Source organism: Lissotriton helveticus, chromosome 1_2 (genome assembly GCF_964261635.1).
Source record: "Lissotriton helveticus chromosome 1_2, aLisHel1.1, whole genome shotgun sequence".
Classification (NCBI taxonomy): domain Eukaryota; kingdom Metazoa; phylum Chordata; class Amphibia; order Caudata; family Salamandridae; genus Lissotriton; species Lissotriton helveticus.
Genome location: NC_136058.1, coordinates 430986087 through 431047034, shown reverse-complemented (window position 1 = coordinate 431047034; position 60948 = coordinate 430986087). Strand labels below are relative to the sequence as shown.

At 46.4% G+C, this 60948-nt stretch overlaps 1 protein-coding gene across 1 annotated transcript; it reads left to right on the top strand.

The window, feature by feature from the left end:
• The first annotated feature begins 632 nt into the window (after positions 1–632).
• Positions 633–32673, top strand: LOC144807646 (uncharacterized). The gene is made up of 2 exons (XM_078673270.1): positions 633–784; positions 28577–32673. Exon 2 carries the CDS (start codon positions 29289–29291, stop codon positions 30261–30263), a length of 975 nt encoding a protein of 324 aa, XP_078529396.1. The 5' UTR covers positions 633–784; positions 28577–29288; the 3' UTR covers positions 30264–32673.
• Positions 32674–60948: the final 28275 nt, after the last annotated feature.

Sequence of the window (60948 nt, the reverse complement as noted above, 5' to 3'; positions counted from 1 at the left end):
TTGGCAATTTTGATAAGGAATAACCCAAAAACACAGGGAGATTAGAAAAAATCAGTTCTTTAAATTTTCGCTTTGACATATGACCTAAGGCCACACTGTATTTGGTCTTGTGTATGAAATTGCATGGTATATTTCTCTATTTACTTTGCTATGTACCATGATGTGCATCTAAAAAAACTGATAAATAAAGCGTTAAAAAAATAAAATGAAAAATTAATAAGCTGTCCAGTTTAATTGCACCACTATCACATATTCTCATATATTTAATAGCCTATAAACTGTCACTTATAGTTGAAAACTTTCTATAAATACTCTTTAGACCTCTGCATCAGTGTTTTGAAGATGCTCATGTGAAGTGAAACTGTAAATACTTTCTGAGACATCTAAAAACCCAGGCATTTCCTGCCACAAAATGCTTGTTTGTGTATATTCACTCCTGAAGACTAGATGTGATGGCTCTTTAAATGGCCAGCAGAGGGCGCGCCTCGCCTGCTGATGAAATCCACTGAGCACATTGCATGAAAGGGAGAAGATGTTCCTGTTCCAGGTCAGCGGTGGCAGAGCCAGTACAAGCAGCAGATGATGACATCATTTCCTGCCTCTCCCTCTGTGTCCAGCCTGCTGCAGAGGAGGAAGGACGCTCTGTCTGTCTGTGCAGTTATCTTCATCTTCAGACCCTCACAGCCCCCCCACCACCTCTCCCAGACCCCAAATCTGCACCTGCCCCACCCCAGCCATAGGAGGAGGAGAGAGCCTGGAAATGTCATCACTGGTTTCTGCTCAGGTAGGAGATTGTCAGCACCTTGTGCTGTGTTTGTAGAAATAGACTGAATAATCCTGGAGGAGAACTCCTTCAGGAGCCGGGCTCTTCTATCTGGGGTCCTCGGAAGGGGTGGAGGGGGGGGGGGCTTTCCGTCCGGTCCTGGGGGTGTTTGTGGTCATCATTTGTGTAAAAGAGGGGATCTGTGCACTGCACTGCATCTGAATGCACTGTGAGAAATATGTTCACACTGCACTGCATCTTACTGCACTATGAGGTGTCTGTACACTGCATCTTACTGCACTATGAGGAATCTGTGTACGCTGCACTGCATCTTAATGGACTGTGACAGATCTATGCACACTGCACTTTACAGCACTATAAGGAATCTGTGTCACTATAGTGCATCTTACTGTACTAAGGAATTTGTGCCACTTTACTGCATCTTACTGCACTGTGAAAAAATGTGTTCAAATTGCACTGCATCTTAGCGCTATATGATAAATCTGTGCACACTCTTTGCTCGGCTCTCGCTGTTAGATTGATATGAAGCCTACATGAAGGATTCCAAAGGACTCTTATAGTCATTCTGCTCTAGGTCACTTCAAAAGACACGCAATTGATGGACGGAATGCAGAACAAATCAAAACATTCACCCCCAGTCAAGAGATCTGGGTTAAATCCATCATTCTTTTGCTCACCATGCCACCCCAGTTTAAACCTGGCCATATGCAAATCAGTCTTGACCCTGTGCTTCATGGGAACAGTCCAGCCTGAACTGCCAAGCCAGGTCCTCCCTGGACCGGAAACAAGCATCCTAGGACCGGTTTTGGTACTTCACCAATCTTCAGCCAGTATAGCTTGATTCCAGTGGCACAGTGATCCCAGGACCCACGTCTGGGCATAATGGCGTGATAAAGATCAATTCAAAATGGTCAGGCGATTTAGTTGATGTTTCCTAAGTTAAATTTGCCCGGCGTTAGACGCCTCTAATACCATACGAAGTTATCCAATAAAGAGGCAGGCGCTGGAGACAGGAAGACAGGAAACAAGTTTTATTCCGACGGAGTAGAACACGTCAGATCGGACAACAAGGTATCGTCTCGAGGTGCTCTCTCAGCCTCTCTGAGACCTGGTCTTTTATACACTGGTTTAAGACATGTGAACGCTCTTTATTACAACAAAGACATTGTGAAGTATGAGGATGACATCCCCGGCACCCCCCCCCCAGTTCCGGCCCCTTCCAACACATGACAACAGTAGAGGCCCTTACCCCTCATACAATGGGAGGGGGCTATCACGCAGCTGAGTGTTCTGCCGATTCCTTTGGAATGTGTGCGCCTGATCGAATCTCAGGGGGTGGGGAGGTCATGATCAATAGTGGCTCCTTTCAAGAGAGGCGAGTGCATACAGTAGTGGGTAATAAACTGTATCCTCAGGCTGAGGGATGACCAGCGGTCCGTGCAGACAATCAGGCTCAGAGGAAGGGGTCATCAAAGGAGGGGTATTCATGAAAGGAAAGGAGGTGTTGGTCAGGCGCGGGGTGTAATTCCCAGAGACAGAGTCATGCGGGAGGGGAGGGTTCGTGACTTGTGCATGTGAGAGCGGGGGCAGCCAGGGTGCATGGGGGATGCTTGCAGGGTCAGGGAAGTGCACTGACGGGCGATCGTGAACAGGGAGACCATGGTACCTAAAATGGCCGTCGTGCTAGTTCATACGTGAGTCTGAGGGATGGGCAAGATGGCGCAGATGATGTTCAGCTCACGAACTAAAATTCCACAGTCCTCCCTTTTAACATGTCTCGCCAGCTTGTCAGTTCGGATCGATCCCCATGAGACCACGCACCTCTATCTCGTATAGGGGACTCATGTGCTCAGTTTTAAAGTCCAAAGTCTTAGGGCATATACAGTTGGAAATGAGTGCACACAAAGGTGGTAAACATTGAATACCTAAGCAACACCCACACAGTATCATGATTGGCTTCAATATAAACGTAAACAATCTCCATCCCCAGTCCTTCAAAGTGTCCCAGAACCAGCCTCCAAGCGACCATCCTTCCTGCTCCTGATGAACCTCTGAGGACAGTCTGTGGAGGTGTTCGATGGCTTTGTAGACTGAAGGTGAGTTATCTGGCACATAGGTGCAACAGCTGGAGCCGATGATGCGGCATGCACCTCCACGGTCGGCCAGAACCACATCTAGAACAAGACGGTTTTGAAGAGCCACCAGGCGGACTGCCTGAAGCTCAGCCGTGTTGTTAGCAAGGATGCCAGCGGTGATGTTAATGGTTGTTTCCACTGCCTGAGTCAGGTGTCGGATAGCGCGGCTATTTGCCATTGGGCCCCACAGAGGAACAAGTCCCTTCGCCGCATCCAGGAACTGTGCTCCGGTGGAGTCGGCTTGTCCAATGTCTCCAGCACGCTTTTGCCGGTGATGGTAGGCTGGGGCCACATATGTGGGAGGAAGAATGAAGGCGATGTAGCACGTACCCCTCCAGCCTTTCGGGAGCCAAGTGTAAGCTTTGGTGCCACAAACAAAGTACATATTCAGGGAAGCAACAAAGGAGGGGGGGTCAGCTGAGACCAATGTTTTGGTGATGCGACAGGAACTGTGACCCACCAGCTGCGTTCCCTGGCCTTCGAGGCATACGAGTCCTGTGACATTGATGACAGACAGGGCCACGGTCAGGGTGGCAGCCGTTTGTTTCCACAGGTGGGAGAAGGTGGGTCTGGCTGGATTGTGGAGCACTTGCATTTCGACTCTTTCTTTGGCAGGGATGTTCGTAAGGAAGGCTGAACCTGAAATCACAGGACAAAAGGGGGCAGAAGTCTTTCCTGTTTTGTTCAGCCAGAACCCATAGTAGAAGTGCGACACTGTTTGACCAGAAGCGGCGTTGTCCTTGTGGCTTTCCTGCAAGAGGATCAACCAGGCGAGGCAGGAGCCGTGAACTAAGAAAGGAGAAGGGATGAAGGGGATGGAGTGTCCGGTGGCATGCGGGAGCAACCCGCAGATCCAGCAGTTCGTGGCATTTGCAGCAAGGTTGTGCTGGTGCAACAGTTGCACGAAGGAATTGTTCCAGAACTCCTTACGCCTTTCTCGGAGCTGAGGTGAAAGGGTGATCAGGTAGTGCTCTTTCATGGTGGTTGGCTGTACAGTGGTCGGCAACATCTGGTGAGCGGGTGTGCTTTCTTCCAAGATCCAGAAGGAAGTCATGAGGAGGAGGCAAAAGAGGAAGACAATGAAGAAAGCGATTGTCTTTGATTTGTGCAAATTATCAGTCTTTGGGTTCCTGTAGTGGGTATTTCCTGTTGCTTCCGACGTCTTCTTATCTGGCGCTTCCATCATTTTCTTATCTGGCGCTTTCATCATCTTCATCTTCAAGGTGCTCGGTAGTGGGCAGAACCACAGACCTTGTTTAGCTTCTCTCCGGGTAACCCTTGGTTGCTTTGGGCCACCGTTCTGAGATTTTTAACTTAGTCAGTGGCCTACTTAGCCGAAGCTCCCTCCTTTCGACGCAGGAAATACCCTTCTCGGGATGGCACAGTGGGATCAGAGTGTTTTGCAAGTTCAAGTGCCTCGGTATCAGGATAGCAGTCCAGTGATGGTCGGTCTTCGTTCAGGACCTCTTCTTGGGTGCTGACGTTGTCTGTCGTGGCCAGGGTCGAGGAGACCTTCTTGCAGTGATGGCCGTGCAGCCAGTGCCTCTTTCCCTCCACTCGAAGAGCCGTCCGAGTGGTGATCAGTACTTGCCAGGGGCCCGTCCACCGGGGTTCCAGACTCTTAGCTCGTTGAAAGTTCCGGACTAGAACATAATCTCCCGGTTGGATATCGTGGCCGGGACCCCTGGAAGCATCGGGGATAGCCTGCTGCACCTGTTGATGAATGACAGACAACGTTTTAGTTAACTTGTATAAATAATCTGACAGTAGGACGTCGGGGACGTCGTGAATGTAGGTCGGTTTGGGAGCAGTCCAGAGGTTCATTGGTCGCCCAAACACAACCTCGTAGGGGGTCAAGTGGTGCTTAGTGGGAGTGGAGCGCATCGATAGTAGGGCCAGTGGGAGGGCATCTGGCCACTTAAGTCCTGTGGTGGCTACTATATTTGACAGTTTCAGTTTCAGTGTAGCGTTGTGTCGCTCAACCAGGCCAGCGGATTGGGGGTGGAAGACTGCATGGAACCTCTGTTTTACCCCCAACCCCTTCAGGATTAGTTGGATAACTTCAGCTATGAAGTGGGGGCCATTGTCGCTCCATAAAATTCGACAAAGGCCGTAGCGAGGAAAAAACTCTTTCAGTAGTACTTTAGCAGTAGTCATGGCAGTGTTATCTCGGGTCGGATAGGCTTCCACCCATTTGCTGAAGGCACATACAATGACTAATACGTACTTCAAGCCTTGGCACCTCTCCAGCTGGATGTAATCCATCTGGAGGACCTCAAATGGGTGGTCGGGGATCCCAAACCCTCCCCGGGGTACCACAGTTCCTTTCCCGGGGTTGTGTTGTAGGCAGATAAGGCACTGCTGGACCAGGCGTTTGGCCGCGTCGGGGATCTTGTTGTTGTGCCAGACTTTGGAAATGAGTTCAATCATGGGGGCAGAACCTATGTGTGCAGGGGAGTGTGCCATTGTCAGTATGGGGATCAAGTATGAGTCGGGCAGCAACCATTTGTTCTTGTCTTTTGTCCGCCAGCAGCCTTCATCGTCCCTTAGACCCACCCGTGCCCACTCAGTCAGTTCGTGGGGTGTGCTGGCCGATTGGATGTCCCTAATCGTTTCCCTAGCGTCGGTCCATTTTTCTGCTTGTGACCTGGTCACATACATGCGTGTCGTTGTCCTATTCTCAGCTGTGGTTCGGGCAGTGATGTCGGCTAGTGCGTTTCCCTGTCCGACTAAATCTGTCACCTTCTTGTGTGCCTGGCATTTGATTACTGCTAATCGTTTGGGGAGGAGAACTGCTTCAATTAGGGCGGAGACTAGATCTCCGTGAAGGATGGGCGTGCCGTGGGACGTCAGGAATCCCCTTTCCCTCCACAGGAGCCCAAAATGATGAACCACCCCGCAGGCATACTGGCTGTCCGTGTAAATGTTCGCCGTGGTTCCTGCTGCTATGATACACGCTCGTGTGAGGGCAATTAGTTCTGCTGCCTGTGCGGATCGCTGTGTGATGCGAGCTGTTTCAATTACTGTCCGGGCTGTCGTCACCGCATAGGCAGCTGAAGTGGTGCCATCTGGAAGTTTGATACATGAGCCATCTACCCATAGTTCTCCATCAGGGTCTGTAAAAGCAATGTCTCGGAGGTCAATTCTACTCCTAGTCTGTTCGTCCGTGAGGGTCACACAGACGTGTGTGGGGGGCACATCGGGGTCATTTTCAGGCAAGGGCAACAGTGTAGCAGGATTTAATGTCGTGCATCTCTTCAACGTGATGTGGGGGGCAAGTAGAGTCAATTCGTACCCTGTCAGTCGTGCACTAGTCAGGTGTTGAGTCTTGGTCTGGTTCAAAAGGGTGTCAACTGCATGGGGTACTAATACCGTGAGGGAGTTCGAAAGTACAATTCCCTCACTCTGGCGGATAGAGACAGCAGCAGCGGCTACCGCTCGAAGGCAGGCAGGTAAAGCTCTGGCGACTGGATCAAGAGTGGCAGAGAAGTAGGCACAAGGGCGTTGTTTGGCGCCGATGGGCTGAGTTAGAACAGATAATGCGCATCCCTCCCTTTCGTGAGTGAAGAGGGAGAAGGGCTTGGAGTAGTCTGGCGTTCCTAGGACGGGTGCCGAGCAAAGGGCATCCCGCAGCTCCTTAAAGGACGCTTGGCATTCGGAGGTCCAAGGGAGTGGGAAAGGGACATCTTTGGCCAACAGGGAAAGTAGGGGTTTTATGATGAGACTGAAATTCGGTAACCATTGTCGGCAAAAAGAGGTAAGGCCCACCAATGAACGGACTTGTTTCTGTGTTTTTGGGATGGGGGTGTCTAGGATGGTTTGGATTCGGTCGGGCGTAAGTTTCCTCCCTTCTTTGGACAGGAGATGGCCTAGATAAGTCACTTGAGGCTGGCAGAACTGTAGTTTCTTTTTGGAGACTTTGTGGCCATTCTCCGCAAGAAAGTGCAAGAGCTGGATAGTGGCCGTGATTGCAAGTGGAGTGGTGTCGGCCGCCAAAAGGATATCATCGACATATTGGATCAACACCACTCCGTCCGGTAGCTGGACAGCGTCCAACTGTCTTTTGAGGGCCTGGCTATAAATGCTGGGACTTTCAGTATAGCCCTGGGGAGCTCTACAAAATCGGTACGAACGGTTTTTTAAAGTGAAGCCGAAGAGATAACGGCTGTCTGGATGGATGGGGATAGAGAAAAATGCATTTTTAAGATCAATAACGGTGAAGGTGGTGGCAGTGGACGGGATGAGAGTCAGAATGGAGGCGATGTCTGAGACTACAGGGTACTGTGGTACCACCACTTTGTTGACTTCTCGCAGGTCGATGATGAAGCGGTACGCTTTCTCATCTCCCTCACCTTGCTTCTTAATAATGGGTAGGATAGGGCTATTGCAGACATTACTAACCACTTCCTCTACCACTCCTGCATCTACCAAGGACTGAATAATCGCTACCAACGCCTTCTTGCCTTCGGGCGATATCCGGTACTGTGGGAGTTTCGGGAGTATTGCATCTGGTCGAACAGTTATGTGTACAGGATCGATCATCATTCGTCCTACATCCGAGTCATTTCTGGCCCATAGGTACAGGGGTAGGGTATCGAGCAAGGATAGGTCAGCATCTGTTATGGTGTACATATGTCGTGTGGGGTAGGGTCTGGACATGCTCGGGTTGTCATACAGGATGACTCGGACTCCATCCGGGGAACACCTAATAGTAGCTCGGAAATGTTTCAGTAAATCAATACCCATAATGGCGTCAGGGGAGTTGGAGGAGAGCAAAAACGTTGTGTCAGTGGGATTGTTTCCTAGGTCAAAGGAGATAGGTACAGACAGGGGATTAGTGGAGGGCGTTCCATCGAAACCTATCGATGTAATGTGTGAGCCAGACAAGGGTGCCCTTGGAATCAGTCGCTTTGATAATACACTACGTATCGCTCCAGTGTCTACCAAGAATGGAGACTTTGTACCCAGGACCTTAGCAGTGACGTAAGGACCTTGCTGGTCAACACAGAGCTCGACTGGATCCCTCCCTTGCCCCTGGCCGTCCTATGCAGAGTCGTGAGTATTGTTGCAGTCGGACTGTTGGCACTGATTCTGTCGGGGGCGGTCAAATTTGTTTGGTCTGCCAGGTCGGTCATTGGTGGTGTCGTGGGTCTGCCCTCGCCCCTGCCCTCCAGTTTTGGGGCCATTTGTCATGTCCCTTGTCTCTTTATTTTTAATCATTTCCCGAAGGGCCAGGCATTGAGACTTCCAATGTCCAAATTCTTTACAAAATGCACACTGGTTCTCATCGAGGTCGGTTCGTGGAGCGCCGGATGTGGGGTTGCGGTCTCTAAGGGGCGGATTCCTAGGGGCATTCAACTGGTAGTTTCCCCTATACCGTTCCCTTCCTGTAGTCACTCCCTGCAATTGAGCAATCATCACTCGTTCCTTTAAGTCCTTTTTCTTTCTCTCAGTCGCCCTCTCGTTCTCGTTCTTTTGGTGTTCGTAATACTGAGCCATCTGAAGGATAGCTGTAGGTTTGGAGGCTCCCCAACTACTCTCGCTCGTCTGTAACTTTTGGGAGACCTCTTGCGATAGCCCCTTTACGTAGTTTTGCACGAATAGGTGTTGTCCGGTTGCGGGGGTCATGTCTTGGCCACTGTAGTCGGAGAAAACCGTCTTGAATCGGGAGAAGTATTCTGATACGTCCTCCTGAGGTTTCTGGCGGCAAGCCGTGACTACCGACCAGTCTATCTTCTTCTCTGGGATCAACGTCTTTAGCTTCTGCACTATTTTGTCGGGGAGTTCCAGTATGTCTTTTACAGGTTTCTTTCCGGGCTCTCGCTGCCTATCTAGTTCATTGAGTTGTTTCCAGGTGTGTCCGAACAGATCTGTGTGGTCGGCTTTCCGGATTTGCTTCCACACATCGGCCGGCAGACACAACCCGAAAAACAAATCAATGTCCGATAGAGTCATTATGGTTGAGCCCAAGGCTGTGCCTAGTTCGGTATAAAATGCTGTAGGGTTCTTTCTTAAATCGGGCAGGGTTTGCCTAAAAGTTAAAATATCTTGCCGATCCCATGGTTGGTAAACCCAGTTATACACAACCCTCCCTTTTGCATCTGCGTGGTTGATATCATCGTTTGTTCCCTGACCTCTTGGGGGAACCCAGTAGGGGGCGGCTTCTCTGATAGGCATCATAGTGTTGGCTGCTTCTAATGGGGGCTCAACCCTCTCAGGGACTGTGATCTTGACCTCTGGTTTCTGTTCCGCGAGGTGGCGGAAGACTTCAAGTGTTTGCATGAAGAGGTCCGTCACATCGCTCTCAGTCCCATCTCCAACATCGACCCTTCTATATAGAGCCGTCAGTTTAGCAGGACCCTTATTCTGGTACCTATCCTCATATGTATTCAGGGTGTGGTAGCTGAACCGTAAAATGAAATGCCGTCTGTGACTACCGGCATGTGAGTTGTGCATATTCATCGTATATTCTTCGCTCTCCTTCCGTTCTACCAGCGTTTTTGCTATTTTGTCAATTCCATCCCGCTCGTCTTTGCTCAACCTATTTGGTCTGGCTGTTGGGTGTTTGCCAGTCTCGAGTTCATCTGATGTTGTTACTAATGCGGCCGGTGAGAAGGCCGTAAGAGTCGGGGCACTAGCGCTAGGGTCACCCTCGCCTGCACTTTGAACTGGTGAGTGTTGTGCTAGAGGCTGGCAGGGAGCATAAGGAGGGGGCATGTAGATAATTGGAGGACCGAGCAGTAACTCGTCATTTGCCCGCTGTTTGGAGGGCATCTCCGGGTAGAGCGTAGGGGGGGTCCTGACAGGGCATTGGCCTGCCAGTCCTGATTCTTGTGTTTGTTTAACTTCCTCTTTTCTTCTTATTTCTTCATCTAGTTCTTTTGCGGCCAGATGGGCTGTTTTTCGCAACTCTTTCACTATTTTTGCTTCTTCTCTTTTTCTTCGCTGTTCTGCTTCTTTGCGCCACATGCCAATACTATCGAGCATAGTGGGCGTTGCCTTATTTATTTTTACAGCTGCTTCCAACGTTTTTATTTTATTTTCATCAAAAGAACCTATCAGTGGCCACTGACTTTCGGGATCCTTTTTTGTATATTTATGCCATAACTTACTATAAGCTATAGCGACTAGTCCTTGCTTAGTAAACATGTCCTTATTAGGGGTGCCTCCCAATGGAGCTGGATGGTTCATCTCTAATAAGCGGTCCGGGTTGACCCAACTACTAACCAATGGGGAGAAGATAGGCATGACGGATTACAATGGGTGCAAAAGCCTGCACTACCTATCTTTTCACTACTTGCAAAGACTGGACAGAATATTCTATTCTACGCTGTTTGCAAACAGAGAATACCTCCAAAAAGAACCAATTTCCAAACAGTCACAGTCTCCCTTCACTCTCTACAAAGGGAGAGAGAATATTCCTATTCTTCCCCGTTTGTAAGCAGAGAAGATCCTTAAGAGAACCAACTTCGAACAATTCAATGCTTGATTCAAGCAATCAATCAATGGGGAGAAAAATAGGCACGGCAGATTACAATGGGGGACAAAAGTCCGCGTTACCTACCCTTCACTATCCGCAAAGGAAGATAGAATATTCCTATTCCTCCCCGTTTGCAGGCAGCGAATATCTCAGAGAGCGACAAAGCAAATACTAGTATTTCAATCAATAAAAACAATCAATCAATTTCGCAATTCGTCGTGTGTCACGACCTTACCCGGACCGCATGGACAGTTTCTCGTCTTCCGCTTCCAGCGCCCGATCGTCCTCTACTCTCTGTTGCTATCGCGGCACTCCTGGTGGTTCCCAGTCAGGACCGTAGATCGCTCGGGAGAGGTCTGCTCGGAATCAGTGAAGTTCAGATGATCGGCTGTCAGACGAGGGTCTATCGGACAGGAGCTCTCCCGATCGTTGTAGTCGTTCACTCTGTCGTCGGGACCTCTCCCACTGGATCCACGTGTCGCTGATGGGCCCCGCGTTTGGGACGCCAATTGATAAAGATCAATTCAAAATGGTCAGGCGATTTAGTTGATGTTTCCTAAGTTAAATTTGCCCGGCGTTAGACGCCTCTAATACCATACGAAGTTATCCAATAAAGAGGCAGGCGCTGGAGACAGGAAGACAGGAAACAAGTTTTATTCCGACGGAGTAGAACACGTCAGATCGGACAACAAGGTATCGTCTCGAGGTGCTCTCTCAGCCTCTCTGAGACCTGGTCTTTTATACACTGGTTTAAGACATGTGAACGCTCTTTATTACAACAAAGACATTGTGAAGTATGAGGATGACATCCCCGGCACCCCCCCCCAGTTCCGGCCCCTTCCAACACATGACAACAGTAGAGGCCCTTACCCCTCATACAATGGGAGGGGGCTATCACGCAGCTGAGTGTTCTGCCGATTCCTTTGGAATGTGTGCGCCTGATCGAATCTCAGGGGGTGGGGAGGTCATGATCAATAGTGGCTCCTTTCAAGAGAGGCGAGTGCATACAGTAGTGGGCAATAAACTGTATCCTCAGGCTGAGGGATGACCAGCGGTCCGTGCAGACAATCAGGCTCAGAGGAAGGGGTCATCAGAGGAGGGGTATTCATGAAAGGAAAGGAGGTGTTGGTCAGGCGCGGGGTGTGATTCCCAGAGACAGAGTCATGCGGGAGGGGAGGGTTCGTGACTTGTGCATGTGAGAGCGGGGGCAGCCAGGGTGCATGGGGGATGCTTGCAGGGTCAGGGAAGTGCACTGACGGGCGATCGTGAACAGGGAGACCATGGTACCTAAAATGGCCGTCGTGCTAGTTCATACGTGAGTCTGAGGGATGGGCAAGATGGCGCAGATGATGTTCAGCTCACGAACTAAAATTCCACAGGCGCACTTGGGGCGGGAAAGCAAAAGACACACAATTGACGGACAGAATGCAGAACAAATCAAAACATTCACCCCCAGTCAAGAGATCTGGGTTAAATATCCATTATTCTTTTGCTCACCATACCACCCCAGTTTAGACCTGGCCAAATGCAAATCAGTCTTGACCCTGTGCCTCATGAGAACAGTCAGGCCCGAACTGCCAAGCGTGGTCCTCCCTGGACTGGTGATAAGCATCCTAGGACCGGTTTTGGGGTTTCACCCCTCTTCAGCCAGGATAGCTTGCTTCCAGTTGTCACTTCAGCAGGAAGGGGAGAACAAGGTGAACAAGCTGAAAAAGCAAGAAGAGGCCAGAGGAGAGAAATAAGAGGGATACAGAGCGAAAACACACGAAGGGTGGAGAAAAGAAATTAATACATATTGGCCAAAATGTGAAAGAAAGAAATTTGCACGGGAGCGAACCAGAGTTCTAAAAGATGGCCAGGAAAAAAATCTAATGAACAATGTTCATAAATTCATAAATTCAATAAATTCATAAATTGCCAAAAGTTGAATTATAGTATAGGAGCTAAAAATGTGATTTAAGTTTGACGTGAATGTGAGTCTTCAAGTGTTATAGGTGTAATGTGCTGGTTAGTGGTACCAATACTTGAACCAACTTTATAGCTTTAGATCTGGGATTTAATCCCAAGCACCGAACGGTGTAAATGAACCAAAGGGAGGGATCAATGTATTTTCGGGTTACCAATCTAAGCTCAAGTGACACAGTTAAGAGGTCCCAGGCTCCAACCGTCCTCATTTATAAATGTGTTTATGCACATACTGCACAGATCTGTGTTACCTTTGTATCAAACATACCAATCCTAATAAATTTTGTTGGAGTTGGCCCTTTCTAGGGTGCTTTCCCTCAATTTTATTTTTGATTTTGTCCCTCCTGGTTTTTCACTGATCTATGTAATAGCCTAAGGACTTTGATAGCTTTTTATATTGCCATTTAGTGCCAAAGTGATGTGCTTGTCATATACATGGTGATTAGTGTATACATGATTGGCTAAATTGAGTTTGTTGTTAGTCCATTGTCCAGAGGTAAGACATATACCTAGGGCATGTAACTCTTCTCCGTGGGCCTGCAGAACTGGTCGTGCCACACACGGAGGTAGTTCTTCAAATGTGCCGCAGATTTGCAATGATGGGGCCTGTGTGCGTAGGTTACTGATACTAGGCTTGGCATTTAAAAAGACGCTTGCCAAGGTTCGGCATGTCTCTTGCTATATCTGAGAATTCCTTGGGGACAGTGTGCGATGTTGGTAAAGGGTAGGGCAGGTGCGTGTGTCTGCTACATACACTGGTAGTGAATGGCACCGAGTAGTGTGTTTGGTACAGTAGGGCCTGCTCCTTGTATTGGATTGGCCTGAGGGATCTGTGGAAAGGCCATTGAGCTGGATTTCCTGCATGCAGAAGAGTGTCAGTATAGTCTTTGATATCGATGAGTTTGTAATGGCGAACCTGCTCCGGTGGTGAGAGTGAATTTGACATTATGACGGTGGAAATACCACTTTGGGAAAGTGGGAATGTCTGTACTCATGGCTCTGTATGCCTATCCACCTGTCTCCAATTCACAGCTGGCTGCTGGGGGGATGGCTACATCTGTGCATTTCTGATAAGACAGCCATAAACTAAGGGCTCACAGTATACTGTAGACCTCTCACTCTGAGGGGCCTTCCTGTGTTGGTTAAGAGGGGGTGGAATTGACACCAGCATTCCAAGTGGCAAGGTTGTGGCCCCACTAAAGATACAGTTCAAGCCTCCCAGGGTAGGATGTCAGACATGACAACATTTAGAGAAGTCCCGTGCATTTCAAAGGTGGCCTTTTGAGCTGATCTCATCTTCATAGGTCATTGTGTGTGTAACCACTCGGGCTCTGCCTTTAGGAGTTAGAGACGCTTTGGGGATTGGATACATACTACGCTGGTTTGATGCTAGGATATCAACAAGAAGAACTATTGGGGCGGGGGGCTGCAACTGGATTATCTGCAAACCAGTGGTAGCCTGGGGCTTGTTGTGCTCTAGGACTGGGACTTTGCCTGGATGCTGCTGGCGTGCAGCTAATTGACAACTGTTGTGGCCCAGGTCCCCAACCACTCTCCAAGGGTAGTTGACTGGCCTCCTGTCCTCGAGTTCCCAGGGACAGAAAAGATCTCCCTGTTTCCACAAGATCGTAAGGAGCACGCAGGTTGCGGCGTAAACATGTGGAAGTGATCATCGGTTGGGACAAGGACCCTCCCGACATGTGCAGTCATCAGACGAGTGAGCTGGTAAAGTTCAGTGGCACGCCTGGGGTGGCTATAGCGTGACAAGTTCAACGAGTGCAGGGGACGTTTAATGAGTCCAAGAGGCTCGAGCTTACAGCTCGAAACCTCTGCTAGTTTGTATTCTTAAGCGTATGGTTTCTTAGCAGTGTTGAGAGAAGTTTGCATAGTCTGCGATAGCCAAGCTGGCAGCATAGTGGGTGGCCGACCTCCATATTGGGAGGACAACAGTGCCTCACATCGCCGCCTCAGTCTCAGAGGTCACTGGCTCCCTCTCCCCAGGCCCATGCCACAAGGTACTACTTTGTTAAGGATAGCATGACTGAAAGGTCTTGTCGTGCCTTGTGTGCACCCACGACTTGCTCCCTGGAGCAAATGTAGCTCCCACCTCTGCCAGAGGCGAAATCATTCTCCAAATTGGGAGCATGCCAGCTTCTGGTGTTGCAGTCTTTTTCCTGCGGGGAAGGCGCCACTGGGTGCATGAGGACACAATCTGAATGGACGAAAACATGTAACTGTTTCCTTCCGCTTTAGGTGGTCCCTTAATCTAATCAAAGTGTCGACAGCAGGGGTAATCTGTATCGTTGGCTGGTGTAGTTTGAGTGGCTGAGGGGCTAAGTCGCAAGGTGTAGAAAGAACCTGTGATTTCTTGACCATTACAAGTATACGGAGTACGCGATAATGGGAATGTTGTTGTTTATGCAAATGTGTTAGCAGAAAAGTAGAATACCTCTGAATATCTGAATAGCCTGGATATGTTTCTGTTGCTTTTAATGTGGAACGCATTGCTTGTATTGTGTGTATGTTGCTTACGAGGCTGAAGGGATAATGGTGCAGGCGAACGCCTAGGACAATTATATATATGTTAATGCCGTTATGCTGCTAATGGAAGAGTTTGAACATTTTATATATAACTGTAAAGTCTAAACGCAATATGTATGTCATTTTGATTTCAATGTGTGTGCAATACAAAGACCAGAGTTGTATACATACTGTGTGGAGTCTTTTTATAGCATCCACAGGGTGTTTCGAGGTTGAGGGTTGTTCCAACACTTTACACTTTGACCCTGAGGATAAGCCTGACTGCTCTGTGCCAAGCTATCCAAGAGTGAGCTTAGGTTATCAGACAAGTGTATTGTACTCATCCTATCTAGGACAGTGGATTCTGCCTGGCTGAGATGCATACCATCCTGCATACCATCCTGAAACTGCTGGGTCTAACAAATTTCTAATAATATATACATTGAAAACAAATTTAAGATGCATCGATTTTGCACCCAGACCAAATCAATCTGTCCCAACTCTAGACATGTTTTGAAGAGCCATGTCTTCAGCTTCTTGCTTAGCTCATGAAGTGAGGAGGAGCCTCTGATGTGTTGAGGGAAGTCGTTCCACACTTTAGGAGTGATGTATGAGAAGAGTTGACCTGGATCTGTTCCTGAGTATGATTCTTGGCTGAATGGAGGTGCATAGAGGGTTGATGGAAGGAGATGCAGTTGTGTAGGCAGGGATTTGTTGGGAAGTGTCTTGAATGTGTGGGTGAGGAGTTTGAACTGTGGGCGCTTATGTATCTGGAGCTAGGGAGCTGTTGTATGTGTTCTGAGTGGGAGGTTGAGGATACGTCTGGCTGCCGCGTTTTGGGTGGTTTGCAGCCCTCTGGTGAGCTGTTTGATGATTCCTGCATAGAGAGAGTTCCTGTAGTACAAACTACTGTTGATGAGTGTGTGGATGACGGTCTTATGGTGATTCTCTGGAGTCATTTGAAAATGTTCTTTAGGGTGTGGAAGCAGTGACGACATTGACCTGGGCGAACATGTCCACCTTTTTGTTGATGATGATTCCTAGGTTGCTGGTGCACGAGCTGGAGATGGGAGTAGGTCGTAGGTTGGATGGTGGAGTCTCATGGACAGGTGATGTTTCCAAAGATCAACACTTCTATATTGTCAGTATTGAGTTTGAGACAGTTAAACTTCATCCTAGTGGCTACTTCCATCATGCAGGCAGTGAACTTGTTCCTTTTGTTCTGGATTTTGTCCGAGAGGGACAGTATTAGTTGTGTGTTGTCAGTGTAGGAGAGGATATTGATGTGGTGGGTATGGATGGCGTTGGTCGGTGGTGTTTTTTAAGTGTTAAATAGTGTTCTGCTGAGGAGTGAACCTTGAGGTTGAGGAGATGAGATTTCTAGTTTCAGGTTGACTGTCGGAGTTCTTTTTATCTGGAAGAAGCAGATCAATTTCATGCAGGTTCTTGAATCTCAATCCTGTGAAGGCACCTGATGAGGGTGAGATGTAGTACCATGTGACACACCGCCATGAGGTTCAATAGGATGACAGCCTTACCCTCTCCTCTGTCTAGGATCATGCGAATAGTGTAGGTAGGTTCAATGAATTCTGTTTCCATACTCTGGTTGGGACTTCATTTAGACTGGATGGCATTGAGGAGCTGGTGGTTGACCAGGTAGTTGGTCAGATGCTTCTTGATGATTTTCTTTTAGACTTTGGCCATGTATGATAGGAGGTTGATTAGTCATTAGTTTGAGAGTTTGGTGAGGTTCACAGAGGGTTTCCTCTGCAGGGCTGTGACAGTTGCCTTACCCTGGATTTCTGGGAAGAGGACCGCATTGATGGAGTCATTCAGGATGGGAGTGAGGACTTCACTGATGGTGGTTAGACCTTTGTTGAAAGTGTGGTGGGGGCATGGGTCTAGGGTGCCCCACAGTGGATGTTCTTCATGGTTGCAGCAGTCTCTTTTGTGGAGATGGCGTTCTACATGGTCAAGGTCCATTCTTTAGCTGACATTGGAAGACTGGATGCGAGGTTGCTGGAGTCAGTTTGCCGGTTGAAGTTGGCGTAGGTGGATGTGATGTAACTTCCAAAAGAAGTTACAGAGCTTGTTGCATTGGGTCTTGTAAAGGGAGATGTTGCTGGAGTTGGCTGACTATGAAGAAGATTTATTTGGTGCTGTTGTTGCTGGCTTCGATGCATTGAGTGTGGGCTGTTCACTTGGCATTTCAGACATGCTGGTGGAAGTATGTCAGGGCAGATTAGAAGACGTCATTGTCTGCGGTGTCTTGGATCATTCTCAACTTGTTTTCCAGGTGCTTACAGTGCTACATCACGATCTACAGTTCTTCTGTGTACCAGCTGGCTTGCTTTTGTGATCTTGATTTTTATGTGCTTGAGGTGGGCCAAGTTGTTGGTGCAGGTGGTGATCTATTCATTGAAGTTCTTGATGTCTTCCGTTAGGTTGCTAGTGTGCTTGGGGAGGCGTATGGAGAGGGCCGATGCCCAGACCTTCTCTGAGATGTTCTTCCAGCAGCAGTGGCCGCCTGTCCAGAGGTTGTGGATCTCCTGTGATCTAGGATGGTGAGCTTGAAACTCAAAAGGGTGCTTCAGTGCAGGCGTTGTTTTGTAGACTCTGATGTTGTTTAGTGTGGAGAAGAGAGGGGCCAGGAAGTGTTTAGCAGTGTGGATGGGTCTAGTGATATGCTGAGTAAAGTTGGGGTTCGTAACGCTTTTGAGGAGGGTATTTGAATTTCAGTCATTACGGTCCTAAAGTTAGAAGTCATAACTTTAGGACTCCTAGATGCCTTCTGTGAATACCGAAAGTGTTAAAATTAGGATTTTTCTCAGTTTAGGAGTAGTAAAGTTAGGAGTCCTAACTTTAAGACTCCTAAATGACTTCTGTGAATACCGAAATGAGTAAGTGCCTTCCATGAAAACCAAAATGAGTAAGTGCCTTCTGTGAATACAAAAATGGTAGTAAGTTTAGGATTTTGTCTTATGTTAATTCTGTGAATCTGGCCCATTGTGTTTAGATTCTTTATCATACTCTTATAGAAGGGACAATAAATACCAACTGGATGTCACATTCTGAGGGGGTCCAGGTGTGTTGTGTGTGTTATATAGAATAACGCTTACTGCTATGCATTGTTTATCTGATGAGTGCAACGCACCGGCTGCTCTGGCATCGTCCTTCGCTGGAGTGCATGCTCTCAGCTGTGCATTTATTGTTAGGAATAGTCGATAGTTAGGGGATAGGATGTATGAAACTAACCTTAAAGTATGTTCGGAATTGTGCCTCCCTTCGCTTTTGGTAATTTACAGACGGTCCCCAGACGACGTAAAAAGCTGTCTCCAACATAAGCCGCTGCTTGGCTTACTGTTCTTTGGACGTGACCACGCCCCATTTATTTGCGTCCGAGTTCCTCTTCGAGTCCTGCCTAGCGCCCTGTATTAGGAGTTTCCAGCAGTCTCGTTTTGATTACCGGATCGTTCTCGCCTCTGAAGATTTTCTTTTCCCCGGTGAGTCAGTCGCGCGTTCCTCTCCTGTTGCCCTTCCAGAGCCGGACGGCGCTTCTCACTTCTTCCCCCCGAGTGTGTGGCTGTTCCGTTCCTGCTGACTCCTGGAGCTGGACGGCACACCTCCCCTTCCTCCAGAGTGTGTGGCTGGTCTGCTCTCACTGCCCCCTGGAGCCAGACGGCGCACCTCACCCCTCCTTCCGAGTGTGTAGCTGTTCTGCTCTCGGTGCCCCCTGGAGCCCGACGGCGCACCTCATCCCTCCTTCCGAGTGTGTAGCTGTTCTGCTCTCAGTGACCCTGGAGCTGGACGGTGTACCTCACCCCTGCCTTCCGAGTGTGAGTTTGTTCCACTCTTCCAGGTCCACTGAGCCAGACGACTCACCCTTTTACTATTCTGGATTGTTCTGCTCCATATTCCCTACAGAGCCAGACAAACATAACAGCTATTATTTATCCCTTCACTATTTTGAGGCCTGAGGCTCTTTTTTATATGTAACACTTAAGGAGCACTTTAACGTGATTGATGCTCTATTTCTCTCTTGAGCAGTATCTCACACAGCTACAACTCCTAAGCTTTGGCATTCATTCCACTTCCGTATTTTCAGTATTTTGGAGCTACTCTCTCAATAGTGTTTTTAACCACCATTTGATTCCTCTAGTTCTATTTTGTATGAATGGCTGTATGAGAGTATCTTATTCCACCAAGTCCCAACAACAGAATTTATTAAACATTTGAAGACGCCCTCAACTTTCACTCATTCATTGTGGAGGCTCTTCTCTGCTGTTTTCCAAGACCTTCGGGGGGACACTGGGGTAAGTGGAGCACTGATCTGAACATAGATTAATGTTTAAATGGATTCTTGTCTATAAAAGATATTCTTTTGTTTACAGTGCCAGTCTCTCCAGTCAGCCCATTACAGAATTCTCTATCATCATCTTCTGGGGAAGAGTGGTGGACACTCTATGGTTTATTTCCATACTTTTAGGGAACAGCCTTCAGTGAGTGTGTTTAATGTTTGCATTCCGGGTGCTGTTTTCTGGAAGTTGGGGGAAATTCCTCTTCGCTCCTGTGGAATCTCGCTTATACCAGGCTTAACCCGACATTTATTTGTGTTTGAGTGTGTGCATCTGACTTGTTTCTTTAGGTATTAGATCCTGGGACCTCATGTGATTTTTCTGTTGCAATCTTCCTGGTGTGTTTGAAGCTTGTTCCATGTCTGGTGTTTCCATCACGGTAAATGCAAGGAATACAGATGACAACTGTGTTATGTTGATCTGATAAAGGGTCACTCTGTAACCGTAACAAGTATTTTATGATGATATAGGTAGGGGTGGGTGGAATTTGCGTTACGCAAATCTCCGCGAAACGGTAAAAAATCTCCGCGGAACGTTCAGAAATTCCGCGAACAAGCGGAATTGCTTGTTCGTGATGCTTTTTTACTGTTTGCAATCACTGTTTGCGTGCTCGGGGGGAAATATCTTGCGAACACGCATTTGAGAACGCGAACAAGCAAAATATTTCGCAAAGTCGCGGAACGCAGAATTTCGGGCAATTTCGCATTCTCCGCGGAATGTGAAATTACCCAAATTACCCAAATTCCGCGAGCGGAACGTAATTTACCTCCCAGACCTAGATTTAGGTAGTGCAGGCAACAGTTGTTCTCTGGTGTGCTGGACTCCTAAGAGCGGGCCCTTTCTATAAATTAATCCAAATCTAACATTCCCCCTCCCTAATTGAGTTATCTACTACCCTGGCTGTTTGTGTCCGTGTCTGGAGCATGGATGGTTTCTGTTACTGGCTTGTGGTGTAAGTGTTTCCCTTGGAATTGTGTGTCCTAATCATGTGTATTCCCCCTATTTTCAGGGTAGCTTTCTTCACGCAGGCCTATATTAGTTTCAGGGTGCTGCACAGCAAGAGCAAGAGCAAGAGCAAGATTACAACCACTGGTAACGAGGCCTTCCATAGGCCTGCGATCCACTTTGGTACCCAGATAAACAAACCTGTAAACCATTCTATGTTTGGGGCACCTCCTTCTTTAATCATGATCTGCTGTAGGTTTTACAGTATTTGGAAGGCGATTGACAGTGTGTCATTGTCTAGGTCTTTCATGGGGATGAAGGTACAGCACACTGTACCTATCTTGGCGCATACGCACCCTTCCATTGTGGTATTAAGTCCAACACATATCGGTGCTACATCACAATGAGGCAGATGGTACACATTTCTTCTTTGCTTTTGGCCAGTTTCAGTGGTGTTCATCATTTTCAGCAGTTCCCACCTGATGATCTGCAGCCACCGATCGGCCACTATTCTGATATCCACGGCTGTGTCCTGGATCACAAGCTCAGCGTCTTGTTCCTCACCGAAACATGGCTCACTCAATCTACATATGTTGAACCTGTTTGGGCTCCCCCTCTAAGATATCTCATTCAAAGATGCAAAGGACCCTGTGGCAGAGGGGTTGGTATCACAATCATTTACAGAACCTATATTAAGTGCATTCTGTTCCTTGGCCATATTTAGGCCTGTGAAAGCATGCCATTAAACTGTATTTTAGCAAACCTTTAACATTTTTAGGCTTCCTGGTTTATAGACCACCAGGCACCTCTAAAAAGTACAGACAAGACTTCTTGACATATGCTAGCCAAGGAATACTAATGGCTTGGTCAAGGCTGAAAATATCTTTTATTACAGCTTGATTCAACATAACCGAGTCCCTTTTCCAAATACGAAACCATAAGAGGAGCGGGGCCAGTTTGAGTCAGTAATAAAAGGGAGTTTGAGTTCTTTGTGGGCAATAAGATTCGAGCAAGCCAGAGTAACTGAAAGCAGCTTGTTAACATGCTTATCCTCCAATTTCTGCAGAGCACCCACTTCAGCTGTGCCCCATATTTCTGCTCCGTAAGGGGCTATGGATTTTGCCAAATACATTTCTACCATTCCTCTAATTGATTTTTTACCCAGTTTAGAGGCAAATTTCCACAGAGCAGCTATGCTTCTTTGCAACAAATTAATTCTGTTTTCTACCATAGCAGACCAGTTAAGTTTGTAATCGAAGAAGAGGGCTAGATAGACAAGCATTTGCAATGCAAAAGGTTTTGCATTCACACAAGTTTGAGCTATTGGCACTATAAATGACAATGCCTTTTATTTATATTTTGCTTTTTAAAACTTAAATACAAAGGTATTGTCATTTATTTACAATACTAATAGCTAAAGCTCTAGCAAATGTGAGACCTATTGCATTGCAATAAAGGGCCTTTTCAACCGCTTGTTAGATTGTAAATATCTGAGGATGAGACCGGTCTGCAACGTCTTCAAAGTAGTGATAAATAGTGCAGTGAAGAAGATGTGTAAGTGTTGTAAATTACACAGACACAAAGTGTGAAGTGAGAGTTACATATGATCCGAGCTATAAACACTAACAAGGCGCTCCAACACCTTTTGCTCTGTGATTACACTTCCGTGGCTCAGGAGAAAGAGTAGGGGGGCTATTTCCTGCCCTCTCTGTGATTTGAGTGTGCAGTGTGGTATCTCGTATTGTCATTGCTATCTTTGGCCTACTAAAAAACACTCCATCTGCCGTAGGGCCTTGGCTTCACCTCCTGGTGCAGGGCGGGCTGTGCTTTATGGCAGGCATGGAGGGAGGGAGGGAAGGTTGGTCTCAGCTGCAGCTCCAGCCTTGTACAGTGCCCCTGCTATTACTAGTGAGCGAGAGGCGCTGAAGTGGTGGTATCGGTACTGGTGGTGGTGGAGATGGTGGTGGTGGTGGTATTGGTAATAAAACAGGCTTTTTAAAACAATCGGTCAGGAGGCTTTAATACAGATGACATGTAACACAGATGTGCTTTTGTCAGCTTCCCGCACTCAATATGGAGGGTGGGGCATTTTTTCAAGGTTAAGAAACAGAAAAAGTATATTGTTACATTAATGGATCAGCTCTTCAACTTACTGGGAAAGGAACTCCAGACTCCACATTATTTGTGGTCAATAGCACATTTCTATCCTAAAGTTGAACCAAGTGCAGGAAATTAGTAGTCTATGCTTATATATGGGCTCAATGCATGTCCAGGCCCAGTACTCAGTTTAAATCCATACCAACCAAATTTCCCAACTGAAAGCAAATTTAATCATAATTCTTTTATCAGATTATTTTCTCAAAAAAGTAGTGATTTTTAGTTCCTTTGTCCTGAAAATATACGGTTATTTAAAGCGTTATTAAACCGTTAAACAAAGAAAATGCTTTGCGGAACTGATGAAGTTCACAAAGATTGCAAAGTTGCAAAGTTTTAAAAAACTTTACAGTGTTGCGGACATAAAGCCTTTGCAACGTCACTCACCAATAGCACAAACAGAAAACAAACACTAAAATAATTCAAACAACATTAAGAAGTGTAATCAAAATTGCACACTTCAAACCCATGGGCATTTCACCCAATCAATCTGGACAGCACTGACACAGTGTCTCCTAGGGCACTGGTAAATAGGGGCTGAAAAAACCAGCTGCAGTTGTACGATAAAGTTTTTCAATAAAGTTTTTTAGTGCTTCTTATCTTCAAAAGTATTTTATTCATACTCATGGAAATTGTTCAATGTAAATACATGATCACGTTCATTATTTTCCTTCATGGACGATATATATCATACTTTCTTCTTTTTCATATGTCAAAAAACATTCCTTCCAATGCATTTCGGCCATGTGGCCTTCATCAGGGAAGTCTGTGAAACAGAGAATGTATCTGTCACTCCTTTATACAATATACAAATGTATCTGTTTCTATCTAAGTTAGCAAAACATACCATGAATAAACAAAGTATATAGAGAAACGAAAAGCTACCAGGTTTAAATGTATGCACTGATCAGGGAACTTGTTCGTATCGCTACTCTCCATGATGTGTCACATGGGTGAAATTAAATAAATGGTCCAAAATCTGAGACCCATGGAACACCTACAGAGGACATGTGTGTAGCCCACCCTGTGGTTTTGACTTTGATGCTGTCCCTTCCCCATAGATTCCGATAAGTAATAATGCTACTCCAGTGTATGTTGTATGTCACCACTGTTAGCATAAATTCCCTTATCCTTCGTAATGTATGTAAATGTCAATGACTGTTAATAAAAAGATTTATTGAAAAAAAGCACATTCAAACTCCGAACGTATACAGTCATTCAATGCAGGGTCATTGGATAGCAACCACTTACACATCAACAGGAAATTAAATCAGCATATTCCACAAGGCAAGCCATGGGTGTTTGCTAAGCATTTTGATACAGACTGTTATTCTTAAAATAGTATGGACATTTTGAGGAAACAAAAAACAAAATCCTGCAGAAATACAAGGTGCAGGAAGACTAACAAACTCTCAAAAAATTAAATTAACAAAAAACCCTATTTATGAATTCCTTTATCCTTCCAGAGCGGGTATGGTGCCAGAAAACTGTGGTTGTAATATTGTCAGACGTAAATATTGCGCCCTGTTGATTCAAAACCATTGCTACACTGGAGTAATAACATGAAATCTACCCCAATGGGACGATATTTTTGTGAACTATATTTAGGTCAAAATGTTTGTCAGACATAATTTCTGATTACGATATTCAGACTTGAAGCCCAGAGTGGAGTGTACGAACTTGTAATTATATTATTTGAAGTTTTATATAACACACTACCAAGATTGAAAATGATTTTCACTGTTTGCTTCTTAAATGCTAATATTTCAAGAAGATAGTTTTTTTTTTTAAGTCTGTAGCCCACCTAAAATATCCAGTTTCTAGAACAAGTAGTTGCAGGTTATCAAAAGACTTTTTTGGGGAGTTTAATATAGCTCAAACTAGACATGAAGGTATCAGAGCCCTTTACATGAGCAGCGGTTGCTTACAGACGGACACATTCATTTCTCTTTTGTTATGCTTGGGGAGATTAAGTGGTTTGCCCAGAATCACAGGATGTGGAGCACCCCTGCTGAGACTCGACCCCAGCTTCGAGCCTTCACTCTGAAGGTATTTAAAGAGGCCATCCAGTGTAGAGATGAAAAAAGGTTCACTTTCCCCAATTCAGCATCTTTATCAATAGGCCTTCCAGAATGTTCCTTTGTTCGATGAAATCAGTTGGGGTGTGGATATCCAGTGTAACATAATTCACTGAATTGTCCATTTAATGCTTAACCACATCTTACAGTTTTGTGTGTGTTTACAATCGCTTCGTCAGCAGAGAGCCGACAGAAACTAGAGTGCTGCAAGGCGGCACCGGGATACAGCATAACACTTCCTGCAAAAACCAAGTAACCGATATTACAATTTAGCAAAATAATATGCACCAGGAGAAATCAGAATATAATACTGATTTATTGACCCGCGCACATTAGACTGAGCTTGCTTGGGACAGACTTTTAATCACAGCTGCTAGTACAGAATCACAAAACAATAATCACCTCAGATGAAGGAGCCATTTAATTAGACGTGGGGGAAACTGAAAGACAACTTATGCCACTTCAGCATTATATGTAAAACACAACAAGTTTCTGAAAGAATAAAGCGACCACCCAATTTAAATTGCATGGATAGTCATATGGTGCCTACTTCGTTTACAACTGATGGTGACTAGAGTAATTTAGTTCATAGTATGGATTGATTTGCTCTCACGCCCCCGTCCATCCACAGACACACTGCCCCTCCTTCAGTCTTTTCTGGCTGTTCAGATCAAGGCATTACTTGTCTATTATGACTGCTTCGAAATCCTCAGCAGGTACAGATGTCCTGAAAGTCCTGCTGCTGGTGCTGCTGCTGTTGTTTTTGCAGCTATCTATCATGTTGACTGCTCTTTGGAACAGTACGGGAGAGAGGGATGCCAGATTGCAAAGCGACCAGTTCTCCGGAATCCACGAGCCCCGGGGTCCAGAGATTTTGCAGTTATGTGTTGGAATAATAGGAGGAAGCCATCACCTTCACGTTCCCAGCAAATCCTGCACATGTGGAACGAGCACCATGATTGCTGGTTGATGCACAACAACCTCCTTGCTGATTGGCCAAAATGGCTTCAGAGGTGGGAGAATAACAAGGTTGGTTGCAGGAGAGCTCTTGCCCATTGTTTTCAACAACCTTTATTGAAAACGGTAGCTTTCTAATTAGGCTTTTATGTCCAGCTTGGAAGCATTTTAATAAAGAAAAAATCTTATGTCCTGATCCTCTGTTCCATAGTAACACTTTCAGCAGTAGAATGCATTTCAGAGAACTAACGTGTACACGCAGCGTAGACGGCATTTGCGAGTCTATGCAAGTAAGAAAGCTGATATTTTAAATTTAACAAAATCAGTACTTGCATGCATCAGGTTCCTGGCAGCCACATGGGCTGCTAGTCAGCTGTAGCAGGGGAGTAGGGGAGGTGGGCCGTTCGGAGCCCAGCTCAGCAGCTGATTACTATGGCCAGAAGAGTCTTTTGCCGCTGATGAAGATGTGGATGGGGCTGGAGGGGGATCAGAGGCAGCTTTGAAACTGCAAATAAAATTTATGTGCCGCGCTTGGAAAATCAGTGGCACCATTGTCCGAGGTGGGCACGTCGTTTTGCCTGCAGTAGGAAAAACTCATTACAGAAAATAGAGCACGCACCATGTAACAACCAAGTAAAGGTGCTAGTAGGCATGGGAGGATACAAATGGCGACATGTCCATACTAAGGAGGGACTAATAAGCTTTATAATGAATCAGACGCCACCATTAACGAAGGACAAAGACACAAGCCAATCAAAAATAAGGGTGGGGGAGTGAGCGAAGCTTCTCTCCGAACTGTACAGAACTACCACAGATCTCCGCAGAGCAGCGCCTGCACGCTGGCTCAGGCTTGACCTAATAAATGACTCTACCCATTCCAGGAGGAGAAACATGTAAACAATCTCCTAACTAAAATATTAGAACAATATAAAATATTAGATTGTTCCCAAATTGGATTTAGATCATACAGCACCGAAATTGCTCTTTTAACAGTTACTGAATCCCTTTGGAGTACTACAGATGCTGGCAAATCCCAGGCTCTGATACTCCTAGATTTAAGTGTGGCCTTCGTGACTGTCTCACATGCAATAATATTAACCCGCCTCAATGACCTACGGGTACAGGGCAAAGGTCTTACCTTCTTTTTAAAGGAGTGGTCTTTTAAAGTTATACCCCTCCCTTTCACCTCATCACAAAGAAGACTGGCTCCTGGCATCCCTTGGGATTTGGAGCTCAGTCCTACCCTTTTTAATATCACATCAGACCTCTGGCGGAGGTAGTGAAATATTTTGGAATATCTAAATAGTGTTGTATGCTGATGACACTCAGCTAATTATTTCCCTGTCGGCTTTTATCATTCTAAGAACTGTGTTGGCCAAATGGATGCACGACATCTGTTTAAAACTTAACCAAGGAGTACCCAGCCTAGCTGCCTGGATGCAATTTTACATGCCCTCCAGAACACTGCGCTCTGCCAATCTAAACCTGGCCCACATCCCTCGTCACAGCAGAGCCAAACGGGAGGTTTCTCCTTCCATGTCTTACCTCCGACCCGATTGGATTCTATGACTCCTAACCTTGGAAAGATTCAATATCACTTACTGTTCCGCAAACAGTGGAGGACCCAGCTCTTCTCCATCTGGGCTGACGATTTCGCCTCTCTGCCGCTGTGTTTCTTAGGATCCTTTTATGTCCCTTGATGATATTTTCTGACACCTGGACCCTCACCTTCCCCTCAGGGCAGGCAGCCTTCAGGTGTTGTGCTTTCTAAGGCTCTGCTCCCCTCTTGTAAAGGGTCAAAGTGGTAACACCCTTGCAGCAAGTGCCTTTATCAGCCGCAGTATTAAGATACAGTGCACAACAATTCCCAGCCCAGTAAAGGCCTGAAACAGAACCAAAAAGGAGCATGTACCTATATGATCGCCTCCCCTGTTTGTACCACATAAGCATCTACCTGTTCACTTCCTCCGTTTTTATGTCCTGGGCGAGCTTCTCTAAAGACTCTTGATCCTTCTACTGCCAACCATCGCGTTTGTCTATCAGATCATTACTTGATGTCTGCTGTGTTCATCGAGTCACTCCGCTGCTTTAGCTGTCAATGAACCCTGATGAGCGAGTACACAGACATAAGGGAGTATGGAAGGTGATGAACAGAGAGTAAGGTAAAGCTGATTTTAAGAAATTCCCAACTGTGTAAATGCTGCACTCACCTGAAAGCAATGGACATCTTGTTCCACTCTGCCAATGCTCCATCCCCAACCTAGCACCAAACAGAAAACATTAAGTCAGATACCCTGGTAAGGTAGAAAAAGACAAAAAGCAGACACGTATTGGCAGCAGAGATATCGCATGTATATTACTGGTTGTGATGGAATCTCTATAATAAATGCTGCAATCTTCCAACAAATGCTTGAACCATCCCTAGGAATGGGGCAAAGATAACTTAACAAACAGAAAAGTAAAGACAGGAGTTAGAACTTAAGCTTCTCCAGTGTAAACTGGAAAGTACTGTCAAGAGGAGTGTGAATGGAGCTGCATTTGTTATATACTTCCTGAAGCGTTACCTTTATTATATACTTCCTAGAGCTTTACCTTTACTATATACTTCCTGGAGCGTTACCTTTATTATATACTTCCTAGAGCTTTACCTTTACTATATACTTCCTGGAGCGTTACCTTTATTATATTTTTCCTGGAGAGTTACCTTTATTATAAACTTCCTGGAGCGTTACCTTTATTGTATACTTCCTAGAGCGTTACCTTTATTACTTCCTGGAGCGTTACATTTATTATATACTTCATGAAGAGTTTTCTTTGTCATGTAGTCTTGAAAGGGTTACTGCTGTTATACGATTCCTGAAACTGAAGTGACAGCAACACATCTTGATCCATCTCTTCTTACACAATCCCTTCTTGTTTAAATGAAATCTTAGCCATGTGCGTCTTCGTAAAGCTGTACCTCTAGCAAGTGGGCACCCCATGTGTGCTCTTTCTGTACTAAGTTACTGTGTGGACACCGGAAAATCACCTCCTTTTCTGAATTAAGTAAAACATTTAGTTAAAAATCTGTGTATGGTGAAATATCTCTTAGTAACTTTCATAAATGGTAATATCCAGATGTCTTTTCCCACTAGTTAAATATTGTGTATTCACATTCTCTTACATTTCCATTTAGTGATTTTAAATCTCTTTACATCCAATAGGAAACCAGCCTTGAATGCACAAATGATCGTGAATAATGACAGTAATCGTGCACATATGAAAACAAGTGGTTGGAAAAAAAGAGGTCCAATATATAGGAAAAAATCTGCATAGAGACTGAGGAACTTGAACATAAACTGATACATCCTGGAAGAGGCACTCCAGAGCAATTCGGTGAATATAAGAGTCTGAGCTGTGCACCTCCACGCCACAGGACTAAGAAATGACCTCTAGAAAATTAAGACAACAACACTGACAAACCACTTCCTGTGTAAACAGGCCTCCACCACCAGCTTTGATCATGTGTTCGGTATGAGGGGGATACAGCATTGCTCTTGTTCCTGTAATGATGGCAGACTACCATTCAGCACGCTAGGTGTATTGTAAACTCTTTCTGGCCAAACCACAGGAGCCAGAGAAAAGCACAAGGGAGTGGAGCCAGATAACTGAAGGGTAAAGGAAAGAGAGGGTCTCTGATCTACAACAGATTGTCCCAATTTGCTTCAACCAGAAGGAAGACTGATCTCAACTCATAAACATGAAAAACCAATCTGCAATCTAAAGACACAACCACCTACAAAGAAGCTTTACTTGCCACAATTATAATATATGTACTTGGTGAGTCTTGTATTTCATTGTGAAATCTGAAATCAACAATGCAAAATACCACACACATTCAGGGAATGTGAGAGTAACACAAGTGCTTTATCAACCATGTTAGCTCCTCAGGAAACGCAGCCATGGGATGCAGACAAATATAAACCCGACCCAGAGACACTAACCAAGAAAGAAAAATCATACACAAGCAGCAAGAGCTTTAGTTTGTCATCACTACTAAAGAGCCATCAGCAAACACACACAGGAGAAGCAACATGCAATTGCAATGAATGTGTGAAGAAATTTAGTCAGTTAGCACTCCTAAAAGATAATCAGCGAACACACATGGGGGAAAAACCATACCATTGCAATGAATGTCTGAAGAGCTTCAGTCTATTATCAAATCTCAAAAGACATCAGCGAACACATACTGGGGATAAACCGTACCATTGCACTGAATGTGTGATGGGCTTCAGTCATTTATCACAACTCGAAGTTCATCAGCGAACACACACAGGGGAAAAACCATACCATTGCAATGAATGTCTGAAGAGCTTCAGTCTATTATCAAATCTCAAAAGACATCAGCGAACACATACTGGGGAAAAACCGTACCATTGCACTGAATGTGTGAAGGGCTTCAGTCATTTATCACTACTCCAAGTTCATCAGCGAACACACACTGGGGAAAAACCATACCATTGCACTGAATGTGTGAAGAGCTTCAGTCAGTTATCACAACTCCAAGTTCATCAGCGAACACACACTGGGGAAAAACCATACCATTGCACTGAATGTGTGAAGAGCTTCAGTCTGTTATCAAATCTCCAAAGACATCAGGGAACACATACTGGGGAAAAACCATACCATTGCGGTGAATGTGTGAAGAGCTTCAGTCGGTTATCACAACTCAAAGTTCATCAGCGAACACACACTGGGGAAAAACCATACCATTGCACTGAATGTGTGAAGAGCTTCAGTCGGTTATCACAACTCCAAGATCATCAGCGAACACACACTGGGGAAAAACCATACCATTGCACTGAATGTGTGAAGAGCTTCCGTCAGTTATCACAACTCCTAAGACATTAGGGAACACACACAGGGGAAAAACCGTACCATTGCACTGAATGTGTGAAGAGCTTCAGTCACTTATCACAACTCCAAATACATCAGCGAACACACACTGGGGGAAAAACCATACCATTGCAGTGAATGTGTGAAGAGATTCAGCATGTTATCAAGTCTTCGAAGACATCAACGAACACACACAGGAGAAAAACCATAGCATTGCAGTGAATGTGTGAAGAGCTTCAGTCGGTTATTGGACCTACAAAAACATAAACAAACACACACTGGGGAAAAAACATACTTTTGCAATGATTATGGAAGTAGTTTTAGTGATTTCTCAAATCTCAGGAGTCATCAGTGAACACACACAGGGAAAAAGCCATTCCAGTGCAGTGAATGATTGAAGAGCATTAGTCTGTTATTAATTCTGCAGAGACCTCAGCGAACACACACAAGGGAAAAACCATCTGATTGCAATGAATGAGGAAATAGTTTTAGTCATTCCTCAAAATTAAGGAATAATCAGCAAACACACACAGGGGAAAAACGTTCAAGTGCAGTGAGTGTGTTAAGTGCTTTAGTCAATTATCAGAAATACAAAGACATCAACGAACACACACAGGTGATAAACCCCTACCACTGCAGTGAATGTGAAAGTAGTTTTAGTAGTTACTCAGCATTAAGGAACCATCAGCATACACACACAGGTGAAACCCTACCACTGCAGTGAATGTGGAAGTAGTTTTATTGCCCCTTCAACATTAAGAAATCTCCAGCGAACCCACTTAGGGGAGATGCCATTCAAGTGCACTACACAAACACAAAAAGCAGAGAAACCATACCATTGTAGTGGATTTGGGAGTGTTGTCGGAAGAATTTTCAGCTAACTACAGAGATAAGTCGTAAAATCTATAAACATAACACACATGAATAAGTCTAACAAGCCCTGTCTGGGGAATATTTCTAGCTGATTTTGGTGTTTGGTCATTTTGTGCAATAACTGGTTCAATCACAGCTGCTAGAAAACAACATCCACAGGCACAAGAAGTCAAAGTAGGAAATTGTGACCTGTAACTCTGAGAGTTAATGCCTGCAGCGCACAACATTTACCTGCAAAGCACTGACTTGGGAGACATGATGTCCATTTCACTCATCAAATGCATCTGTTAATGCACCCACCATAGTGGAACTTCCCCAGAGGTGTCCAATATCAAGCTGGACCCTTGTGAAATTTGCTGGCTCACCACTGACAGTAAATGATTCACAGTGAGATTAATTGTATATGAATATATTTTAGACCTCTCTTATTTACAGAGAATCAACCAACCAACTCCTAACTGGTGAAAGGACAGAATCTGTGCATGATGGCGAAAGTATTGATCGGAGAGAGAGCTGACAAAAAGTTTAGTTCTTAATACGTTTCTGAAAGTTTGACAGTTAAGTAAAGAATCTTGAGCAGTAAAGAATTCCAGCTCTTAGAGTCCAGAACTATCGACTCCCTGCTTTACATTTCTTGATCCTTGGCACTGGGAAAACAATCTGGATTCAGAAGCAAAGGAACACAAAAGTTACTGATTTTTGACACAAATGATATTCAGGTTTGTTTTTACAAGTAAAAAGAAACTCTTGTTTTATAAACTGCCGGTGAATGAATGGGAATAAAAAGTATGTGCTGCCTCGTGAGCAAGCAGTGAAACTTTGTGATGCAGTTGGGACGTCCTCCGACCGCAAATAAGATGGATCGTAACATTCTGAATCATCTGTAAGGTGCTCTTGTGTTGCTGTAGCTGTCAAATACACAGTGTTCTCATAGCCCAACCTTGCTTAGAGGAAGGAGTTCACCGATATAATATGCACATCAGAAGAACGGATACATCTTCAGTAGCCAAAGATAGTAGAAATTAATGCTTTCCACCAAGTTCATTTTAACAAATTGTTGAGTCTAGGATGTTCTTCTTGCTGTCGACCCTCATCATCATCACTACATCACCGCACAGCCAGTCAGTAACAGGAAAGAGACTGCTCTTCAGCACACCCATCCTTATACATTACACACTACAGGGGTTTCCTCCAGGGCCAAACTCACTTTACTTTCACGTTAACAGCAACAAGTTCTAAACTGAACAAGGGGTTTGCATGGCCATTAGTGGCATAAGAAATTTGAAACCCAATACTTTAGAAATCTGTATTATTAATACATAACCAAACATCCAAACACCACCCATGTACGGACATCCAAGAGCCTTTAAAAACCACACTACAGATATATGTACCCAGATCAAACTCAATTTACTGTAACATTAACATGAACAAAATTATGATACAGCAAGGACAATCATGAGGATATGAAATTTACACAATGATGACTAGATTTTACATATTAATACGAAATGTATGTTTTTAGATTTGTAATAAAACAACACATTTATTTGAATTCATGGTATTTGACTACTGATTGTGTAGGAGACCTTAAATGTGATTTATTCTCTAAACTATAAAGATAATTTGTGATGTCATCAAGAAGCATAGTCTATTTGGCAATAGAGGGGTCAAATCTCAATAGCATGATTGCTTTCAGAAGGGAGTCTGGCACAGATGCAATCATAGTGGACTATTCTCGCCAGAATGCCTTCTCTCAGAGTGCGAGTTGTGTTTTTGGTCTCGGCCTGATCCAACGCATGCGCTGGTCTGGCTGAGACATTTAGTAGCTGCTTAGAAAAGTGCTACTTTCCTGGCAACCAGCTTACTATCACGCGCACAAGAGCGTGCGCACCTGCGCGTAATAGCAAGCTGGTGGCCGGCAAGGTAGCACTTGCGGTGACGCGCCATGTCACCACTCGCGTTTTGTTTTTAATTTCTTGGCTGCGCGGCTTTACTTTTATGGCCACGAGGCCAAATGTAGGTGCAATGCTGCAGTTCGCCTCCCGAGAGTTCCCTAATCCAGCTCTTAGGTTCTGTCCTTATGGAACCAATTTCTGCTAGAGCACCGCTCCCCTGCCATGCCACATGGAAGCGTTTCTTGTAATTTAGCCATCGCGGTGTTAAACACATATTTCCACATTAGCAGCCTTCCACACTTGGAAAGTGGGGACTGTTTTAAGAGCTTAGTCCTCGTGAAAACTTCAAACCTATATCCCCAATAGCAGTGCAAGCCTTTCCCTCTACAACCACCTCACAGGATGTTTGATAATGACATCACTCCAAACTGTAGTGCCTCGCTCCTACAGGAATGCGTTTCTGCTCTAAGCACATTCCCGAGAGTACTATTTCCGCGAATGTCAGGGGGTGCCTTCTGGAAGTAATTCCCGCTGCACAGACACATGCCTTTGTTAAGACCATGTTGCCACACAGTGGGTTCCGCTCCGAGTAACTGCTGCAGGTTTGCTTGTAAAAACATTTATTTTAAATAAATACGCGCGTCTGTGAATGTAATTGTGTGTGGGGGAGGGGCGGGGTGGTTATTTATAAAACATTGGCAAGAACATTGTAATTATTGACAAATCATTCCGAACAGGTGCCACACATGAATGTCTTCTGATAGACGATGTTGTAAAATATTTGAGGTACACACAGTGTAGTGTTGCGTTACTCGCGCAAAGGAAACGCTTTAGAGCGGGTCGGCACACCAGCATAGGAGATGGACCGCATCTGTGCAAACAACCCGACTGTCGTGTGCAGCTGAACCACAGACAACCAGCGGGTGACATCTGGCACCATCAGAGAGGTGTGTGTGTGGTGTGTGCTCACACACACAAGCACGCATCTAGAAAGCCCCTCTTGTCCGTCCACATGCATCTGCCTTTCCCTGGTTTGCACAGAAGTCTTTGCACACAATCCCTGCATTACTATGTTGTTGGCACGCGCTCGCACACACATACATCACACAGACCCACCAAACACCTGGTGCACCAGGGCTGTTCACGAGCATCCACCCAAGCAGATGGCGTTCTGTCTGGTTCAGATAATAGCATCCTTTAGCATGCATTCAACACTCGCGTTTCACAATTGTGTGCACTTACAGCATGCTGCCTTCGGACTGTTCACAAGTGTGTGCCTGCTCAGGCGGCGTGCATAACCTGCCATAATTGTGCAGAGCATTCATTCAAGTCGCCACCCGAAATACTAGTACAAAATGGGAGGAAGGGAGTAATTACTCAGAAGCGTGTGAATAATAGCCAGTGTGCAGTAAACGGTTCATCCGTTGCTGCCGCAGGGCAGTAGAAGAAGCAAGCCGTTCATTGGCTGACACCAAATAGGCTCTAGCCTTGCATTCAGAGCAGGCACACACTCGCCACCCCTGGTTTCACAAGAGCGTGCACCAGAAACCACACTTCTTGGGTTTTTCGTAAGTGAGTTCTGTAGTGTCGCGCTCTAGTCTTCGCGGTAGTACGCGATGACATAGAGCACGGCTGCCATTTTGGGAGCGCATTCCAGCGCCCACACCCGAGCGATCCAGACCGGTTCCCGGAACTCTTGTGATAATTAATAAATACTTCAAACCTTTCCCAGTAGTGTACGCTTCACAGTGGCGACGAGGTCGGGATTTAAAAAAAAAAAGGAAGGAAACATCAGGACCCACCAAAGTAAAGGAACCAGGGAAGACACGAGGAGGAGTGACCCGGGGGAGGCAGTGCAGGCAACAAGAGAGCGTGGCAGAAGACAACACCACCACAGGCAAGCACCAAGAGCAAGTGCAAGAAAGGAAAAGGGGGCGGGAAACATCAAAGAACACGGAGGTAGGAGGGTAGCCCCATCACAAGCAGAGCAGACCTAGCACCCCACGGGGAGGAACAGGCCCGACCAGGCACCACATGAGCGCGCCAAAGAGGGAGGCAACTCACATAGTGGGACCAACCACCATAGGAAGGAAAGAGAAAAGCAGAGAGGAATCACGCCCCACCAAGAGCATCGGATTCGTCACTCACTAAAGCGCCTACTGAACATTCAGGGCCCAGGCAGAACAAGTGCAGCACGGAGAGGTGGGTGCCTGGGAGCCCCAACAGAACCAGAAACGCAAGCGTGCCAGGCAGTCCCATGGGAGAAGAGGCAGCACTAGAAAGACGCGATGAAATGTGTGCGCAGGCGTCTTCACTAGCGACTCTAATCCCATTCCTACCCAAACCGGGTGCGCCCTTGATGAAGTGGGAGGATTGGAGAGAAAATTTCCTGAACTACTTAGAAGCCCTTGAGGATGAAGATGGGGAAGAATTTCCCAGCAAGAGGAGGAAGAGAATATTACTGCACAACTTAGGTCAAGAAGGAATCGGAGTCTTCCAGAATCTAGTCCCCACTACACGACAGGCCGCGGACGACGGCGTGTGTTTTGGCACGCGATAGAAGACCTTAACAACCATTATAGTCCGGCGGTGTGCACGTCCATAGATAGATACAACTTCCAACAGAGGAAACATGCGACGGGTGAATCGATAGATGACTATGTCGCAGCATTGAGGAAACTAGCAATCACGTGCAAATTTTGCGCCCTGCATGATGAGTTTATCAAAGACCAAATAGTCATGCACACGACTAACACGGGGATCCAAGACAAACTATTGGTGAACGGTGACGCTACCCTGAAGGAAGTCATAGCCATGGTGAAAAAGGTGGAACTTTCCAAAAGATGCGCAGATGCAGCGAAGAGAGAGACCATAACGAGGCACATGGTCAACAAAGTCAACAAAGCAGAACCACCAGAGAGAGGCAAAATGACGACAGCAGAAGGGAAGGCACAAAACAAATGGAACACACGACCCACACAGCCAAAGAAACCGAACAAAGAGGGCACAAACATGTGCTAAAGATGTGGAAGTCAGTCCCACGTGGCGTACGTCAAACGTTGCCCTGCATTCCGAGCAAATTGCATGCATTGTGGAATCATAGGACACTTTGAAAAGGTGTGTTGTCGCAAGTTGAAGATACCAACAGTAAAATACGTGACGCAAGACCTGGGAATGGAAGAAGAAGGAGGAGTGCAAGAAGAAGACAATGTACTGTGCGTGGAAGAACAAGTGCTAGGCATTGACTGCTGACACTCCAGGAAACCACAATGTGACATGGTAATAGGAGGTGTACCGATCAGGATGGTAGCACATTCGGGTACCCCATACAACATCGTACAATGGGCAGTGTGGAGCGAAAGCTTCAAACCTAGCCTGGGATCGCACCTCGAACCTCCAGACATACTTCCTATAACGTTTACAGGAGAACCCATTCCAATGGTAGGGTATCGAGCCCTGAAGTTCGAGTTCAAAGATCGCAGTGCATAGTGCAAACTATATGTAGCAGAGAAGGGTCCGTCTGTCCTCGGGTGGATAAATCAAGTTGACTTGGGCATACAATTGAACCCAGGAGGGGACACGCAAGTCCTGATGACCAGCACGAAGCATCAACCGAACTTCAAAAAGATGAAAAGCGATTTCCCACAGTGTTCGGAGGAAAAGTGGGTAAACTGGCGAAATTCACGCACAGAATAGATCTCAAGGAGAACGCCACTCCGTTTTCCCACAAAGTAAGGAATATACACATAGCGGTCATGGAAGTGGTACAACAGGAGTTGAAAAGACTGGAAGACAACGGGAGCATCGAACCGATAAACTCAGAATGGCTTCTCCGTTGGTGGTGGCGATGAAACCTAATGGCAAGGTCCGGCTATGCGTGGACTTACGCGAACTGAACAAGTGCATCATTGTGGAGAAATTTCCGTTACCACGGATAGAAGAGATGCTGGCAAAAACAAAAGGGATAAGATGGTTTTCCACCCTTGATCTCACTTCAGCCTATCACCAGATAGCCCTGCATCACACGAGCCGGAAACTGACATCCTTCATAACACCCTTCGGATGCTACCAGTTCCGCTGGATGTCCTTTGGCCTGGCGTCAGTAGCGTCAGGGTTCCAAAAATGTTTGCACAAACTGTTCGGAGACATAGAGGGAGAACAGTACTTCCAAGATGATATCTTGTTGATGGGCAAGGATCAAACCGACCATGCCAAAAATGTGGCAAAGGTGTTGCAAGTCCTAGAAGGTAATAGCCTGACGGCCGAATGGGAAAAGTGCAGTTTCGGTAAGACGTCAGTCACCTACCTAGGTCATGAGATCAGTGAACAGAGCATTACACCCAAGCAAGCTAACGTCAAAGCGATATGTGACGCACCAGCACCAAAGAACAAAGAGGAAGTGAGGTCATTCTTAGGGATGGCCGAGTAAAACAGTAAGTTCGTGCAGCATTTTGCCACCAAGACTTAACATCTGCGGCAGCTCATATGAGAAAAAACAAAGTTTACATGGACAGAAGAGGCACAAGGAGACTTTCAGAAAATCAAGGAAGAGATCAGCAAAGCAGTGCCCCTTCAAGGATATGATCCACAGGGACAGTCCAAGTCCCTATCAGCAACAGAACAGAAATTCAGTGTGATAGAAAAAGAAATGCTGGCAGTTGTGTGGGCCATGGGGAAATTCCACCAATTCTTATGGGGTACGAGGTTCCAGATTTGAGCCTTGAGACCCTCCCGGGTGAGTAGCGTGCTATACAAGTGTTATGATTGATTGATTGAGCTCAAGACAGACCATAAGCCCCTGGTCAAAGTACTCACATCCTGCGATCACGCTAGCGCTACACCCCGCATCGCCAAGATGACTCTGAAGCTGTTAGACTACAGATATGACGTGGAGTACATCCCAGGAACTAGGAATAAGGTAGTTGATTATCTCTGCCGAGCCTCAGCGATGGAGGAAGGGCAGACGAGGACGAAGTCCATGTAGCTTTTGCAGAAGACCCGGAGAAAGTGATAAGCGGTCAAGAATGGGAAAAGCCTACGAAAATGATCCAGACATCAAAGACGTTAAGGACTTCCTGCTACAAGGATGGCCCGAACAAAAGCATCTCCGAGCAGAACTCTGGAAATTCTTCGAGGTGCGTGAGGAGTTGTCCATTGGAGATATGGCAACATTCCTGTTTAGAGGGAATAAAGTCATCCCCCCAACGTCATTGGTACCGTACTTGTTAGCTGTATTGCATGAAGGACACCTGGGCATCGTGAAAACGAAAATGAGAACCAAACAGGTGTACTGGTGGCCGGCAATGGATATCCAAATTGAAAGGCATGTAAGGGAATGTGACCAGTGCCAGAGAGCGGACAAGTCTCAAACCCTACTACGGCCAGCACTGGGGAAGTTCGACAACCCTGCTAACCCTTGGGAGGAGTTGTCTATTGATATTCTTGGGACAGTACTCGATGCACAGGTAACCCCGAAGTATGTGTGTGTTCTCATCGATCGGTTTTCAAAGTGGCCAGAAATAGACTTACAGGAGGAGATGGACACGGAGACAGCCCTCAGATTTCTTACGACGACTTTCCTCAGAGAAGGCATACCCCGCTCCATTCTGAGTGACAATGGACAACGGACAATGGACCCCAATTAACCTTGGAAAAGTGGTACAAATACATGGAACGAAACGGAATCAAGATAAAACACACATCCATATACCACCCAGCGGGAAATAGTCTAGCCGAAAGGTTCTTGTCATAATGGGTTCCATACAAGCCGCCAGAGCAATGGGCAAGGAATGGGAAAAGGAAGTGCGGAGAATGCTGTGGGCCTACCACATTACACTCACTGGCACAGTGTACGGTACATTCCAAATCCTAAGAGGACCTGACCCTTTCACCAAGGACAATCTGGCATGGAAGAAAAAGACAGTAACGAGTAAATGGTCACCAGCAGTGGTTCAGCACAACTTGGAGAGAGCACAAAGAATATACACTGAGTACTACAATAAGAGATGCAATGTGAAGGACACCTCGCTAGAAAGGAGAGTGGGTCATAGTCAAACTTGCCCAGTTGAGAAGGAAAGGGGACAGCAAATACTGCCTGCCCATGCAAGTAAAGGAGGTATATGACAGAGCAGCATTGCTTAGCGATGCTAATGTCTGGTCACAGGATTGCATGTCCAAATGCAGCAAGATAATGCAATGGACCTGTGAAGAAAGACCAAGAACACAACAGAGCCAAAGCTCACCTACAGACAGCGCGTTACTGAGCAGAGGAGAAGAAGACTCGGACGTAGATGGAGGAGGAGCTGAGCACGATGAAGGAGATAATCCCATAGCAGAGGGACATCAGGAGGAGGCAGGTGAGACTTCTGAGAGAGAGACTCCTAAGGGAACTGGAAGCAGACTGGTGATCCAGGCAGAGAGCAACTCAGAGAGTTTCGCCTCCACTCTGGTAAGACGCACGCGGGCTGGGAGAACAGTAGTGAGGCCTGCCAAATACAGAGACTATGAACTGGGTGAAGGGAAATAACCAGAACCTAGAGAGACTCTTTATGGTTTGCTTTTTGTTATATAAAGAAGGGAGATATGTAGTGTCGCGCTCTAGTCTTCGCTGTAGTACGCGAAGACGTAGAGCACCGCCCCCTTTTTGGGAGCACATTCCAGCACCCAGACCCAAGCAATCCAGACAGGTTCCTGGCGCTCTATTGTGATATTTAATAAATAATTCAAACCTTTCCCCAGTCGTGTGCGCTTCATTCAAGTGGCTCCCCTCATCATTACAAGTTCCAAGGACTGTTCGGGAGAATGAACTCATCCTGGTGGCGTCCAGAGATATTTAATGAATGCATATACATGCGTCTTGCGTGAGTGTAAGAACACACACAAAGCATCCTTAAGGGGGTTCAATGATGTGCGCTGACACAGGTGGAGTCTAGGGGTTCAGCCCGCACCCCTCATTAGTTCTAGACCGATTGTGCATACTTCTGCGTTCTGGGGTTGTCTATGAGGTTGTCCTCACTCGCTTTACATCCAGGAATGACTCTTTATGAATGTACGCTCACGCGCTCATCATAATTGCTTTGTTCAAAAGAGGGTGAACCCCGCCCAGCATCAGTCACTTGCACCGAATACTTTGCCTCCCCCTCTGCCCCGAGCGTGGGGTTGTATGAGTGCTATCCTTGGTTCTCGTGAGTGAATGCTCATCGAGTGAGTATCCTGGTACAATGTATGAGTCGGTGAGTTCACAACTATCACGGAGAGTGTGTGCTAACCCAATCAGCAGCCCAATGCCCTTCATGTGTGCGTTCTCACACGCCCTGAGCCGGGGAAGTCTCACCTGAACGTCTCTTTGGCTGTCGCATGTGTGTGCTCTTACACAAAACATCCCACACTCCTCTGTGGGCGAGTACTGCATACATACATCCTCAGCGAGTCATTGTTGTGTGCAGAAACACTTATACATTTACTGTTGTTATTTCATTTCGCGGCCGCGTGGCCAATGCTTGTCTTCTCGATTCAATTAATCAATCAATCAATCAATCAATCAGAGTACTTGTACAGTGCGCTACTTACCCGTGAGGTTCTCAAGGTGCTATGGGTAGGGGGGTGCTGCTAATGCTCGAAAAGCCAGGTCTTGAGGAGTCTTCTGAAGGCGAGTAGGTATTGGGTCTGCCGTATGTGGGTAAAGAGGGTAGTTCCAGGTCTTGGCGGCGAGGTCGGAGAAGGATCTGCCGCCTGAGGTCGTTCGATTGATGCGGGGGACAGCTGCGAGGGCGAGGCTGGCGGAGCGGAGCTGGCGGGTGGGGGTGTAGAAGCTGACTCTGCTGTTCAGGTAGGCTGGTTCGGTGTTGTGGTGTGCTTTGTGTGCGTGGGTGAGGAGCTTGAAGGTGATCCTCTTGTCGACGGGGAGCCAGTGTAGGTCTCTCAGGTGGGGGGTGATGTGGCTGCGGCGGGGGACGTTGACGATCAGTCGGGGGAGGCGTTTTGGATGCGTTGTAGTCGTCGTAGGTGTTTGGCTGGGAGTGCGTTGCCGTAGTCCAGTCTTGTGCTGACGAGGGCCTGTGTCACCGTTCTTCTTGTTTCGGTCGGAATCCACTTGCAGATCCTGCGGAGCATGCCGAGGGTGTTGTAGCAGGAGAAGGAGACGATATTGACCTGCTTAGACATGGAGGAGTCGAGGATGAATCCTAGGTTGCGTGCATGGTCAGTGGGTGTTGGTGCTGTTCCCAGTGTGCTCGGCCACCAGGAGTCATCCCAGGCTGAGGGGATGGGTCTGAGGATGAGGACCTCCGTCTTGTCCTAGTTCAGCTTCAGACGGCTGCTCCTCATACAGCCGGCGACGGCCTTCATTACTTCGTGGAGGTTAGTTTTGGTGGTGTGTGGGTCCTTGGTGAGAGAGAAGATGAGCTGGGTGTCGTCGGCGTAGGAGATGATGTTGAGGTTGTGATGGTGGGCCACTTGTGCGAGGGGGGCCATGTAGACGTTGAACAGCCTCGGGCTGAGAGATGAGCCCTGGGGGACGCCGCAGATGATGTCGGTGGCTTCGGATCGGAAGGGTGGGAGGGAGACGCCCTGGGTTCTGCCGGAGAGGAAGGACGTGGTCCATTCAAGGGCCTTCTCTTGGATTCCAGCTTCTAGGAGGCGTGTCTTTAGAGTGCGATGGCAGACCGTGTCGATGGTGGCTGACCGGTCCAGGAGGGTGAGGGCTGATGTTTTGTCGTTGTCTAGTTGGCGCCTGATGTCGTCTGTGGGGGCAATGAGGGCTGTCTCGGTGCTGTGGTTTCATCTGAATCCGGACTGGGACGGGTCCAAGATGTTGTTGTCTTCCAGGTGGTGGGCCAATTGTATGTTGACGATTTTCTCGATGACCTTTGCCGGGAACGGGAGCAGGGAGATGGGCCGGAAGTTCTTGAGGTCCTTGGGGTCTGCCTTGGGCTTCTTGAGGAGGGCGTTGATTACGGCGTGCTTCCAGCTTTCCGGGAATGTCGTTGTTTCGAAGAAGATGTTGATGACCTTCCATGGCTGAGTCTGCTTTGTTGAGTACGTGGTGTGGGCACGGGTCTGACGTAGATCCTGAGTGGATGGAGTTCATGACCTTGCGTGTCTCATCGTCGTTGACGTTGGACCAGGAGGTCAGGCGGTGGGCGCTGGTAGTGTTCACAGGGGAGGTGGAGTCTGGCGTAGTCGGGGTGGTCATGGTGTTGAAGCTGTCGTGGATGTCAGCGATCTTGCGGTGGAAGAAGATGGCTAGTGAGTCGCACAGTTCTTGTGAGGGCGGGATGTCGTTGGCGTTGGCGCTGGGTTAGGAAAGTTTCTTTACGATGCTGAAGAGCCCCTTGCTATCGTGTGCGTTGTTTTCCAAGCAGTCTTTGAAGGAGGATCTCTTGGCTAATCTGATGAGGTGGTGATGTCTGCGGGTGGCGTTCTTGTGGGCTGCGTGGTTGTCCGGTGTGCGTTCATGGAGCCATATCTTCTCCAGTTTCCGGCATGCGCGTTTTTTAACTTTTGTTTGTAAAAGCGCACGCGTCGCTTTCACGTTAATGGCGGCCAGGGACATGGCCGTCATTAAAGTGAAAGCGTTGCACTGGGCACTTTTGCAAACAACCATTGGTCTCGCAATCCCCTCCCCTCTTCAATAGCCGACACTGAGTTCTCGCTAGCACCTCCCACAGCACCGCCTTTATTCATGTGGTAAACACAGCGGCCATTATTCGTTCGTCTCAGAAGTTCAGTCTTTCCTGGCGGGCCTGGATTTCAGATCAATCAAGCCCAGCCAGCTGGGCTGCCTCTGAATAAGTGAACCACCGTCCAAGTTATTTGCCTTAGTGCCGCCTTCACTGATTTACATAAATAAAGCACACAGCCTGACGTATCTGTGCAGTATGTGCATCTGGGCTGCACACTGCCTGTTGTTTTCAGGTACAGGTAACAGCCCAGGTAAAAGATTGCTCCATGCAGGCACTGCTGCAACAGGTAAAAGAGCTGTCACTAGTCAGCACAGTGGAAGGCTCTTTACAAAGGGTGATGGATTTCTATAGTTGTTTGCTATATTTGGGTATTAAAGTGGTACCAATAAGGTACAACTAATGCACAGACCATGTTAAATTTAAAAATTGCTAAATAATTAAGTTAAATTATTGCAAAATGTGCTGCATAATCCCACATAATTAGCATTTTTGGCCATAATTTACTCACCCCTGCTGCATAATTTGACTCCCCTGCCGCATAATTCCTATGGCCCAGACTATAGGAGAGACCGATCATACAAAGGCAATGCTAGAAAAGAGTATCAGATGAGGGACAAACCAGGTGGAGACAGTCCTTGGTCACAGCACCGTAGATAGTCAGGCTCGACATTTACCTGTCTTAAGATCTTTAACGGAGTTTCAGTAATTTATATTGCAAAATAGCTCACCAAGCTAACACTTACTACAGCAAAACATTATTAATTACCTAGGCAAAACCAATTGCATTTACCAATGCACGACTTTTTAGCTACCTATCAAACACATAACAGTAACTAAAAAGAACAAGCATTGGCATAGCCAATAGGTCTCACTTTTGGGACCTTATAAGTATTTTGTTCCGCAGCACAATATCCTTGGTGCAACAACATCAACTGTTGCATGGCTAAAAACCTATAAGGTCCCAAAGGTGAGACCTATTGGCTATGCCAATGTTTGTTTTGCTTGAGATGGTACTACCTCTCCTTCTGTGTTAATGAAGAGAGAAGTGCTGCCTGTAATACTAAGATCTGGGATTCACTCCTGTTTTGGGAACATAATTCAGTAGTTTCTACCCAATTCATACCCGATTTGTTTAGGAAACCTAAAAATATGTCTGTATCCTGGCACTACTCTTGTTAATAATCCAAAAAATACCACAGAATGTTGAGTACGTGAAAGCAGTGTGCCACACAAGGGATTTAAACATGAATCTGTCAAATACAAAATGTACTTTTTATTATTTTTTTAAGGTTCTTATATAGCGCTGCTTTATCTAATAATGTCTGATGGGTTTTCTTCCAGAGCCGTTCCCCTTCAGAAGAAGTTCTCCATCGACAGACCCAGGGAGAATTCCTATGAAAGGTTGACAATCTGTCCAACTATAAACAGGGCTGCTGGGAGGACCAGTGGTTTGGCTGGTGTAATGCTTTGTTGCATTTTTTATTGAGTTATAGCGTGCCCTGTCCACCACACCCTCAATCCAGCCCGCCTTTCTTTAGTGATTTTTCTATTTTGAGTTACATTTGAAGACTGTCCCCCTCATTTATAGTTTGACAGGTGGCCCACGGTCTGTCAGAGAAGCAGTCCTAACAACTTCCAGTACCCCGTTGGACTACCATCTACCATATTTAGCGATTTCCACCAACCTGGCTATCCCTGTGTCTTCAGAGGAGCAACAGGAGCTTTTCTAAAAGCACCTAAAGTTTGCTGAGTGGCTGCCATGTTTCACACGGGTGCCCAACAGACTTTTTTGTTTTACTCCTAAAGTGAGAGTTTGCTTTTGCTTTTGCTTTTTGTAAAACCAATAAATAATGTACTTGATACACTGAGAGCTTTCTGCAAGGGAGTCTAGGTCTGCGCTGTCTTTTCAAGAGATGCTGTATGCAGTATAGCGGGGGAAGCTTTTCGCCTATCTTTTTCATTGGCCGAAATTCTAAATGCTGCAATCTGATTGGTTTTGGCCAACTTAATCCCGCCTCCTGACAGCCATGTCATCATTGTTGTCCTTCCACGGCTATCGGCCCCTTTACTTTTAAAGCTGTTTTGTTCCCCTGCCTCCACTGTTCCCTCCCGCAGTCCGTGAATTCCTTTTACCACCACCACTCCTCCACCTCCTCACATTCGTGCCTTTTTTAACGCTTGTACCTCTGTTTAAAATGCAATAGGTCTCGCGTAAATATGAGTCATATTGCATTTTAAAAGCTTGGTTGTCCCTGATTGGTGGGTAAACTCGCACGTTTTTTGTTTCGCATGCGCGCAATACCTCTGATTCTGCACCTGCGCCGAACATACCGCATGCCTTCATTTGTAAGGAGACCCGGGAGGAGAGCGTTATCAGCGCATTAACGCAACTTAGCATAACAAGAGGATGTGTCGAAAAACTGAGAGCGGCCAACTTGTTTGTTTCATTGTTCCCCCGATCATGCCTTGTCACCGCATGCAGTGTGGGAACCTCTTGCCTACCCCTCCCCAAATCTGAGCCACGAGAGCTGCTCATGAGCCAGCCTCTACCACCCAGGTGAGACAGATGCGGCGAGGGCTAGAGGGAAAGGGAACCGAATACAAACCCGTCTGCCAGCAGGACCCAAAACCAAACGGGACAGAGTGAGTTAGCCTACCGCTCACTTCGCAGCTCTGAAGATCAGCCTCGGCACCGGAGCTGCCGGCCCGCAGCCAGCATCAATGTGGTATGGACCGAGGATGATGCCGGTAAGTGCTGTTAAAGCTTACTAACTCTCAGCAGCACAGCCAAGTCAACAGAGATGTGTGCGACTGTCCAAACTGGCAACAAATCCGATTCCAGCAGGGCCGCCCAATATGTATCGGTAAATAATCACTTGCAGTAGGGCTTTAAGTAGAATGAAAAAACTGAGGGGTATTTCCAATAGGGGCGTGGCCAATGTCATTGAGGGCATGGCTTAAAACACTTATGCTAAAAATCTGTAGTGTGTGCCCGACTGGTGTTTTGCTGTTTCTGTCCATTCATCCTTATATAGAACAGATCAAGTAACATTACATGTACAAATGAACACCACCTGTGATTTCGTTATATATAATATTAAACATGCTTCAGTTCTTGTAGACGAGGATGTGGCAGAAGTCTAGAGCTACCAACCTTCGAGCTGAGCGCGCAGGTTTGAGCCTCACATCCGCTCAACATCCTGGGATTCAACAAATGACCACGACCTTGCGTGATGTCACTGGTGCTCATGTCTGCCATATAGAAAACTGACAAACATATCACTGCAAAGTTTCATCAAAAGCAGTGCCGCGTGCTATATTGACGAGTTAAGTTTCTAACCCCCACCCGTAGGGTAAAAATGGAGAGCCAAATTGGGACCTGTTTCAGCACCTGCTTTTAACCCCTTCAGCGCTGATGACAAAGCCAGCTCGTCATGGGCGTTACCTGCGCTACGCGCATGACGAGCTGGCTTTGTCACGATACGCGCGATTTTCAAATTTCAGCGGGAAAACCCGCTAGCACGGTAGAGGTTAAGAGCTGATAGTTCTGAGCATCTGCAGGATCCGGCCCACCTAAAGCCCTGACTTGCAGTTACTTCCACCCGATAGTAGGTTCACGCTGCTTACTTGATACATTGAAGCATAAGCAGGCTCTCTGTTTGCTCTCTCCTCAATCCTGTCACCAATCTGTTACTTCTGGCGTTCGTGAATTGCTGCATAATCTTGCCTCATGCTTGGGTTGAAATCTGGAGTCTAAAAGATATTTTGACAATATATATGCGCAAAATGCCCTCACCCCCAAGTGCTTCGAGCTGCACCTGGTATTGCTCAGTGTATGTTTATTTTCTTACATTTTCTTTGGAAGGTGGCAACCTTTGTGGTACGCTCTTAATCAAAACCTTTTGCAAAACATTGGCGTTAATAGCAAAAATATTCAGATCAGTTACAGAACGTTCAGCCTCTGTCATGATGCACTTTGAACCTGACCAGGCCTTCCCAGACTGGAGTTGGATCTCAGCCCGTAGGGCGCTGCAAATGAAGCCTTGAAATCACTGTAACTGCTGCCAGTGTTGACAATCATCACTAATTCCCAACAATCACTGTTTTCCATTTTATGAAGATGAGTCACTCTGAGGTATTTCTTGTCACCCACCAACAGCAGGAGATCAGGGCTCTGATAAAATGTTTTGATAGCTGAACTTTTGTCCTCTTGTCAATTTGTATTTTTAATCAATATCCTCATCCTGAAGCTGTTTTGGGCGCCCCTGTGCACAAATAGCATTCTGCTGCATGATTACCAGCTTTTCGTGTATAGATTAAACTGCTCAGAGGGTGTCTTGGTGAACTCTGCTTTTACAACTACCTGATTTTTTATACTTCTTTCTCGCACTTTACTGCATTGGAGTACGGTTGTCTCCCGAACTTTCAGCCTCTCGGTGCTGTGCAGCCAGACACAGTTTTTAAGTAGTAGGCACTGTTTCTTTTTCAGCTGTCTGTTCCTCGGCTTACTTCATAGTACAGGAGAAAACTTTCTTCCATTTCAGCCTAGGGCAACTCAAGGTCGCACAAATTGGTCAAGAATGGCTGTTACCGAACAAAACGCATAGGAACTGCGTTGGGGAAATTTTAAAACACCATTTCAGTAAGATTGGTTCTCATGTATGAATATATTTTGCAAGTACAGTCTTATCTGCTAAATCACTTTTACTAGTCAGGAAAGCTTTTCCGACTTGTCAAAGGTTTAATGCTTCTTATTTTGAATCACAAATAGAAAGGGGTGTTTGAAAGTGTCACCCTCCTACTTCACAAGAGTGCGGTGGTGCAGACACTCGAAGAAAAGACTGCTCTCCAATCCAGGAGCACGCACATTTCTCTCTAGGTAGATGGACCCTCAGCTCCGTGGTCAGCTGCTTCTGGCTCTTCTTAGACGTTCACACATCCTGCAGGGGTGGGGCACTCCTTCCCTCTCAGCAGGCAAGGTAGCTTTGAGGTTAAAGAACAGTAGATGTTTCAGCACCGAGGCTAATATGCTGCATTGGTAAATACATATAAGGTCCCTAGAGTGAGAACGATTGCATTGCAAATGCTTGTTTCCTATTTTTTTTCTGCTTGAGACAGCCAGTCTTTATATAATGTTCCTGAAGAGAAGCAAGTAGGTCAGAATGCCTACCATTAGTAGGACAGATGGTCTGATGTGCGTACACCAACCACCCCAGGCATGTCTGCCATGGTTATGAGGGTTCCTGTGGTTCTGACCTCTGTACGAACAGAGGGGAATAGTGATAGATTCTTCTCATCAACATCCAAAATTCTCCAATTTATTTTTATAATCCATTCTTCCTTAGAGACCTTGGTTGGAAGTTTGCAACATTGTGTCAGGGTTTGTGAAAAATAAGTGTGCCATTGTCCAAGGCTGTACTGTTGCATCAAAGGTTGTATAAAAGCAGTGTGCCACCCTCCGAGGCTGTGCTGTTCAATCAGATTATGTGTAGAAGTAGTGTGCAGGGGGGCGCTAGAGGGCGCACTGCGGAATGGTTGACTTGTAAGTCAGCTCCGCCGGACGGGTGCCAATAACGCGGCCTTTCGACCCCTGAAACCCCAGCAAACGAGCAGATAAAGGCATATGGGGAAATCGGAAGATGCGACCTGAACTCCTCTGGTGAAGAGATGCTGCTCAGTCCAGTTTAACGCGCAAAACACGGCGAGAAACTGGCAGGAGGCGAGTGGCGATACAAGATGGCCGCACCTGTCGCTCGGAGCCACAGCTGATTCGGATTGACTCCTGCCCCGATGTGGCTTAAAATCGGCAAGTACACCGCCCAGGCACTGTAGCGGCCGTTCTCCCTCAAGGCTGTACACTTGATGTTACATGTGGACTGCCGGGGCGCTCTGGATGGGCTTGCGTGTCACGGAGGACAAAATGGCGGCGGCAGTGGAACGCACGGACTGCGCTTCAGTGCAGGGGCGGAAAACGGACATGCGGAGCAAAAGTGAGGTCGGAACGGAGAGAGGTTGCATCGGAGGTAGCGGCTGCCAGGTAGTGTGACGGGACAGTAAAAGCGGATCCTCTGCAGCTTCTTGTGCTAAGATCGAGGCATGCGAAAGTGAGGGGGCTCCCCGGATTGCATGAAGGTGCGAGGCGAGCGTTGACTACGAGTTGGCAGGGGCGCCTAACAGTAATCGTTTGACTTTGGGAGCATGCTATAGCCAAATAAACGGGTCGCTACAGCGTTTCACGTAAACGACAGTGCACTGACGTCAAGGTGGGCACATACTACACGCTGGCGAGCTGAGTGGTCCCCCCTCTACACACTGCGCGGACCAACGCGTGCGGCCCTATTGGCAGAGCGAGTGGTAGCTGCTGATGTGGTAACTTGTCAACGGGTAGCCAAAATTGGCCGGGTGACAGTGGCAGAAGTCCTAACAGGGAGTGCTGAGGTGAGGAGGAAGAAAAAGCGCGATACTAGCGACACCTTTATCCCAGCCACAAAAAAATAAAAAAAATAACGAGAGGACCATGCAACCTTGCGGACATTACAGATGAATACCACTGGCACACGGTGGGCATCCAGGACACCCCAACGTCGGAATACAACGTCAACGCCGGGCCCGGGAACGCTGCGACATAGCCCTCTCACGTGTGCTGTCACTATGGGAAAAAATGATAAACAGCAGACCAAATTGCCCTTTGAAGCCAGGAGACAGACCAAAGGCAATTCGGCACCATCGGATGTGGAAGGCGACCAAGAGGTGGCGGACGGGACCGGCATGGAGGCAGCCCTAAGGGCGATTCAGCAAAGTCTGCAAGACATGAACGGCAAGCTGGACAGCGTAGTGCAGCATGTGGACAATATGGCGGCAAAAATCGAGAAACACGATGAACGGATAGTGGAGGCGGAAAGGCGGATCTCCACCGTGGAAGATGAATCCAGAGTCACATCGAAGGCATGCGGCGGCATTGAAAAGACACTGGAGGTCCTGAGGGCAAAGGTGGAGGACCAAGAAGCGAGATCCAGACGAAATAACGTCCGCATAGCGGGTCTGCCGGAGTCCACCAACACGGGTAAAATGGAAAGCTACATAGAAAAGATGCTGAAGGAACTGTTTGGAGCGGAATGTCTGTCGGAGGTTTTCCTGGTCGAACGAGCGCACCGATCCTTGGCTCCTGTCCCGAAGCCGGGAGCCACCCCACGCATGGTCATTGCTCGCTTGCTCAACTATAGAGACAGAGACACTGTTTTAAGACTCGCTAGAGAAATGGGCACGGTAACATATCAAGGCAGCACACTGGAGTTCTACCCAGATCACACCATGGCTGTACAGTTGGCAAGGAAAGAATTTGCACAAGTTAAAAAGAAGCTACGAGAGCTGGGTATGGAATACGCAATGCTCTACCCTGCAAAACTCAAAATAACTAATGCGGAAAGACCTGTGATTCTGCCGACAGTGCAAGCAGCTCAAGAGTATATCAAGAAATTTGGTAAGCGGAGGAAGACACAAGACCGAGAGGACCGGACAAGCGATAACGACTAAGGAAATGTTTGATTGAGGACCTCGAGTTTCACCACACTATCCTGCGACAGACGTATGCCGAGGTCTTGACTGCTCATGTTAACGGAGGGGCACGGATGAAGTGAATATACTACTCGACGATGTCTTCTTTTATTTGCATATGGACCGGCAGAAGAGGCCTTGAAGGCATCATGTGAGAAACTATAACTGGCAGACTGGACACGAACTGTAGTCCTGCGCAGTGAGTACCAATGCAGCCACGTGCTCAGACCTGCAGATATGTCGAATGTGACAGTGGAATACGAGACAAATGTAAGACTGTGGTGGGGAAAGGGAGAGGGACGAAGGGCTATTGTGATCATTAAAAACGACCGAAGCACCTGTCCACATCCACCATGTGGATGGAGACGTGTGCACCTGGCGACACCCCAAAGCGGGTGTACCCCAGATCAAGTTCTACTTTTCAATGGGTTGTTACAAGGGGATGGCTTTGGCAAAGTTTGGGTGCTAAAGTGGGTGGGGGGTGGGAAGGGGAGCAAGGGAAAGTTCCTATAGTTTCACTGTGGCTGAGAAGCATTGCGACCTCTCTGTTTTATAAATGTGCTATCACGACTGATGTAATTATCACTAGACAATATGTACGTATGTTATGGATGTCACCAACTGTGACCGTACTATGTAGGAGAACAAATCACACAATGCCATGGCAGTACCCGTAATTAATGGTCCAGCAAGACCTGACACTCTAAAATTAATAACATGGAATGTTAGAGGCTTGGGTAATCCAAAGAAAATTAGACAAATGTTTGCTTATTTCGATAGACTACGCATAGATGTGGCCTTCCTGCAAGAAACGCACACAGCGGTAAACAGTACTTCTACATGGGGGAACAGATGGGCAGAGTCAGTCACAAGCTCTAACTACTCGTCATATTCCCGAGGGGTTAGCATTCTAATAAGGAAGGGTATACACTTTCAGATTTCAGACACTCACAAGGATACGGAAGGGAGAAGTGTGATAGTAGTGGGAACGGTGAGACAGCACCGGGTTGCATTGATAAACACGTATGGGCCGAATGTGGACGACCCGGGATTTTTTGAGGCACTCTGGCATAAAATAGCTGATATCCAGGTAGACAATCTCATATGGGGTGGCGACTTCAATATAGCGCTGAAGGAGGGACTTGACAGATCACTTCACACGGTGGAACCACATGTAAGGGCGAGAGCGAGGCTCCAAGATGCTATGGAAGATTTGCGGGTGGTTGACATGTGGAGGGTTCAACACGCTGGGGAATCAGTTGCCACGCACATAAACGCGGCACACAATAGTTGGTCTAGGCTGGACTACTGGCTGGGCACACAGAATATGCTAACGTGGACACACAATATCACGCATCTCCCTAGAACACTTTCGGATCACAATCCAGTACTACTGGAATTGATGATTCCGCACTACGAGCCTCCGCCTTTCACATGGCGATTTAATGCTGCCGCGCTACGTGACCCATTGTACGTAGACACCATCCATAAAGCAATTATCGATTATTTTGATCTAAACAGCCCCACGGTAGACGACCCTAGCCTACTATGGGAAGCCTTCAAGGCCACACTGCGAGGGGTATGCATTAGCACGACCACAGGCATACTGAGGGACATTAGGCAACAGCTAAAAAATCGTGAAACCACCATACAGGCACTAGAGCAAAACTATACAGCTACGGGGGACACGACGCTACTGGGAAACATACAAGCACTACTAGCGGAGCATAAACAGTTTGCAGTGGATGAGCTCAAATATATCTTTAAACGCAAAACTGCCAGAAGGTACGGGGAGGGGGGCAGGCCTGGAAGGGCCCTAGCCGAAAAAATATGCGCAGGGCGAGCACCTCAGCACATTACGGCAATCAAAACCCGATCAGGTACTGTGGCTCATGACATTAAAGGCATAATGAGCGAATTTATGGACACATACGGCAAACTATATGAGGCGCGTCCGTCGATGACACAGCGGGACCTATTAACCTACATGGAGGACGTAGAAATAGCATGGTTGTCTGCGGGTCACAGAGCATACCTGGCTCGTCCTATAACGGTAGAGGAGGTTATAGACACTATTAAGCGGCAACCAAATGGCAAAGCACCAGGGCCAGACGGCTTCGGGATAGAATTTTATAAATCATTTCCGGACCTACTTGCCCCACACCTAGTGCGGTTATACGGCGCAGCACACGAGGCCCAAACATTGCCACCATCCATGAGGGAAGCCTTACTCATTGCGCTGTTGAAACCAGGCAAGGATGAGGAACAATGTGACTGTCGCTCATTAATGTGGACACTAAAATAATCGCAAGCTTACTGGCAGAACGACTAAAACCACTAATGCCTCTCCTGATACGACCTGACCAATCCGGTTTCATACCAGACAGATCGACAACACACAATACACGCACGTTATTTGCGCTAGCGCATTATCTGGCGCCGGACATAAAGGCGGTGGCGGTGTTACTGGATGCGGCTAAGGCGTTCGACACTATAGATTGGCCCTTTCTCCACGCAGTACTAACACGCATGGGGTTTCCGCCGATTTTCATTGGGTGGATCATGATGCTCTACACAAATTTGACTGCACGCATTAGGATAAACAAACATGTTTCGGACCCGATTACAATATGCCGGGGCACCAGACAGGGTTGTCCACTCTCCCCGATGCTTTTTGCCCTCATTTTGGAACCCTTGGCGTGCAAAATTAGACAACATCATCACTGCTCGGCCATACAGATGCCGTCGCGCCCCATACATATATCACTCTATGCGGATGATATGGTCCTTTACGTTAAAAACCCCGACCAACACCTCAACCCACTACTGCGCGAGTATTTGAAATTTGGCCGTCATTCTGGGCTGCAGATCAACTGGGCCAAGTCCCTTGTTCTGGCACTGACGGATAGCACAAGCCCGACGACACTAGACTATCCCCTAGAATGGCAGGATGAACCAACGCGGTACCTGGGAGTATGGTTCCACAGGGATCCAGCATTAGTTATCCGCACTAACTACGGTAGAGTGATATCGACGCTGGAAGAGAAAGTTAAGAGATGGAATAAGCTGCCGTTATCTCTGGCGGATAGGGCTGCCATCATAAAAATGGTGCTCTTACCCAAGTTTCTCTACCTGTTCAATAATATACCGATCAAGCCTCCTGCGGAGGTATTCCGTAATATAAATAAATTAGTGCTGAATCTGTTATGGGCAGGAAAGCAAGCCAGGTTGGAGCTGAAAACACTGCAACTCCCGTATGCTAAAGGTGGTTTCAAGGTCCCAGATCTATATCTATACTACTTATGCGCTCAGGCACAATTTGCACACTACTGGTTCCACGAAGTACCATTTCTGACACATGTGGCGGTGGAAGCGGGAGACACGGACCCGATTCCATTGACAAGCATGCTACCATATAAACGAATAAAATTACATGACCGGGACATTAATCCGGTTAACACCCCCGTAGAAGCGTGGAGATTAATGGGCAAATTAACGAATAGCCTCCCACTGTATGCACCCGCACTCCCACTAGCTCACCATCCAGCACTTTCAATGACGCAGGACCAGGTTGGAATGGGCATCTTGAGAAACACAGGTATAGATAAGATGGGTGACCTATACAAAGAGGGGAGCTTTCAAACATTAGGCGACCTAGACTATATCAGTAATCCCACACTGCTGTTTAGGTTTACCTACTATCGGCTGCAGAGGGCGGTGAAAGACCACTTTCCTGAATTCCCGGAGGAACCCCGTACACTGGCACCCCTACAGTTGATGCTAACGACACATACTGCCTCACACTTGGTATCTAAGTTGTACACAAGCGCGCAAGCTGACATTGGAGGGAGCGCCGCTAGGGCGAGAGATAAATGGGGCGAAGTGCTAGATGATACACTGTCAGAGGAGGAATGGGAATCCACTTGCCTGCTCACCGGCATGCTAACATCTAATGGAAACCTGAGAATCATCCATTACAAATACCTCCATCAAATGTACTATACACCTATGAGGCTGCACAGGTATGGACTGAGAGATGACTCTAAATGTGTCCGCTGCAGGCAAGGGGACGCAGACTTCATGCATCTAGCATGGCACTGTCGCCCATTGGCAAGATTCTGGGAACAAGTAACTCAAGCCTTGAATGACATGCTGGGGGCATCCATTGAATGCAAAGCAAAGGTCTGTCTATTGGGTATTATACCCCACCTAAGAGCGCAAAAACGTAAATTCTGTATGATAGCGCTGTTAATGGCAAAGCGGAGAGTGTCCATACATTGGAATAGTACAATGAGACCGCAGATAAAGAACTGGCTAGAAGATTTAACGTATTGCTGTGACACACTTAACACTTATGAGGAGGAATTGCCGGCTGGCTCGCGCCCAAGGGACTATTGGGGGTATCTCCGGCAGTATCTACTGACACATACAGCGACGCCAACTGGGTCACAGTAACGAGACAGGTCACGGAGTATGCAAATGGTGATGTGTACGGATAAACAAATTATAATGGGGGGGCAGAATGCTGTGCCACAGGGACCTGAGTTATATGAGGGTTTTTTGTATTTGGTTAAGTTATTGGTTGGTATAAAAAAAAAATGTAAGAATCTCAACATGGTTAAACGCAGTAATGACACTGATGTGTAACGCAAATATTTCTCCATGCAACGCCGCCGGTCTTAATGATGTCGGCTGATGGGCTGTGTACAACGCATGACGTGATGTCTACAACGTTTATGTATCCGACCGGCCTCTTCTGGCAGAAGATGTAGAAAATGTATTGCGTATCATGTAAAGTGTGAAAAATGCAATAAACATCTTACACAATAAAAAAAAAAAAAAAAAAAAAAAAAAAAAAAAAAAAAAAATAATAAAAAAGAAGTAGTGTGCAGCCTTCTTCGGCTGCATAAAGATGTATGTAAAACCATTGGGCCCGATTCACAGAACTAACTTAAGACACACTCCTAAACTTACTACCATTTTGGTATTCACAGAGGGCACTTATTCATTTCGGTATTCACAGAAGTTAGGAGTCCTAACTTTAGGACTCCTAAATGCCTTGTGTGAATACCGAAAGTCTTAAAGCTAGGATCTTTTTCAATTTAGTAGTAGTAAAGTTAGGACTCCTAACTTTAGGACTCCTAAATGCCTTCTGTGAATACCGAAAGTCTTAAAATTAGGATTTTTCTCAGTTTATTAGTAGTAAAGTTGAGAAAAATCCTAATTTTAAGACTTTCGGTATTCACAGAAGGCATTTAGGAGTCCTAAAGTTAGGAGTCCTAACTTTACTACTACTAATTTGAGAAAAATACAACCAAAGATCTTTCACAAACATCTCATGTGTCTGCGCCCAGCTGTTGCCAGGAGCCCAGACCCCTGCACTTTTCATGCCTGACTTGGGACACAGGCAGATATACTCTTATGCGGGCCGGGAACTCCTAGATATCAAACGATCAAGCGCATCTAAATGTATTAACCACCCACATGAAACTTTCAGGTATTCCATGACATGGAGGGGTCTTTCGCGTGCAGGATTTGCAAATTCCAAGACAAGGAGCTGAAGCAGAAGCATGCGGCCCGCTGCTATCTGATCCAGAAAAGTCAAAGTATAATTATAAATTAGATGCTCCCTCCCAGACTTTTCCTCAGACTCCCCTAGACTGTCCTTCCGACAAATTTGGTCAGGGCTGGAACTGCTTTTTGGGCAATGTTAGATCTCTGCCCAAGCATGCCACTGAAATCTGGGACCTACTATCGTCTGAGAATCCCGACATCGCATTTTTGACTGAAACCTGACTCAAACCTAGCTCCACCCCCGCTATTGCGGTGACAGTTCTTCATGGCTACCATATTCAAAGGCTCGATAGACAGTGTAACGTGGGTGGAGGAATAGCCATTATCCATAAAGACATCCTTAATGTATCGACACTTGAGCAATGTTGCAATGATAAAATAGATATGGCGGTTTTTAGATTATTTTTTTTTACCTCATTACAGCTGGAAAGGTGCCCTTGTATTTCAGCCCCCAGGTCCCCTTTTAGATTTCTCGCTTCAACTGATGGAATTAATTGCCCCTCATGTTATCTCCACTAAACATTTTCTGTTACTAGGGGACTTCAATGTACATAGTGAGAACACTTCTAATCAGGACGCCTGTATGTTTCTCGCAAACTTAGCCACTTTAGGACTAGGAAAGATCAACAAGGGTCCTACACATCTAGCGGGACACACGTTAGATCTTATCGTGACCAACTCTCCAAACATCTTTTGTGGACAGATCACTCTTTAATTTACTTAGGGGACCCAGGGTCAACTCTGCCCCTTCCATTGCCCCCTACAGTCTCCCTAGACAGTGGCATAACATAACACCTGACCCTTTTCTTGAACACATTCCCGACAACTATTATCCTGGAATCAAGGAATATTCAGGAATGTTAGGCCATCTACAACTCAATAGTAAAAACAACCAAAGACCAGCTGGCATCATTGAAACATTACCATAAATCAGCCAGATGCCAACATGCAGCATGGTTCTCTCTAGATTTACGGAAGGAAAAATGTCTTTGTAAGAACTTGGAAAGATGTTGGCGTCAACACCCATGATGTAATTGATAAAGAAAGGTATAAGACCTCTGTGGCTCAATATAATAAGAACTTAAAGAACGCACACAGAGCCCACATTCCGTTGCACTTTAACCAGGCATGGAATGCCCCTAAAGAATTATACCAAATCCCTAAATCCTTAACCAACCCAAAGGCCTGCAACAATGAAGCTGCTCCATCTCAAGAACTCTGCGATATAATAGCTAATCATTTCGTAGAGAATATAGCTCATTTATGATGAAATCACTAAAGACAAGAACCCTCTGAATGACAATGCATTCCACCATCTTCCATCCTTGACCAATGTGCATTCACTGGAAAGCTTTCCCCCTCTCCCAGTTGATACAGGTGGGACATTGCTGTACACAGTTAAATCAGGTTCCCCTTTGGATATTATTCCAGCCAACATTTCCTCGTTACTCTTTAAACCGTTGTCCCCAACTACCTGCTCAATCCTTAATCTTTCACTAAGAGAGGGCCAATTACCACTTGAATGAAAGGCAGCGCAAATAATTCCCATCCGAAAGAAAGCTAATGTTCCAATGGAGGATCCGTCCTACTATCGTCCGATTTCTCTTCTACCCCGTGTGAGTAAGTTATTGGAAAAGCATATTCATAAACATCTCTCTTTCTGTGTGGAATCTACTGGATGCCTTGACTCCTCCCAGTCTGGTTTAGGCCACTGCACAGTATTGAGTCAAAACTGATTGCCGTCACTGACAATATAAGACACTCCCCTGACAATGGACAAGCAGTACTACTAGTGCTGCTGGATTTGCCAGCGGTTTTCGACACTGTTTCTCATCACATCCTACTCAGACTTGGAGAAATTGGAATCCAAGGACAAGCCCTTCAGTGGATTTTGTGCTTTCTCACTCATCAGACTCGGACCATCAATCTTCGCCACTTCCAATCACAGACCATGGAATCGACCAAAGGAGTTCCTGAGGGATCCTGCCATAGTCTCACTCTGGTCAACATTTATACTGCTCCATTAGCTGGACTCCTTACAAAGCTGGGCTTCACACCAATCTCGTATGCTGATGACACCCAGATTTTACTGAGGGCAAATGTGTGGAGGGAGGAAACCCTCTCACGGAGACGTGCGCACGTTTTCACTTGGAACTATTGAGTTTCTTTACTTCTTTTAATCGAATTATTCAATGATTAATCCATAAGGTTTTTGTTCATGAATCATCTGATATTTATTGCATGACAATTTTCATTTCTTATTGTATTTCATAAGAATGATTTTTCTTCCATATTTACGTCATTTAATTTTTATCCATTGCCCAATGAATTTCGGGTCGAGAAAAATGACCCTTCCTCAGGGGCCTAAAAATAACATAATACAAGACCTTAGCAAACATAGTACTTTCAAAACACTTAATAAATACATGTTCGAGAGTATGTAAACATGCCTAATGGGTGAAGTAAGTTAGCAGAGTGCACGTTCAGAGGTGAAAAGGTGATAATGATGAGAGAAGATGAAAAGGTCAACCAGACTGAAAGGACAATATAGTGTGGAGCAAAAACGATGAGAATAGTGGCAAGTGATCGGAGTGCAAAACGCTACAGATATATGGCGTGCAAAAGACAATCTGATGCAGTGGCAAGAAACAACAAAACAGGTGATAGAAAAAGCGACGAGCGATCGAAGTGCAAAACGATACAAATATACGGCGTGCAAAAGAACAATATGGTGCAGTGGCGAAAAACAACACAGCAGGCAACTAGGAGAAAGAGACGGGATCAAAACTTACTCAGGATAAACAGGACGAGTAGCGTCTGTAGTTCAAATCGAGATCGGTATACAGGAAGTGAAGGTGGTAAATAAAAAGAAGGTAGCCGTAAGGCCGGTCACGTGATGTGAGTGACTAGGCTTCAATGGAAAACGAAGAAACACTATGTATATGAAAAGCGGTTCGGATAGTGAACAGGAGTGTGCATTTAGAATATATGTATTATGTGGCTAAGAAAAACAATTAGAAAACAGTGAGCGCAAACGAAGGTTAATTAATGTGAGAGTGGTTAGAACAAAAGCGTAACAAGATATTGGATTATACTCGAGAGATGATCACGTGACTCGTCGGGGACAGCACGTTCATCTCTGTTGAGTGAACAGGGGTGATAATAAAGTTCTAGTTGGAGGGTGGAAAAAGGAAAAACATACAGCTGGTAAAAAGGGAAGTATAGAGTGATGCAGTATCGGAATGTGTGATCAAAGGGAACTAAGACAACTGAAGTTACATAATGCATACAATGAGTACTTTCAGAGATGGTTATGATGTAGAACAGTAAATCAGTGATATGTCCTCGTGTAGCACATTATTAAGGATAATATAAGTAATTGTATTGGGGGGATAGTGATAGTCCTCTTGCCGAAGTGGTCATAAAGTTTACAAAAAACATGAATATTCAATACGATCATTCATCCCTGTGGGTTGCAGGGTAAATACCCTCATTTGCCCTCAGTTCTTTCAAGGCACGGCCAGGCACCGTGTGTCAGATGTACGCGCCAACCCAAAACAGAATAATCTTTGGGACATTTTACTACAAGAGTGCAAAGGGACTAAAAACTTTTTCATATATCAAACCCAGCTTTTACTGTCATTTGACTACAATTCCTACCATGCTCAGACTGCTTTCTAGAAAGGCATGATTGCCATCGCTAATGGATGAGAGTAGAGAGGTGCACCACTAAATTGTCTTTTCAAAAGATGTAAGCGTACAAAGTTCCTTAGTATTTGAATTCCTTTAATTCAACAATGTCATAACTTAGGGTCCAGCCAATGCGTTGCCATCGCTACTTGGAGGAGGAATCATTTCCTACAGCTAAATGCTGGGAAAACTGAGATCATGCTATTCGGAGAAGCGCCTCTGCTCTGGTATCCAGAATTGTGGCCTCCGGAATTCAGCGATACCCCGGTCCCTAAGACTGTGGTCGAGAACCTAGGCATACATCTGAACCAGAAACTCACAATGAAAGAGCAAGTTACAATCACCGTGGGCTCATGCTTTCAAATATTAAGCCTCCTACACAGGGTATTGCTATCATTACTTTCAGTAATCCCCATTACTCTTAGTCCTACTCGTCCTCGGCCCAGTCATCACTCATGAGGTATCCCACAAGACAGGAAACAAAACAGGAAACACTTTTAGGCTGGAACATGCCTGAACCCCAGCAGGACAAGGCAAACCAGCACCGAGATAAACCAGAGAGATGACCGCCTTAATCCAGCGACCTATAGTAAGACGGGAGGCAGCCTTACAACGACCAGCCACACCAAAGGTCACAAAGAGGGAGTCAGAGAAGCGAAACCCCGCAGACCTAGCAATATAAACTGACAAGGCGCGCTTTAGATCCAAAGAATGAAGTCTGAGCTCAAAAGGATAAGAAGGAGAAGGACACAAAGAAGGAAGAACCAGCTCCTGAGAGGAATGAAAACGAGAGCAGATTTTGGGGAGAAAATCGGGATTCAAAGAGAGGACCACAGCGTCATCCAGAAACCGCAAAAATGGGGGAGAACAACGCAAGGCCGTAAGTTCCCGATGCCTTCTCGCAGAAGTAATAGCAACCAGAAACGCCACTTTGTAAGACAGGAACTTAAGGTCCACAGACTCCAAAAGCTCAAATGGAGAGGACTGCAAAACACCCAACACCAAGGAGAGATCCCAAGGGGGTACCAGAGACCAGACAGAAGGAGAAGAGAGAGAGAATCTCCGAAAGACATGAGAAACCAATAAGCCATCCGAAGGTCGAAAAGAATCCGGATCCCTGAAGGCACGGATAGCAGACCATTGACCCCGCAAGGTAGACAAAGCAAAGCGCTTCTGAAAGCCATCCAGAAAAAACTGAAGAACAGAAGACACAGGGCAAGAGGTAGGAGACAGATCAAGGGAGGGACACCACCCAGAAATAGAAGTCCAGTGTTTAAAATAAAAAGCCAAGTAGACTTCCTGCGAGAGACCTGCATCACAGATATAATGTGGTCGGGCAGACCACGGACCCCAAGAGACAACTGTTCAACCTCCAGACCGCCAAGGTGAGAGGAACCAGAAGGGAGGGAGATGGGGACCTCAGAGGAG

What these genes read in the sequence shown, in the direction of transcription:
- LOC144807646 (XM_078673270.1), top strand. Translation starts at nt 29,289, where the DNA reads ATGTTAGCTCCTCAGGAAACGCAGCCATGGGATGCAGACAAATATAAA.